At 40.2% G+C, this 50636-nt stretch overlaps 1 protein-coding gene across 1 annotated transcript; it reads left to right on the plus strand.

Annotated features, from left to right (window-relative positions):
• Positions 1-19251: 19251 nt before the first annotated feature.
• Positions 19252-47927, plus strand: LOC143740786 (pyroglutamylated RF-amide peptide receptor). Its single transcript, XM_077232820.1, has 8 exons — positions 19252-19492; positions 20435-21298; positions 24608-24766; positions 26783-26844; positions 27690-27922; positions 30517-30614; positions 46445-47245; positions 47371-47927. Exons 2-7 carry the CDS (start codon positions 20968-20970, stop codon positions 46927-46929), a joined length of 1368 nt encoding a protein of 455 aa, XP_077088935.1. The 5' UTR covers positions 19252-19492; positions 20435-20967; the 3' UTR covers positions 46930-47245; positions 47371-47927.
• The last annotated feature ends 2709 nt before the right edge of the window (positions 47928-50636 follow it).

Below are 50636 nucleotides of genomic sequence, written 5' to 3' on the forward strand. Positions count from 1 at the left end.
CACATTTAATACGTTTAAAAAAACATAAATTCACTTTCACGGCTTTATAACTCCTTTTGTATTCCATATAAGCAAGATTTGGCTGAATTTTTCTTTTGACTATATTATTGTTTGATTTTATTTTCTTTACAGCAAAATGTTTTATGTTAACAATTTATGAAAATGTCTGCCATCTGGCAGAAAAAATCACATAGTCAGTATTAAATAGAATCCCATATGTATATTTAAAGTTGTTAAAGAATTATATTACAAGAATTTCCAACCTAAAAATAAACCTCTGATCCTTGCTCACTGAACTTTTAATTTGAAATGAATTAATAATTTAATAATTAATACAGTCAATAATTATTTAAGTACAATCTTTGTTAAATACAAAAAAGAGCTTAAAATAAGACTTAAAGTGACAGCAGAATGTCTCTTTTTTTCATTCATACTTCTTATTTCTGCCATTGTTCCTTTTGCTTCTGACAGGTTGTTGATGATCTGCTCAGAGGAAAGTTTCACTCACTCCCACCTCAAGTCACCTCAAGAACATTCCCATCAACCACACATATTTTAAGTGGTGCGTTTGATCCCACTGCAAAATACATGCAAGTGGGGAACTGGCAAAACAAAGTCTATATTCGCTGGATTGTGTACCACCACACAAACGGAAAAGGGGTTAGTTTTGAAGGAGCGGTTGTCCAAAACAGTCAAGAGAAATGGAAGTGGAAATGGATGATGTTGAAGCAACTAGTCGACATCCTTTCTGGAGTCTTTTTGGCCAAACCCATGCAAACCCTCTTCAATCATCATAACATGAGACCTTTACACCTGAACAGCTTAGATGAAATTCCAGACAGCTTTTTTGAAGCTGAAGTGATAGAGGACTACCAAGACACCGTAATGCCATGTGTGACGGCAACAGCAATGCAAGTCAAAGAAGCAAAACGTGGCTTTACACAAAATACAAAAAAAAGCAATCCCCTCCTTGCATCAGATATGATTACAGGCCTGTGCTCTGCATTCGTTCACCGTACTAGCACCGGTTTAAAGAGATGCCTTGAAAGGATGATGCTAGACAAAGTAAACTACACCGCCTCTTCACCGCTCTTGTATTTCTCTCTCATTAGCAAACTACGTAATGCCAGGTCAGACCTCGGGGCCCAGAGCCCTCTTCAAATTAATGAAATCATTAATCATAGAAAACATATCACACAAAAGCCACAAAACATTGTTGAACTCAGTGCTGAGGAGAATGATCATTTTTACTATTTCAATGGCAAGATTAAACGTACAATGAACCACTTTGGACCTGCAGTATAAAATAAATAACATGTATGAAGAAGCACAGAGATTTTTTTCCAGAGATAATGGATAAAAATACATCATATCAGAGGCCAAAAATGTGAAGGACAATTATACCAAAATTAAACTTTGTGAATTCCGATGACTTTCTTGTGCTGGTCATTATATGTATTTATTTACAGCAAATTATTCCTTTGAAAAGTCATAGGGGCTTATATCATGTCTAAGAACATCAAAAATCATGTTCTTAATATTATATATTTTTCTTAACCTTGTTTATAAATCAGTGTTTATTGTCTTGTAAATAAATAAATACACTGTATATATTTAAGCAACCTTAAAAAACAATACATTTAATTAAATATAAGCAACATTGTGTAAGATTTTCCTATCTTGAAATCATTCTTTTCCCAATCAAAAATAGTTTTAATTATTTGAAGGATAAATGTAATAAAATTTGGTGAGTTATTTGTGCTTTAGTAAGGTTTATGCTTTAAAAAGATACATCTGCCAATAGAGAAAAGAAAAAGAAACAATAGATATTCTGGTAAAACTAAATCTTGCTCAATTTTTCCTTTTTCTTGTCTTGATTTATAGATTGATTTATGTACAATACAGTGCTTAGCACAAGTGAACACACCCATGCTAAAGTTGACTAAAAAGAGGGGGAAAAAAATCATATTTTGGAAATTGATCCTGATTCCTTAATTTAAAAAAATGAGTAAACATCCAAACTTTAAGGACACCAATTTTCTTTGTGAATGAATAATGTATCGTAAATAATTAATTGGAATTAAAATAGCCCCACATCATCACACACCTTTCACCATACCTAGAGATTGGCAGGGTTTTATTTCAGTTAGCCTAATTACTGGTTTGATTTGCATTGAGAGATGATCTTATGGAAAGTACCCCATTCCAATCTCTAGGTATGGTGAAGGGTGTGTGATGATGTGGGGCTATTTTAATTCCAAAGGCCAAGGGAACTTTATCAGGATGCATAGTATCCTGGATCCATGAAATAACTGGCCTTTAAAAATAAAAATCTGCCTGCCTCTATGGGAATTTAACATAGGGGTGTCCTGACTTATGCACCCTGTATTTTAAGGAAGAACATTTATTTATTTACGATACATTATTCATTCACAAATAAAATTGGTGTCCTTAAAGTTAGGATCTTTCCTCATTTTTTAGATTAAGGCATTAAGATCAATTTCTAGTACATGATTTTTTTATTCATCTTTTTAGTCAACTTTAGCATTGGTGTGTTCACTTAGCACTGTACTGTATATGGACAAATGTATTGGGACACCTGACCATTACACCAACATGGACTGTAATGACATCTAAATACATAGACATTAATATGGAGTTGGTCCCACCACAGCTATATAGCTTACACTCTTTTGGAAAGGCTTTCCACAAGATTTTGGAGAGATTCTAAGGGATTTTTTGGACATCTCTGTTCCAGTTCTTCCGAAAGGTGATCAATGGGGTTGAGGTCAGGGATTTGCCAGACTGCCAGCACTCTCACTCAGGGGAGCCACTAGAAACTTTGGCCCCTATGAAAGAATATGAGGTTGAGCCCCCTACCGCACCCATTCCATTAATAAAATCGATTTCCGGGGGCCCCAAAAGTGCGTAGGCCCTTAGAATCCTCCTAACTTTCTCCCTCTTTGCGGCGCAACTGTTCCCCCTTTTTCACAGCTTTACATGCTCATTTTTTGAGTCTTTTTCGAAGCTGAGGTGTGAACAACCAGGCTAAAACAGGGAGGTTTCATGACACATTAATATATAAAAGGTCTTCACACCTGACAGCCAGCAGTGTTTCAGCTGTGTATGTCTATGAAATTTCATAGATTCCAGTATATGTCTGTGTACGCCAAGTATCTTGGTATTTCTGGAAATTCGCTGTTTTGTGTAACTTACCGCCACATACATTTGGCAAAACCTGAAATTACACGGCAGTTTACCATGGCCAGATATTACCAGATTTGACCCTTTTCCTGCAGTGTGTATAGCTGAACATCGTGTAACACTGGTAACACAGACTTCCGAAGCAAGCTAAGGTGTAATTGACATTTCTTGTTGACCTTAACATTCAAGGAGGATTGAAGGTCATTTTCACGGCATTGGTTACGCTGAGAATGATGCTCTTTATAACATTACAATTTACAAAGTGAATTTGTTAGGATTCATTTTGTCATGTGTGTGTGTCTCAGTAATTGTGCTTGGTTTTAGTTATTTGCTTAGTTTGCATGACCTATAATAAATGTCCACATTAAAATAAGCTGGGACTGTAATTCCTTTAAAGGGTGAGGAAGGTGTTGGTACGGGTAACATTATAGTCACCAGTTGCAGCTGCAGCGAACGTCTTGTGTCTTATCATATGTACGTAGTAAAAGTCAGAGACTCAAATTAAACAGTGATATGGAAATGACGTGACCGTGCTGTCTAACAGTTTGAAGCAGTAAATGAAATGTTGCTGGAGCCTATGGAGTGATGAAGTTATGGTGGTTGCCTTTGTCTCTGCTTATTGTAGTTCCTTTGTCTTTACAACTGAAGAAAACATTTAAGACTTCTGTTAGGACTCCATGTCAAGAAATACTGTGCCAGGATTGGGCTCGACTTCAGTCTGCTCTTAAAAAACATGGTTACATTTGCAGATGCTGTATAGTGAAGTGTGTCTACATTGCAGAAGTGCACAGGATCAATCATATGCCATGCACTTGGGTTTACAGAGGACATCCTAAAGAGAATATAAAGACTGCAATTTTACCACCAAAGGTAATGATGTTTTACAATATTTCCTAATTTAAAATAGCAATTAAGCATTATAGTTATTTGAATAGTTTCTCTTTAGTGCAATTAGGAGATTCAATATTTTCAATTTTGGTTACAATTGGATTTTTTTAGCTGTCTTTGAGAAAACAGTAATTAAGAAACATTCAACATTTAGCACTCACCATCATTTTCTGTTGATGTCTGCAAATTCAAAGGTTGGCTGAAATGCTGATTGAAAATATTTATTCATTTATTTTAAAATTGGTTTTGATATGATGTATGCTATATTATATTATTCTAAACATACTGATAAATACCGACAAGCCATCTGTTAACATGAGATTGGAATTCATTTTTGTTATACAGTTACATAAGGTTTTCTCAATGCTGCACTGATACCATTGAGCAAAAAAACTCAAACAAAACCCCTATGTTTTCAAATTTTTCTGACAGATTATTAGGAGCTTTCTAAGAGAGAAGATACATTCATCTAAGCAAGGCATCGCTTCAAAAAATTGTCTTATAATTGGTGTATTCCATGTTAAACGAAAAATTGTCGCAAAACTGAACAAGCAGTTGAAAGAAAACCCTATTTACTGGACTAGTGACCATCGTTCTGTTCAAACCACAGATGAATTTCCAGGGAACACTTTTGAAGACACCCCTAAAAAACATTTATGGAAACAGGTGTCATTTCTAGCTAAGATGCTAAGGAATACTTTCCCATCTGCCACACGGTTGAGAATATTTTTTAATCAAAAGGCTTCAACCATCTGTCCCATACACCAGTCTACAAGATATTCACAACAGCACCAGGGAGCAGAAATAAAAATTAACGAGTTAGAGGAAAGTGCTATGAAAATTGCATCCAATTCCAGAAATGCTGCTGTCGGCCATATGGAAAAAATACTGCAGTTTTTAAGAATGGGACTTCTCAGAAAAGAATACATTTTCCAAGCGCAAGCAAAGGACAGCACAGTTACATTAGACGATAAGTCAGATGAGAAGATGTCAGCGACAGATGGAATGCTTACAAACGCCTCAGTTCAAAACAGTATCATGGCATCAGCAAATGAATCAAAACACAGCAAACAAGCTCCACTGAAAACATTTAGGCGAAAAAGAAGCAAATGGAAACCAACTGCAACGATTGTCTTAACAGATGATGAATATAAAGCAGGTGATAACAAGGTGACTTTGACCAAGTCACTCAGTCAAACTGTTACACAACCACATAATGTAGATGATAAAACAACAGAATCAAGTGTAACAGAGAGTACAGAACATCTTGAAAAGAAAACAAGTGAATCAGAAAATTCAGCCACATCCAGAAAAAATGTAAATACTGTCACACTTACAAAACAACAGATGGGAATTACAACAATGCAGACTGAAACTGACTTTACAACAGAATTGAAGAGACTGTCAGCAGAAAATGAAGGAAGTGAGAAGAAAACATCTTTGGGGAGCAAAGAAATCAGGCAAGCAGTGGGAGCAGTTCAGGGAAACACAAATGATGGTCAAAAACACCAAACAAGCTTCGGTGGAATTCGATTTACGACAGAAAGAACAACATCAGAAAAAGGGCAACTTGACATTTTAATGACAAATGAACCCCGAACACATAAACCAGTAACACAAACCACCTCCAGAGGGAAAGAAAAAAAGACTGGAATGACAACAGATTTTCCTGAAACTGAAAGGACAACAGAAATCGAGTTACATACACCAGATAAAACATTGTTGGAGAGAACAGATACCACAAATACAAATAAAGATAAAAAAATGCGGTCAGATTATGATGATTTTAGGTCAGAAGATCTTGCAACTGATGGTAAAAGATCAGAAGAAATAGTTACACCAACCACATCCATAAACTATGCAGAACATTTAAGGGAGACTGGAGAAGACATAAGAATGACAACAGGGGCTCTTGAAACTGAATGTACCACAGAAATCGACTTATCAACACCAGAAGATAAAACACCTGTGGAGAGAACAGACGCCACATATGAAGAAAGACAGTCAGAACCTGTTGATTTCATTTCAGGCAATATTGAGTCAACAGTCAAAAATGATCCAACAACTTCCAGAGAACATGAACATACTAAAGTAGATACTGACTATGAAACAGGAATGACAACAGAGGAACATGAAACAGAATGTACCACAGAAATCGACGTATCAAGACCAGAAGACATAACACCTGTGGAGAGAACAGACACCACATATAAAGAAAGACCGACAGGAACTGTTGATTTCATTTCAGAAAATCTTGCAACTGAAGATAAAAATGAACCAGTGACTCCAACCACTTCCACAAAATATGCAGAAGATTTTACAGTGACGAGACCAAAGACAATAATGACAACTGAGTCTCTCAAAACAGAATGTACAACAGAAACTGAGTTACAAACATCAGAAGATAAACCCCCTGTGGAGAGAACAAACACTACATATGAAGAAAGACAGACAGAACTTGATGATTTAAAGTCAGAAAATCTTACAAATGAACCAATGACAACAACCACATCCAGAAAAAATTCAAAAGATTTAATAGAGACTGAACAAGACAAAACAATGACAACAGAAGCTCTTGAAGCAGAATGTACAACAAAAACTGAGTTACAAACATCAGAAAGTAAAACACCTGTGAAAAGAAAAGATACAACATATGAAAAAAGACAGACAGAACTGGCTGATTTCGTTACAGAAAATATTGAGTCAACAGTAAAAAAAGAACCAGAGACAACAACAACTTCCAGAGAACATGAACATATTGAAAAAGTAATTGACCATGAAACAGGAATGACAACCCAAATCCACTTATCAATGCCAGAAGACAAAACAGTTGTTGAGAGAACAGACATCACTTATGAAGAAAGACAGGCAGAACTTGATGATTTAAGGCCAGAGATTCTTGCAAATGTGGGTATAAATGAATTTGTGACACCAACCACATCCAGAGAATATGCAGAAGATTTTACAGTCACTAGACAAGAGATAATAATGACAACTAAGTCTTTCGAAACAGAAATTGAGTTACAAACATCAAAAGACAAAACACCTGTGGAGAGAACAGATACAACATATGAAGAAAGACAGTCGGAAACTGTTGATTTTATTTCAGATAATACTGTGACAACAGCCGCAAATGAACCAGGGACACCAAACAAATCCAGAAAATATGCAGAAGATTTCACAGTCACCAGACAAGAGACAATAATGACAACTGAGTCTCTTGAAACAGAATGTACAACAGAAATTGAGTTACAAACACCAGAAGACAAAACACCTGTGGAGAGAACAGATACAACATTTGAAGAAAGACAGACAGAACTGGGTGATTTAAAGTCAGAAGATCTTGCAACAAAAGGCAAAAATGAACCAGTGCCATCAACAACTTTCAGAGAACATGAAAATACTAAAGTAGATACTGACCATGAAACCGAATGTACAACAGAAATCGACGTATCAACACCAGAAGACAAAACACCTGTGGAGAGAAAAGACACCACATATGAAGAAAGACAGACAGAACATGTTGAATTTATTTCAGATATTACTGTGACAAAAGTCACAAATGAACCAGTGAGACCAACAAAATCCAGAAAATATGCAGAAGATTTCACAGTCAGACAAGAGACAATAATGACAACTGAGTCTCTCGAAACAGAATGTACAACAGAAATTAAGATACAAATACCAGAAGACAAAACACCTGTGGAGAGAACAGACACTACATATGAAAAAAGGCAGTCAGGAACTGCTGATTTCATTTCAGACAATAATGTCTTAACAATCACAAATGAACCAGTTACAGCAACCACATCCAGGAAATATGCAGAAGATTTAATAAAGACTGAACCAGATAAAATAATGACAACAGAGGCTCTTGAAACAGAATGTACCACAGAAATCAACTTATCAACACCAGAAGATAAAACACCTGTGGAGAGAACAGACACCACATATAAAGAAACACATTCAGAAACTGTTGATTTCATTTCACACAATACTGAGTCAACAGTCACAAATGAACCAGTTACTCCAACCACTTCCACAAAATATGCAGAAGATTTTACAGTGACCAGACAAGAGACAATAATGACAACTGAGTCTCTCGAAACAGAATGTACAACAGAAACTGAGTTACAAACACGAGAAGATAAAACTCTTGTGGAAAGAACAGACACCACATATGAAGAAAGACAGTCAGAACTGGCTGATTTTATTTTAGACGATAATGAGGCTACAGTAAAAAATGAACCAGTGACTCCAACAACTTCAAGAGAACATGAACATATTGAAATAGTAATTGACCATGAAACAAGAATGACAACAGATATCGACTTGTCAACACCAGAAGATAAAACACCTGTGGAGAGAACAGACACCACATATAAAGAAACACAGACAGAACCTGTTGATTTCATTTCAGACAATATTGAGTCAACAGTCACAAAAGGACCAGTGACTCCAACCAATTCCAGAAAACATGAACATACTGAAATAGTAACTGGCTATAAAACCGGAATGACAACAGAACATCATGCAACAAAATGTACAACAGATATCGAGTTACAAACACCAGAAGATAATACACCGCTGGTGAGAACAGACACCACATATAAAGAAAGACAGTCAGAACTTGGTGATTTAAAGTCAGAAAATATTGCAACTGAGGGTACAATGAAACCAGTTACACCAACCACATCCAGAAAATATGCAGAAGATTTAATAAAGACTGAACCAGACAAAGGAAGGACAAAAGAGGCTCTTGAAACAGAATGTACCACAGAAATCAACTTATTAACACCAGAAGATAAAACACCTGTGGAGAGAACAGACACCACATATGAAGAAACACATTCAGAAACTGTTGATTTCATTTCACACAATATTGAGTCAACAGTCACAAATGAACCAGTTACTCCAACCACTTCCACAAAATATGCAGAAGATTTCACAGTGACCAGACAAGAGACAATAATGACAACGGAGTCTCATGAAACAGAATGTACAACAGAAACTGAGTTAAAAACACCAGAAGACAAAACACCTGTGGAGAGAACAGACACCACATATGAAGGAATACAGACAGAACCTGTTGATTTCATTTCAGACAATAATGTCTCAACAATCACAAATGAACTAGTGAAACCAACCACATCCAGGAAATATGCAGAAGATTTCACAGTCACCAAACAAGAGACAATAATGACATCTGAGTCTCTCGAAACAGAATGTACAACAGAAATTGAGTTACAAACATCAGAAGACAAAACACCTGTGGAGAGAACAGATACAACATATGAAGAAAGACAGTCAGAACTTAGTGATTTAAGGTCAGAAGATCTTGCAACAAAAGGCAAAAATGAACCAAGGACATCAACAAATTCCAGAGAACATGAACATAAGAAAGTAGATACTGACGATGAAACAGAAATGACAACAGAAATCGACGTATCAACACCAGAAGACAAAACACCTGTGGAGAGAACAGACACCACATATAAAGAAAGACAGACAGAACCTGTTGATTTCATTTCAGACAATATTGAGTCAACAGTCACAAAAGGACCAGTGACTCCAACCAATTCCAGAAAACATGAACATACTGAAATAGTAACTGGCTATAAAACCGGAATGACAACAGAACATCATGCAACAAAATGTACAACAGATATCGAGTTACAAACACCAGAAGATAATACACCGCTGGTGAGAACAGACACCACATATAAAGAAAGACAGTCAGAACTTGGTGATTTAAAGTCAGAAAATATTGCAACTGAGGGTACAATGAAACCAGTTACACCAACCACATCCAGAAAATATGCAGAAGATTTAATAAAGACTGAACCAGACAAAGGAAGGACAAAAGAGGCTCTTGAAACAGAATGTACCACAGAAATCAACTTATTAACACCAGAAGATAAAACACCTGTGGAGAGAACAGACACCACATATGAAGAAACACATTCAGAAACTGTTGATTTCATTTCACACAATATTGAGTCAACAGTCACAAATGAACCAGTTACTCCAACCACTTCCACAAAATATGCAGAAGATTTCACAGTGACCAGACAAGAGACAATAATGACAACGGAGTCTCATGAAACAGAATGTACAACAGAAACTGAGTTAAAAACACCAGAAGACAAAACACCTGTGGAGAGAACAGACACCACATATGAAGGAATACAGACAGAACCTGTTGATTTCATTTCAGACAATAATGTCTCAACAATCACAAATGAACCAGTGACACCAACCACATCCAGGAAATATGCAGAAGATTTCACAGTCACCAGACAAGAGACAATAATGACAACTGAGTCTCTCGAAACAGAATGTACAACAGAAATTGAGTTACAAACACCAGAAGACAAAACACCTGTGGAGAGAACAGATACAACATATAAAGAAAGACAGTCAGAACTTAGTGATTTAAGGTCAGAAGATCTTGCAACAAAAGGCAAAAATGAACCAAGGACATCAACAACTTTCAGAGAACATAAAAATACTAAAGTAAATACTGTTGATGAAACAGGAATGACAACAGAGCAACATGAAACAGAATGTACAACAGAAATTGACGTATCAACACCAGAAGATAAAACACCTGTGGAGAGAACAGACACCACATATAAAGAAAGACAGACAGAACCTGTTGATTTCATTTCAGACAATATTGAGTCAACAGTCACAAAAGGACCAGTGACTCCAACGACTTCCAGAAAACATGAACATACTGAAATAGTTACTGGCCATAAGACCGGAATGACAACAGAACATCATGAAACAGAATGTACAACAGATATCGAGTTACAAACACCAGAAAATAAAACACTGTTGGTGAAAACAGACACCACAAATGAAGAAAGACGGACAGAACCGGTTGATTTCATTTCAGATAAAACTGTGACAACAGTCGCAAATGAACCAGTGACACCAACAAAATCCAGAAAATATGCAGATTTCACAGTCACCAGACAAGAGACAATAATGAAAACGGAGTCTCTTGAAACAAAATGTACAACAGATATCGAGTTACAAACACCTGAAGATAAAACACCGCTGGTGAGAACAGAAACCACATATAAAGAAAGACAGTCAGAACTTGGTTATTTAAAGTCAGAAAATATTGCAACTGAGGGTACAATGAAGCCAGTTACAGCAACCACATCCAGAAAATATGCAGAAGATTTAATAAAGATTGAACCAGATAAAAGAATGACAACAGAGGCTCTTGAAACAGAATGTACCACAGAAATCAACTTATCAACACCAGAAGATAAAACACCTGTGGAGAGAACAGACACCACATATAAAGAAACACATTCAGAAACTGTTGATTTCATTTCACACAATATTGAGTCAACAGTCACAAATGAACCAGTTACTCCAACCACTTCCACAAAATATGCAGAAGATTTCACAGTGACCAGACAAGAGACAATAATGACAACTGAGTCTCTCGAAACAGAATTTACAACAGAAATTGAGTTACAAACACCAGAAGACAAAACACCTGTGGAGAGAACAGATACAACATATGAAGAAAGACAGTCAGAACTTAGTGATTTAAGGTCAGAAGATCTTGCAACAAAAGTTAAAAATGAACCAAGGACATCAACAACTTTCAGAGAACATAAAAATACTAAAGTAGATACTGACGATGAAACAGGAATGACGACAGAGAAACATGAAACAGAATGTACAACAGAAATCGACGTATCAACACCAGAAGACAAAACACCTGTGGAGAGAACAGACACCACATATAAAGAAAGACAGACAGAACCTGCTGATTTCATTTCAGACAATATTGAGTCAACAGTCACAAAAGGACCAGTGACTCCAACGACTTCCAGAAAACATGAACATACTGAAATAGTTACTGGCCATAAGACTGGAATGACAACAGAACATCATGAAACAGAATGTACAACAGATATCGAGTTACAAACATCAGAAAATAAAACACTGTTGATGAAAACAGACACCACATATGAAGAAAGACAGACAGAACCTGTTGATTTCATTTCACACAATATTGAGTCAACAGTCACAAATGAACCAGTTACTCCAACCACTTCCACAAAATATACAGAATATTTCACAGTGACCAGACAAGAGACAATAATGCCAACTGAGTCTCTCGAAACAAAATGTACAACAGATATCGAGTTACAAACACCAGAAGATAAAACACAGCTGGTGAGAACAGACACCACATATAAAGAAAGACAGTCAGAACTTGGTGATTTAAAGTCAGAAAATATTGCAACTGAGGGTACAATGAAACCAGTTACACCATCCACATCCAGAAAATATGCAGAGGATTTAATAAAGACTGAACCAGATAAAATAATGACAACAGAGGCTCTTGAAACAGAATGTACCACAGAAATCAACTTATCAACACTAGAAGACAAAACACCTGTGGAGAGAACAGACACCACATATAAAGAAACACATTCAGAAACTGTTGATTTCATTTCACACAATATTGAGTCAAAAGTTACAAATGAACCAGTTACTCCAACCACTTCCACAAAATATACAGAATATTTCACAGTGGCCAGACAAGAGACAATAATGACAACTGAGTCTCTCGAAACAGAATGTACAACAGAAGTTAAGTTACAAACATCAGAAGATACAACAGATACAACATATAAAGAAAGACAGTCAGAACTTAGTGATTTAAGGTCAGAAGATCTTGCAACAAAAGGCAAAAATGAACCAAGGACATCAACAACTTTCAGAGAACATAAAAATACTACAGTAGATACTGACGATGAAACAGGAATGACAACAGAGCAACATGGAACAGAATGTACAACAGAAATCGACGTATCAACACCAGAAGACAAAACACCTGTGGAGAGAACAGACACCACATATAAAGATTTCACAGTGACCAGACAAGAGACAATAATGACAACTGAGTCTCTCGAAACAGAATTTACAACAGAAACTGAGTTACAAACACCAGAAGACAAAACACCTGTGGAGAGAACAGACACCACATATGATGAAAGACAGACAGAACCTGTTGATTTCATTTCAGACAATAATGTCTCAACAATCACAAATGAACCAGTGACACCAACCACATCCAGGAAATATGCAGAAGATTTCACAGTCACCAGACAAGAGACAATAATGACAACTGAGTCTCTCGAAACAGAATGTACAACAGAAATTGAGTTACAAACACCAGAAGACAAAACACCTGTGGAGAGAACAGATACAACATTTGAAGAAAGACAGTCAGAACTTAGTGATTTAAGGTCAGAAGATCTTGCAACAAAAGGCAAAAATGAACCAAGGACATCAACAACTTTCAGAGAACATAAAAATACTAAAGTAGATACTGACGATGAAACAGGAATGACAACAGAGCAACATGAAACAGAATGTACAACAGAAATCGACGTATCAACACCAGAAGACAAAACACCTGTGGAGAGAACAGACACCACATATAAAGAAAGACAGACAGAACCTGCTGATTTCATTTCAGACAATATTGAGTCAACAGTCACAAAAGGACCAGTGACACCAACCACTTCCACAAAATATGCAGAAGATTTCACAGTGACCAGACAAGAGACAATAATGACAACTGAGTCTCTTGAAACAGATTTTACAACAGAAATTGAGTTACAAACACCAGAAGACAAAACACCTGTGGAGAGAACAGATACAACATTTGAAGAAAGACAGTCAGAACTTAGTGATTTAAGGTCAGAAGATCTTGCAACGAAAGGCAAAAATGAACCAAGGTCATCAACAAATTCCAGAGAACATGAAAATACTAAAGTAGATACTGACCATAAAACAGGAATGACAACAGAGCAACATGAAACAGAATGTACCACAGAAATCGACATATCAACACCAGAAGACAAAACATCTATGGAGAGAACAGACACCACATATGAAGAAATACAGACAGAACCTGTTGATTTCATTTCAGACAATAATGTCTCAACAATCACAAATGAACCAGTGACACCAACCACATCCAGGAAATATGCAGAAGATTTCACAGTCACCAGACAAGAGACAATAATGACAACTGAGTCTCTCGAAACAGAATGTATAACAGAAATTGAGTTACAAACACTAGAAGACAAAACACCTGTGGAGAGAACAGACACCACATATAAAGAAAGACAGACAGAACCTGTTGATTTCATTTCAGACAATATTGAGTCAACAGTCACAAAAGGACCAGTGACTCCAACCACTTCCAGAAAACATGAACGTACTGAAATAGTAACTGGGCATAAAACCGGAATGACAACAGAAAATCATGAAACAGAATGTACAACAGATATCGAGTTACAAACATCAGAAAATAAAACACTGTTGGTGAAAACAGACACCACATATGAAGAAAGACAGACAGAACCTGTTGATTTCATTTCAGATAATACTGTGACAACCGTCGCAAATGAACCAGTTACTCCAACCACTTCCACAAAATATGCAGAAGATATCACAGTCACCAGACAAGAGACAATAATGACAACTGAGTCTCTTGAAACAGAATGTGCAACAGAAACTGAGTTACAAACATCAGAAGATAAAACACCTGTGGAGCGAACAGACACCACATATAAAAAAAGACAGTCAGAACTTGGTGATTTAAAGTCAGAAAATATTGCAACTGAGGGTACAAGGAAACCAGTTACACCAACCACTTCCACAAAATATGCAGAAGATTTCACAGTGACCAGACAAGAGACAATAATGACAACTGAGTCTCTCGAAACAGAATGTACAACAGAAATTGAGATACAAATACCAGAAGAAAAAACACCTGTGGAGAGAACAGACACCACATATAAAGAAAGACAGTCAAAAACGGTTGATTTCATTTCAGACCATATTGACTCAACAGTCACAAATGGACCTGTGACTCCAACCACTTCCACAAAATATACAGAATATTTCACAGTGACCAGACAAGAGACAATAATGCCAACTGAGTCTCTCGAAACAAAATGTACAACAGATATCGAGTTACAAACACCAGAAGATAAAACACAGCTGGTGAGAACAGACACCACATATAAAGAAAGACAGTCAGAACTTGGTGATTTAAAGTCAGAAAATATTGCAACTGAGGGTACAAGGAAACCAGTTACACCAACCACATCCAGAAAATATGCAGAGGATTTAATAAAGACTGAACCAGATAAAATAATGACAACAGAGGCTCTTGAAACAGAATGTACCACAGAAATCAACTTATCAACACCAGAAGATAAAACACCTGTGGAGAGAACAGACACCACATATAAAGAAACACATTCAGAAACTGTTGATTTCATTTCACATAATATTGAGTCAACAGTCACAAATGAACCAGTTACTCCAACCACTTCCACAAAATATGCAGAAGATTTCAGAGTGACCAGACAAGAGACAATAATGACAACTGAGTCTCTCGAAACAGAATGTACAACAGAAATTGAGCTACAAATACCAGAAGACAAAACACCTGTGGAGAGAACAGATACAACATATAAAGAAAGACAGACAGAACCTGTTGATTTCATTTCAGACAATAATGTCTCAACAGTCACAAATGAACCAGTTACACCAACCACATCCAGGAAATATGCAGAAGATTTCACAGTGACCAGACAAGAGACAATAATGACAACTGAGTCTCTCGAAACAGAATGTACAACAGAAATTGAGATACAAATACCAGAAGAAAAAACACCTGTGGAGAGAACAGACACCACATATAAAGAAAGACAGTCAAAAACGGTTGATTTCATTTCAGACCATATTGACTCAACAGTCACAAATGGACCTGTGACTCCAACCACTTCCAGAGAACATGAACATACTGAAACTAAACATGAAACAGGAATGACAACAGAGCAACATGAAACAGAATGTACAACAGAAATCGACGTATCAACACCAGAAGACAAAACACCTGTGGAGAGAACAGACACCACATATAAAGAAACAGATGAGGATGGTTGCTTTGGACTAGTTCACCGTACCAGTTCTGGGTTGAAAAGATGTCAAGAGAAGTCGATAATAATTGATCATTTAAGTTTAAAAATTCTTACATCTGATGGTACAAAAGAATTAGTTACACCAACCACATTTAGAACATATGAAGAAGATTTAATGGAAACTGAACAGGACAAAAGAATGACAACAGAGGCTCTTGAAACTGAATGTACCACAGAAATCGAATTATTGAAATCAGAAGGAAAAACAGCTGTGGAGAAAACAGACACTACATATGGAGAAAGACAGTCAAAATATGATGATTTAAGATCAGAAGATCTAGCAAAAAATGGACCACTTACACCAACCCCTTCCAGAAAACATGAACATGTGACTGAACACAAGTTAGAAATGACAACAGAACTTCCTGAAACAGAATGTACAACAGAAATAGAGATACTAATACAAGAAGTTAAAACATCAATAGAGAGTACAACCACATATAAAGAAACTGATGAAGACGGTTGCTTTGGACTAGTTCACCGCACCAGCTCTGGGTTGAAAAGATGTCAAGAGAAGTCGATAATAATTGATAATTTAAGTTCAAAAATTCTTACATCTGATGGTACAAAAGAATTAGTTACACCAACCACATTTAGAACATATGAAGAAGATTTAATGGAAACTGAACAGGACAAAAGAATGACAACAGAGGCTCTTGTAACTGAATGTACCACAGAAATCGAATTATTAGTAACAGAAGGAAAAACAGCTGTGGAGAAAACAGACACTACATATGGAGAAAGACAGTCAAAATATGATGATTTAAGATCAGAAGATCTAGCAAAAAATGAACCAATTACACCAACCCCTTCCAGAGAACATGAACATACTGAAACTGTAATTGACCATGAAACAGAATGTACAACAGAAATCGACTTTTCAACATCAGAAAACAGAACACCTGTGGAGAGAACAGACACCACATATGAAGAAAGACAGTCAGAACTTAGTGATTTAAGGACAGAAGATTTTGCAACAAAAGGCACAAATGAACCAGCTACACCAACCCCTTCCAGAAAACATGAACATGTGACTGAACACAAGTTAAAAATGACAACAGAACTTCCTGAAACAGAATGTACAACAGAAATAGAGATACTGATACAAGAAGATAAAACATCAATAGAGAGTACAACCACATATAAAGAAACTGATGAAGACGGTTGCTTTGGACTAGTTCACCGCACCAGCTCTGGGTTGAAAAGATGTCAAGAGAAGTCGATAATAATGGATAATTTAAGTTCAAAAATTCTTACATCTGATGGTACAAAAGAATTAGTTACACCAACCACATTTAGAACATATGAAGAAGATTTAATGGAAACTGAACAGGACAAAAGAATGACAACAGAGGCTCTTGTAACTGAATGTACCACAGAAATCGAATTATTAGTAACAGAAGGAAAAACAGCTGTGGAGAAAACAGACACTACATATGGAGAAAGACAGTCAAAATATGATGATTTAAGATCAGAAGATCTAGCAAAAAATGAAACAGTTACACCAACCCCTTCCAGAAAACATGAACATGTGACTGAACACGAGTTAGAAATGACAACAGAACTTCCTGAAACAGAATGTACAACAGAAATAGAGATACTGATACAAGAAGTTAAAACATCAATAGAGAGTACAACCACATATAAAGAAACGGATGAAGACGGTTGCTTTGGACTAGTTCACCGCACCAGCTCTGGGTTGAAAAGATGTCAAGAGAAGTCGATAATAATTGATCATTTAAGTTCAAAAATTCTTACATCTGATGGTACAAAAGAATTAGTTACAACAACCACATTTAGAACATATGAAGAAGATTTAATGGAAACTGAACAGGACAAAAGAATGACAACAGAGGCTCTTGAAACTGAATGTACCACAGAAATCGAATTATTAGTAACAGAAGGAAAAACAGCTGTGGAGAAAACAGACACTACATATGCAGAAAGACAGTCAAAATATGATGATTTAAGATCAGAAGATCTTGCAAAAAATGAACCAGCTACACCAACCCCTTCCAGAGAACATGAACATACTGAAATGGCAATTAACCATGAAACAGAATGTACAACAGAAATCGACTTTTCAACACCAGAAGACAAAACACCTGTGGAGAGAACAGACACCACATATGAAGAAAGACAGTCAGAACTTAGTGATTTAAGGACAGAAGATTTGGCAACAAAAGGCAAAAATGAACCAGTTACACCAACCCCTTCCAGAAAACATGAACATGTGACTGAACAAGAGTTAGAAATGACAACAGAACTTCCTGAAACAGAATGTACAACAGAAATAGAGATACTGATACAAGAAGATAAAACATCAATAGAGAGTACAACCACATATAAAGAAACAGATGAAGACGGTTGCTTTGGACTAGTTCACCGCACCAGCTCTGGGTTGAAAAGATGCCAGGAGAAGATAATAAAAAATATGTTTTATAATTCAACACCAAGACCACAAGAACCTTCAACTGTGAAATATAAACAAGAGCCTTCAACAGAGCTAACTTTCATGTCGCAGAATCCATAGAATGCACTACAACCATCACCCCTGAGAAAATATCAGAGTTCAAAACAAGTTACCCAAAGTAATATGGATAAAGTTAATCAAATTGAAGCGGAAAATAATCACTTCTACTACTTCAACGGCAAGTTAAAAAGAGTTGGAAATCATGCTTTTGCTTGAGTATGAAAACAACACTCATACTTACAATACCATAGGAAAATCATAGTTGCCTATCATGGGTGTCACATTATACTAAACATACTCTAATAACTAAAACATAATTCTAAAGTAAGTTTATGAAAGGTATGTTTCCTACAATTGAAGTCAACATAACTTAATTTGTTGTTATGCTGTAAATGTTATATACAAACAGCGTAGTTTTTTTGTCAATGATCAAAATGACAGACAGATAGATAGATAGATAGATAGATAGATAGATAGATAGATAGATAGATAGATAGATAGATAGATAGATAGATAGATAGATAGATAGATAGATAGATAGATAGATAGATAGATAGATAGATAGATAGATAGATAGATCTCATACCAGGCAGCGCATCAGGGGAGTGTTTCTGCTGTACTGCTCTGTCGCTGGTTGGCTACACACCTACAGATGTTGATTGTTGGACTGTCGGTGTTTGTTACTCTGTCTTGGAAGAGGAACGCATGACTGACTGTTTCCAGACAGTTAAGAAAATAAATAAATTATAAATCCCGCTTGAGTCCGTGTTAAGGAGAAGATGATGGTTTTCAAAGCATCTCAGTGAGGCAATGAAAGGAGAAGTTGTTCAACATCGCGTCGGAGAAACTTTGAAGGAATAACGAGCCACCGAATCAGATCACAGTAAGTGCGCGCAAGTGTTTTCGTTATTTCTATATAATATCTCTCTTTAAACAGTGGATTTAAACATTTCCCTTTACTTTTATGAAATGCTGTAGAAAATGTGTCGATTTATTAGTGTAGCTACTTCATAACTTTAGCCTATCTTATGTCGCCTGTTGTGAAGATAAAAACGATTTTTTTTTTAAATTAATGGTTAATAACAATTGACAAGCATGTCCACCTTTCTAATGCAAAATTAAATGAGCCGATTAACATTGTAGATATTTACATTTACTAATTAAAAACAAAATTCAATCTCGTCCCGTAATTTATTATAGGCTTTTAAGATAGGCTAACCTATAATTGGATATTTATTTGCTTGTGTTTATTTAGCACGAAACTGACCCCAAAAAATATGCATACAACTTTTTTCTGTAATGTAAATAGCCTATAATTTACTGTTTACATATATTAATATTAATACATTAATGCGGTTAGAGAATGATGGTTCAAGTTGCCACAAGGCGACGTTGTCTCAAGGGCTGCATCTCAGTAAATATAGTTTATAAAGTCATTCATTACAAAAAGGCCAACACAAACATGTGTTTCTCTATTTTTCACTTACACAAATAAATAAATAAAAGTACTGTCATCTAAACTACAATTTCCCTATCGTCATATTTTAATAGCTTGGGTATTTGGGGTAAACTATTGTGTATCATGGTAGTATTCTATCAAACTAAGGATATTTTTAATAAATGGCAGATTGGAGTAAGTTGTCACATATTTTTTGAATGTTTTAAAGTCTGTAACGTGTTGATAAAGAAATTTAGGAGCATAAAAAATAAAACTAACCTGCAACATTTACCGGAGTAAAAAGTGAGACAACTATCCCTTAATATTATGATTATCAATGCTAAGTATTCAAATCATACAAACAGAGCATGTTTCTTCATTTGTCAGCATATTGCAAGATTGCAAGTTGAAGATTGATTGAATACAATCCATTATGGAGAAAGCATTACAATTAAAGAAAGCTGTGAAGATGACAAAGGATCCATAATACAATGTGATATCAGGCATTGACAAGAAGGAGCTGTAACAACTAAAGGATATTCTGACTTACTGTTTGTCAACAGTGGGGCATCATTATAATGCTATCCCACAACTTTTGACTGAAGAGGTTTTTGTCAAGGAGAGCAGCAGCCTGTCAATGAACACAACAGATTGACTCAGAATGAGATAAAGGCATGGAAGCCTTAATCAACATCAAGGAACAACCATGACAAATGCCTGTAAGCCATCATTTTCAAAAAGAAACAAATCAATATTACACACCACCATTTATTAATGTAGACTAAACAGGCTCTGTGGAGAAATCGCAAAGATCAGACTCCAGACATCAGAAGAACTGTTGCTAGACCACAGTGGGTGCTCTAAAGGAAGTATCAATACCGGAATTCTTCAAAGAAATTACACCCTTGAAAACCATCAATATGAACCTGACCGCCCATCTTCTGGACCTCATGCTGAAGGCTTCCAACCTCTCTCGCTGGCAGTTCATCCAGGAATACTCCATTCCTCCGTTGGTTGCTGTGCCCAGACTCACTAGTGCCCTGCTTCCGTTTTTTGGCCTGCTCTACATGCTCATCTTTGGGTTTGCGGTGGTGGGTAACGGGGCGGTGCTGGTTCTCTTATGTCGCAGGAAGGCTCTGCAGTCTCCCAGCACCTTTTTCATTTGCTCTCTGGCACTAAGTGACCTTCTGATATCCATAGTGTGTGTTCCTGCCACACTGTTGCAGCACTTCTTCACCAACTGGTTGGCAGGTAGAATTATTTTTTGTTACACTTGGCAGAAATCTTAGTTTCTGTTGTGTTTGTTAATGATGTTTCATAACTGTGTATATCCATTTGGCCACCTCATTTTTCCTTCATTATGCTTTTTTCATTCTCAGTTTTATAAAGTGAAAGCTTTGAAAATGTAAATATATATTGCTAAAATAAAGAGTACATATATACTCTTAGTTCACAGTACTTGACCAAAGACACTGATGAAGCTAATAGAGTAAGAATGGCAATTAATACAAACTCAAAGTACGGTGAGTAAAGTGGAAAGTGTTTTTAAATGCTTTCTAAACATTCTTTACTTGTTCATTCATAAACCTACACAATTCAAAAAGGTTTGTGCTACACTTCAATACACTGCACTGAATAAAAGATGTGCTTGAATCATGAATTCATGCGAGTGAATATATAAGGTGCAAAACTGCACATACCATTGAAGCACAAAAATGAGCACTGAGATTTTAAAAGAGACATATAAACTGTTTAAAAATATCTAGGCATCTTAAGATATCGTCATAATTAATTCCTTTTCCATCTCCGAGAAGGGTTTCTGATGCTAATAATTCTTCACTGGAAAATACGGTTGCAAATACAAATCCTGTCATCTCATGTTCTGCCAAACCTGTAGGCTATGTCTTCTGTGAAAATTGCCTTCATGTTTTTTCAACCATACAATGCATGTCAAAATGATCCAATGTTGTTTTGGACCCCATTGACTTTAATTACCTGGACAAAAACAGATGTAATACAAGTTTAAAATGACATGAGGGTAAATACACAAACATGCAGTATCATCACAGCTACAAAACAACATCGAAAAATAGTGCATTTACATAATGTAATGTATAATTTATGGAACACACATTACTCTGACAGGCATTATTATGCTGTCAGACAATTCAATGGACCTGTACATAAATGCATTTTAGCCTTCTTCAGCTTAAAATTTTGCTGATGGCTGATTAACATTCACGGCCATCCTATAGACTATGTCTTGTAGTTAACAACCTCACTAAGACTGGAAAGGCACTGTTGTGTTTAAACATCTGCATGTTGTGTGCTCGTGACTGCATTTATCTGTATTTGTTGGGTATGGGTTTTCAACACTTAATTTATGTGCAACAAGTCCACTCACATTAGAGCTCCAAGTAGCCATTGATGAGATGGAAGGTCACCATTAATTTACAGAGATCGGTGGAACATGCAGTTGAATTGTAAATGAGCCCTTCACCCAAAGTTCTTGGAATACTATTAGTTGCAGCTGCCCATATTTCTATAATAACAATGTTTGTGTAAATAACAAACGTTATGTGCTTGTGTTGCTGTAGAAACAATGTTCAATTATTTTTTTGTTTTTGAAAAAAGTCTCTTATGCTCACCAAGGCTGCATTTATTTGATTTATTTGACAGTAAAAACTATAATATTGTTACTGAAAATATAAAGATAAATGAATACTGAAATATTATTACAATTTAAAACAACAGCTTTCTATTTTAATATATTTTAAAAATGTAATTTATGCATGTGATGGATAAGCTGTATTTTCAGCATCGTTACTTAAGTCTTCAGTGTCACATGATCCTTCTGAATTCATTCTAATATGCTGATTTTATGCTCAACAAACACTAATTAATATTATCAGTTGAAAACACTGATTCAGCAGGATTCTTTGAATAATAGAAAGCTCAAAAGAACAGCATTTATTCCTAATAGATTGTTTTTTACAGCAATGTAAAAGTCTTTACTGTCAGTTTTGATCAATTGAATGCGCCTTTTCTGAATATAATCTTTCTTTAAAAATAAAATAAAGAACTTACTGAATCCAATGGGATATAATGCATACAGTATACAGTGCTGGTCAGAATTATTTGCCCCCTTGGTAAATATTATCAAAGATGGCTGTAAAAATAAATCTGCATTGTTAATCCTTTTGAAATTTTATTTTAAAAAAAGAAGCAAAAATCTAATCTTTCATTGAAGTAAATGAATTGAAAGTTGGGGGAAATCACATAATGAAATAAATGTTTTTCTCCAAAACACATTGGGAACAATTATTTGCCCCCTTTTATTAAATTACTTTTTGCAACCTCCTTTTCCTAGATAACAGCTCTGAGTCTTCTACTATAATGCCTGATGAGTTTGGAGAACAGCTGACAAGAGATCAGAGACCATTCCTCCATACAGAATCTCTCCAGATCCTTCAGATTCACAAGTTAATGTTGGCGCTTCTTCTCTTCAGTTCAGCCCACTCATTTTCTACAGGGTTTGGTCAGGGTCTGGGATGGCCATTACAGATGCTTGGTTTTGTGCGCAGTGACCCATTTTTGTTTTGATTTTAATGATTGTTTTTGGATCACTGTCCTGTTGGAAGATCCAAACATGGCCCATTATAAGATTTCTAGCACAGGCGAATCCATGATGCCATGTATCTGAACAAGAAGTCCAGGACCTCTGGCAGAAAATGAGTCCCACAGCATTAAAGATACAGCAGAGTATTTCATTTTACATATGAGGTACTTTTTTATCCCTGCGCACCAAACCCATCTTAAGTGTTTTCACTGTCAATGGAAAACAAAGAGGCTTTTTGGAGGGCGTACAGGGCCTGATAATCAGCCAAAAATTTAACACTTGACATAAACCAAAACAAATATTAAGTAAATATAACCTCAATTATCAGTAAGACAACAAGCTATGGCTGCCATTAGCTTTACTCTACAAATCAGGCATAGTTTGCAGTTTGCATTGCATATGCCATTAGCATGCGTCATGTTGTGTTTTATATTCTGACTTTCGCAAGGGTCATTGACCTTTCATCTAATGGCATGGCATAATGAATGCAGCATGCAGCAGATACATTATTCTAGATTTCATTCATGGAATTTTTGAGGATCAGTGAGCTGGAAAATAAGGGTTATAGAAAGCTCCTCGTGACTTCTGAGAGAAGACTGCTCCTCAAATCCATGGCAACCCAAACCCAATCTGTGATATAGTAATTATGAGGAACACAAGAATGAATGTCCATGTGGTTCTGTGCTCTAGCCTTCTGTCCTCATCATTGTTCATAAAGACCATACATTTACTGCCCACACATTTCCTTCTGTTAGTTAGCCATGCTCTGAAAGTCTCAGTATCCTATACCATATATTGTTAAGTATCAACAGTTAACCCTATCTGCTGTGTACATCTTGAATTATTCAGTCATTCATCAGTTCATTAGCCTGTTCTCAGACTCATTTTCTGTTATCACTACTTATTAATTTGCTGACCCTAATTCATTTTTTTATCCACAGGAGATTTTCTCTGCAAGCTAATACCATTCCTACAAGTGACAGCTATTGCGACCAGCATGCTCACCATGACATGTATTGCTGTAGAGCGTTTCCAGGGAATCCTTTATCCTCTTCATGTCTGTAACAGCTACTTTCTCTGTCATGCCTTCAAGATGCTGGGTGAGTTATAGAGAGAGAGAGAGAGAGAGAGAGAGAGAGAGAGAGAGAGAGAGAGAGAGAGAGAGAGAGAGAGAGAGAGATTAAAGAATTTTACTGAGTGGTTATTAACACTTACATTAGCAGCTAGACTTTAAATTTGTTAAATGCATTTAAAGGTATAGTTCAGCCAAAAATTTAAATTATTTCATTAATTACTCACCCTCATGTCATTCCAAAACTGTAAGACTTTCGTTCATCTGCGGAATACAAATGAAGATAATTTTGATGAAATCTCAGAGCTTTCTGTCCCTCCATAGACAGCTACACAACTGGAACGTTGACGCTTCAAAAAGTTCATAAAGAGATCATAAAACTAATCCATGTGAATTGAGCGTTTTAGTCCAAATTCTCTGAAAAGACTTTAATGCTTTATATGATGAACAGATTGAATTTAGGTTTTTATTTACTTGCTACTGCCAATACATACATGACATGCTGTTGTGAGCAAGTAAGACATGCTGCTGCTGTACAATATAGTGATGAATTACCGGTAGCAGATCTATACACGTGGAGCTGGGGAAGATGGAGGGTTTCTGAAAACACGCTACGCTGCACTACTAAGGCAAATGCTATCCAAGTATTTGAAGGTTGAGCACGCAAGCTCATTGGCTACTGAAACAGCAGTAACCAATAAGCTGTGCCCTAGATAACGATTTGATTGCAAGCATGTTAAGTAAAGGAAAAAAATGGCAAGGTGGCACACCATGGCTCCAAAAATGTGTAAAATGTAATGGTAGGCTCACAGACAGGAAGGCTCGAGTACGTCGAGTACGTAGGCTCTTCGTCCCATGGGGTGCCGAATTTTTTTTCCTTTTTTATTAATTGCCTTGTTGAACATCCAATTTGACCAACATATCGCTTTGCGGTGGATGCGCGTGCTTTGGATATGATTTTACTAAGTTAAGTATTTATCAGCCTGTGCCATCTAGAGTTTTATGAGAGAACTTTGTATAAAGGATGGGGTCCTCTTAACCCTTAAATGCAGGAATGTTTCACCAATCATTATTACATATTCGGATTTTTAGCGACCTGGATCTATATCTAACACGGCTGGATCTCTACCTGTCGCAATACTTTAAAATTCTCCTAATATTAGAGTAACAATTACAGAAGGATAAAATAAAGCTTATTTTGTTACCCTTTGGAACTTGGAAGTGTTCAGTTTGAGCAGATGTTTTATACCATCATCACTGTCCTCAACAGAGCTCATTTCCCAGTACATTCAGCATATCATATCATCATTGTGTATCAGAGATTGCCACCTTGTGGAATAAAGGCGAATTGCACTTATTCGGTCATCAAATATTCAATTATTGTTGTGCAGAAAAAAAATTACACTGTTACACACCTTGGGTCATTAGCAACTCTATACATTTTTTTTTTTACAAACAATTAATAGGAAAACAGGCATTCTTTTGTATTTTTTTCCCTTTTCTTGTTATATTGTTTATAATTAATTAATTTATACTAAGAAGGTTGATGTCTAACTTTAAAAAAATGACGTCCCGGGTCACCAAAGACCCGAGGTATGCTTTTAAGGGTTAAAAATATAAAATATACATTTTAATGTATAAACACCCATTTACACTGTGTGAAAAAAATATATATTTTTGTTTCACATAATATAATGTAATACAAATAATATACCAATTTTTATATGTATAAAGACAAAAACTTAAAATAATTCACAATAATTTACTGTAATATACCAAAAAATATTTAATATATTTTATTTATTTGTCCTACAAAATCCCCCCCCCCCCCCAATATATCTTTCTGTTAAAAACTAGTGTCACAATGAATTTCACAATTGTTGAACCTTTTTTTACAAAGCAGAATGAAAAGTAATATTTTCAAATTTAGTTTGCAGACCTCTTGCGGTTCCCAGACCTCAGTTTGAAAACCCTGAACTACACAACACTGACATTTAAAATTCTATAAAACAACAAATATTTTGTCTTTTCCCTCATATTACAGTGGCCGTATGGTTGGTTGCCCTGGCAATTGCGGCTCCCATGTGGTTTGTCCAGAAAGTGGAGGTAAACATGCAACCTTACAAAAAATACTACATTCACATGTCATTTCCAGAACAATCCCTATCATCACCACTAAAGAGACACTGTTTGTGGAGTAAATGGGCCATTTAGAGTTTGCTCACACTTCACTGTTGGACATTATGTCAGAGACAAAACTCAAGTCATTAACAATCAGAGGCAACGAACACCGTGAACCAGGACAGAAACATCACTATTCTTCTTAAACAGTAGAAACAGCTGAATATATCTGAAGGAAGAAACAAAAGTACTAGTTTTCATTGAATTTATGAAATGGTTTTTAATCATTAAACCAAAAGATGACATGAATAGTAAAAAGCTGCTGATAGTTTAAATAGGATCAGAACAAATGTAGCCATTTGACTCAGTAATTATCATGCACGGCAGCGGCCGCTAAAAATAACAGATGCATCAACACTATTAGGTTCAAATTAGATGCTTGCTGTGCTAGAAGAGACCATTGAGGGCTTCAAATGCAATGTTCATATGTTTTCATTGAGATAATAATGCACTTATTGTGTCATTGCTTTATGTTTATTGTCCTTGCGTGTGCAGCTTTCACTTTCTCTATTAGCTCTTTTTTCTTCAAAGACGTCTTGCATGAATCTCTCCAAAATGGTAATTGATGTCACGCTGTTTAAGGCAGCAGATAAGCTTCATGAGAAAGATAAATAGCTCTCTTTACCCATTAGAAACGCCTGTCAGTCAGTAAATCAGACCCTTATATTCATATATTAGCTGCCTATAGCCTTTCCTTCATATCCGTCAGACTTTTTTTTAGAAACGTGATAGAAGAATGATGGGTTCACATCATGAATTTCCTCTATCAGATGAAATATGACTTCCTGTTCGATGTCCACTACACCTGTTGTTTGGAAGTCTGGCCAAGCCAGCGGCAGAGGAGAGCCTACACTACCTGCCTGTCCGTGCTGGTGTTCCTGTTCCCCTTGGCCACCATGGCCGTCCTGTACTGGAAGATCATGCGAGAGCTCTGGGGCAAACACAAAGTACATGATGTCATGTTTCAAACACTTCCGGGATCTGAAATCAACAAGATTACCAGGTTAGTCTACAAGAGAGCTCTCCAAAAATGCTTGGTTAAAAACAACACAGTTTGGCTCATTTTGGCAACACAGCGCTTGATCAAAAAGGGCAGACTCAGCGCTGAGTTGTTTTTGGGTTAAATGTTTGACCCAACATGCTGGGCTTTTTATTTATTTAACTCAACTATTGTTTAAAAATGATGATACCGCTGGGTTAAAATGAACCCAAAATGGGCTGGAAATAAAAATCACACATGGAATTACAATAGTAAAAACAAGGGTAAAAGTGATCAAAAAGTGAATGTTTATTGATAACCAAGAACACCCAGAAATGGACAAAAATACAGGCTTAAGTAAAACGTGTACGTGTACAAATATACATTTTCAGTATGTGATTGAGAAAATGTGGAGAAAAGAAACTCAACAGTTATAGAACTTATTCCAAAGGTTCTCCTGGGGGCCTCAAATAAGACAAAACAAGCATTTAAATTAGACAAAACAACCAAAAAATAAAGATATTTGTGATTATTTGGTATTTTATGACACATTGTTCACTTGTTGCCTAATTAGTTCCCTTTGTTTATTCCCCAATATAGTCTCGCTGTTTCATTTGAGTCTGTCCTGTCTCGTCTTTGGATAAGTTGTTACGTTGCCTGTCACTCCATGTGGATTATTCATTAAAGACTTTTGAATCTCATCTTCATTTAGGGTGACACCATCAAACAAACCAAATGTGGGACGATTATAAGTTTGTGTGGGACAATGTGGGACATGTTACCAACACTAAAACATAACCTGAAACTGTTATATAATGTTTATCTAAGTTAATAAAAACATTTGTATTCTGCCTTTCAGCTGATAAAAATTCTTTGTTCTTTAGTCCCTTCCAGAAAACACCATTAAATCACAATGTAACATAACATGTCTTTATTTTACATGACATTTAAATTCAACATCACTGAGCCCAAAGGCATCATGCAGATAACTATTTTTGAAACAGTTCTGACCAAGTCCAACTAAAATCCAACAAAATAAATAATGAACAAATAAAATATAAACCAACATGAATTTAGATAATTTACATTCTTATATATTAAGAATATATTAAACAAAAACGTTCATATTTTTTAGAAAGGATGTGAATTAAAACAACCACAGCAGGCAATAATTTGATAAATTCTGTTCAATTTTTAATTTAATTTACCGAATTGTCCTTTTGTTTTCTGACAGGGAACACATTGAACGAATCACCGCTCCACATTTTGATCGACAGCCGTCACAACCGCGTTTACTCCTTTCCTATCAACCATTGGATAGGATTTTAAAAACGGCAGTTGTATTTGTACTTCTGATTAGGCGCTGTTAAATATAGGTGAAAAACTACGCCGCAAAAAGAATAAATAAAATGCTTTCTTAAAAATGTTTTTATACACCCTCATGTTATTCCAAAACTTTATGACTTTCTTTCTTCTGTAGAACTTCTAGAGAAGTTATTTTAAAGAATGTGAGTAACCAAACCATTTTGGTGACCATTGACTGACTTCCATTATATGGACCCAAAAACCTAGACATTTCACAAAATATTTTCAGGTATGCTCCACAGAATAAAGAAAGTATAACATTTGAGCTGAGGAAAAAGAAGAGGTGAGCGTAGCGGATCTATTAGCAGCAACAACAACAAAAAATATTTACAAAAATAAAAGAGAGAAATCCAAAATGAAGATTGAATGTGTGCTAAGCAAGGCACATTCAACACCCAACAAAGACAAACTAAACTGAAGGCAATATATTCACAGAGAACTAATGATCTAAACAAGGAACAGGTTGAAGAAAGCAATGAAACAATGAATCGCTATACAACACAATAAACAAGCTAGATACCATGACAACTGAAGGGAAACAGGAAATAATGAGAAACAATGAAAGAGTCAGACTTGTAACCCGAAGATCGTGGGTTTGATCCTCAATACCGGCAGGAAACGACTGAGGTGCTTTTTAGCAAGACACCGAACCCCCAATCGCTCCCTGGGCGCAACGGCAGAAATGGCTGCCCACTGCTCTGGGTGTGTGTCCACGGTTTTCAGTGTGTGTTTGTGTTCACTACTCACTTCTCCTAATGTGTGCACTAACTTGGGTTAAATGCAGAGGACAACTTTCGAGTACGGGTTACATGCATGTCACTTTCCCTTTTGTAATGATTATTTTTAAGGTTTTGCAATGTAAGCATCATTGCAAAGTATGTTAATACTTTTATATAATATGAATACCTATAATATTGTAATACGGTACAATATTACAGGCCAAGCTTAAGTAACAGGGGGTCCTTGCTCCATCTCTATTCACCAAGGATCCTGAAAAAGGTTGAAGAACCCTGGGCTGCCAGTACACAACAAAAAACACTATATATATATACCGATATATTTAATTATACGCTGCTTTTTAGAGGTCCATTGAGCATATGCTTTCATTTCAAGTATTGTATAGCATCTAGATTGTTTCTCTTGGACCAGATGATCTTGGTAGACTGGTACAAATGAAATGCTGTTTGATTGACACCCCTGTATAGCGCGTTTCATGACATGTCTGTAACAATGGAAATGCCTTTTATTCTCAGGAGGAAGAAGCGTGCAATAAGAATGATGGCCACCGTGGTGCTGCTCTTTGCTGCCTGCTGGGCACCTTTCCATCTGGTCTCCCTCCTGCTTGACTATGGTAACACAACATTTCTTGTGCCCTTCCCTCCTGCTTACTGTTGTCAATCTCCCTGTTTTTTCTGCCTCCCACAGGTAATGCAAAAAATAAATAAATAATAAGAATTTTACACTTTTGTCTGTCAGCCAGCTGCTGTTTTTCCTGTCATATAGAAAACATTCTCACTTCACATTCTCTCCTTCTTTTCCTCTCTCCTCCTCAAAACATCAGAGGGTCAACAGATTATTCCTGTGAACCATCGGCATGCAATTCTTCTATTGTCTTAATCCGCTGTCTCACACTTAGCACTATGGCAACTATTTTGAGTTTGGTTTAGTAGCTACTAGTGACTCTATACAAATATTGTTATTTTACAAACATCTGACAATAAAACAGCTTTATATTCCACAAAAAATACATTAACAAAATAAATGTGTAGCAACATTTTATGTGCCTAATTTATTCTATGAAGAAGCTTGTTAAAATGAGTAAATGAATAATGAATAAAAGTCTTTTGTTAATGTAATTCTTGTTTAAAAAATGTAATTTAAACCAAATGTACTTTACCAAATGTACTTTATAAGCAAGTGCAGAATATCATAAAACTATAAAAATGCTTACAATTAGGAAAATTCACTGCAAATGTTATCAAATAACACTATTATAACATATTTACAATGTTATGTCAAATTTATTCTGGGGTCACACCTATTGTTCTTGTGAGAAATGGACTACATCTCTGGCTGTTTCTCTTCCTATTTTTAGTGTCATTTTTACTCCGCTTTCACCCCTCAAAGTTTGTTTAAGGGTACGTTTACACAACAACGATATGCTTAAAATTGAGCAGTTTTTCCTCTGAGTTTTCTGCGTGCAGGCAATACCATTGTCAAAACAATCCCCTTTCACACTGATCCGCGGAAATGACTAAAACCAAAGTCCCTTTAAGATATATATATATATATATATATATATATATATATATATATATATATATATATATATATATATATAAGATATCTCTTATATATTAGATGGCGATGAAACACTATACACTAAACACGTAATACATGTGCATGACATCATCGTTTTCAGAGATTCGCGTTTTTGTGGTTTACACTGAGACCGTTTTCAAAAACTTGCACTTTTAAACCCGTTTTCAAAAGTTTGCGTTTTCAGGCACCTCAAAACGCTGTTGTCGTGTAAATGAACGGCCAAAACGCATAAAGAGTTTTACGTTTTTTAGTTGAAAACTGTCTTGTAAACAGCCTCTTAGTCTTTTTGTATACACATAAATGTCCTTGCCTGGTTTTATATATTAACCATTATCCTTACCATTGTCGTCTGTAGTGCTTTTGTTGCAGAAACACGTGAACCATGGAAAGAACCATATTGTGTACATGATAATGAAGTGGAAGATGTGGAAGGACTCCATTCATTGTCATGTGCACAACATGGTTCTTTCCATGGTTCACGTGTTTCTGCAAGAAAAGCACTTAAGATGATTTAACCAATTCTTCCATTTCCAGTAAAATAACATTCATAAGCATTTGTCTGAGACAGATTGTGTGAGCCACTCCGGTATAGAAATGAAGGTGTAAAGGAAACAATAAAAAATAACATGTGACACTTACAAATTTGCATCACAAATCACACTTTCTACAGTGTATTGTTCATCTAATCTTACAGTGACAGATATGTTAATTTTCTATATTCTCACTTTTCTTTTAAAAAGCTATTCAGTGATAATCGTTTAAAGGTATAGTTCACCCAAAATGAAAATTCTATCATCATTTACTCAATCTCAGGTTGTTCCAAACCTGTATACATTTCTTTGTTCTGTTGAACACAAAGGAAGATATTGTGAAGAATGTGGGAAACTGACCAGTTCTGGGGCATCATTGACTTCCATAGTATTTGGTCCCCCAAAGTGGCCTGTTTACCGACATTTTTCAAAACATCTTCTTTTGTGTTAAGCAGAACAAACAAATGTATACAGGTTTGGAACAACTAGAGGATAAGTAATGATGACAGAATTTACATTTTTGGGTGAACTATCCCTTTAACTAAAACTGCAAAGACATTACTACGGTGGCCGAGAGAGCTCAACGTGCTACAACTGAAGAAAACACATTCAAATAGTAAAAAACGCATGCTAATAGAAAAAAACAAACAAATGCAAATAGAAAAAAAACCCTGCATGCAAATAGAAAAAAATACATGCAAATTAAGAAAACATCTTCATCAGTTCCCTTTCGAACGGTCAGTTCGTAATGCGTAGCTATACGCAGTGGGAAAACTCCTCCTCGATTTACTGAAACCTATATGTAAAACGCATTTGCAGCTGCACAGCTCGCCCATTGAGCGTCTAGCTCGCTTATAGGCTGTGCTGCAGCAACTGCACATCCAATGGCGCAGGCGCCTCTGACGTGCGACCAATGAGACCACTCTACGTCATTGCATGTCAGACCCCGTCATAGGGGCGAGGCATCAGCCTATATTAGTCCCTGAATTCGCCATTATAGCAGATTTTACTCCTTCAGCGACAAACTACACGCCTCTGACTGTTTACTGAGCCTTCGCCGTCGAACAAGCCTTTCAGCCTGAGTGAGCCACTATTTCAGCAGATTACGCCTTCTCAGCCGTGTGTCTCCTGACGCCGTCTCACCTGTGGCTATCCGGCGATATCCTTTTACTGTTGCTACAGGCGAGGTGTTGTTTCAAATGCCTCGCGTAAAAACCTGCGCCACGTGCGCACGCAAGCTGCACGAGGCCGATCACCACGCACCACAATGCTTTCTCCTCCGGCGGATGTGCGGCCTATGAGAGCATGCCCATCTCCTCGCTGCGGACTCGGCTAGCTCTCGCCCGGGACGAAGACGCCGCTTCTCCCGCGCCTCCTCTCGCGGCCCTATCTCAGCCGAGGAAGAAGAAGCGCCGCAGCCAACGGCAGCCCGAGAGCATGGATGTTGTTGATAACACGCCGGCCAGCGTGCCTCACTATCTCCTGCTCGATCTTATCCGGTCTTGTTTGAAGGAGATCAGCGCCCAGCGAGCACGACAGCCTGTCTATTGCTGCATCCGTAGCAATAGGGGCCGCGCTCGTAGAGCCTCCTCGGAGTCGGCTGGACGGATGGTTTCTGCCGGGGCACCAGCAGGCCCCTCGTCAAAAAAACAGCGCCATTTTTCCCTGGAGGTCACGAGGAGCTAACCAAGGCCTGGCGCACTCCTTACTCAACACGAGGCCCTGCAGTTACCACAACACTCTCCTCTGTGGACGGCGCGGCGGAGAAGGGCTATGAGTCGTTGCCGCCTCTTGAAGAGGCCGTGGCCGCTCATCTTTGCCCGAACACAGCTGCTAGCTAGCGAACCAGAGTAGTACACCCAAACAAACCGTGCAGAAGCATGTCAGCCTTCCTCAGACGCGCGTATTCCGCCTCCGGTAGGCTGCATCAGCTCTGCACACGATGGCCGTGCTGCAGGTTTACCAGGCCAAACTCCTCCGGTCTATGGACGAGGCTGGCCTAGATCCAGAGGCCTTTCGGGACCTCCGCAGTGCAACGGACCTGGCCTTGAGGGCTACCAAGGCCAAAGCGCAGGCGATCGGGAGGAACATGGCGAGCTTGGTTGTGACTGAAACCTCACCGAAATCAAAGATTCGGAGAAGACGAGGTTCCTCGACGCCCCGGTTTCTAGCACCGGTCTCTTCGGCCCGGCGGTGAAGGGGTTCGCGGAGAGATACACGGAGGCACAGAAGCCGTCCCAGGCCATGCGACACTTCCTGCCAAAATGTTCTAGCTCTGCATCGAGCAAACCAAAGCCAGCTCCGTCTACGCCTCAGGCAGCGAAACTGACGAAACAGGCCTCTCAGCCCCGCCCTGCGGCTGATTCCCAGCGCCAGTCAAGAGCTGCAAAGCGATTTCTGATGCCCTGGCGCCAAGGCCCGCGGACCAGCGTCGTGCTCGACGCGGCACTGCCGAAGTCATCCTAGCACGAGGCACGAAGAGAGAGGGCTAGTGTCCCGCGCTGGCCAGACCATCCTCAAAGAAGCTAACAAAACTTCCCACAGCCCCCTCTTCAGATCAGGCGGATGGGGATTTTATTATTGTAAACAGGCCCGCAGCAGTGAGCGTGTCTAAGCAAACAAACAGCGTTTTCACGGCGACCCAAATAAAGCACAAAAAGAGTATGTTTCACAAGCACAACACATGGATTCATGGTCCCCCTATATTAGGTGGCCCCTCCCCTGTTGTAACACTGACTTCCCCACACGCAAATGTCTGTACAGTCAGTCAAACACTCAATGTATGCACGAATCACATTATAAGGGTTTCAGGTCCACCTATGTTAGGCGGCCCGCCCCAATCAGTGTGTCAGTCCCTAGCAACATGGGTTCTAGCCTGGCAAGCTATCCCCGATGTGTCGAGTTGGGTCATAAACATTATAAAGTGAGGCTACTCGCTCCAATTCACTCGCAGACCCCCAAAGTTTCAGGCGGTTATCGAGACCTCACGTCACGTGCTTCGAGCCGAAGTACAGAATTTATTAGCAAAAGGGGCGATAGAATTAGTCCCCCCTGCGCTAAAACAAGCGGGTTTTTACAGCAGTTATTTTCTAATTCCGAAACAAGACGGCAATCTCAGACCCATACTAGATTTGAGACATTTGAACAAGGCTCTCATGCGACGGCCCTTCAAAATGTTAACTATCAAACATATCCTCACGCAAATTCGCCCGGGGGATTGGTTTGTTACAATGGATCTGAAAGATGCTTACTTTCACATTCAAATAAACCCTCGTCACAGGCCATTCTTGAGATTCGCCTTCGAGGGACAGGCAATACACAGTTCTGCCGTTCGGTCTGTCTTTGGCACCCCGCACATTCACAAAGTGTGTGGATGCAGCAGTCTCTCCTCTGAGACAGAGAGGATTGCGCATGCTGAATTACCTCGACGACTGGCTGGTGCTAGCGCAGTCGAGAGGCGAACTAATAGCTCACAGGGATTTGATTCTCGGCCATTTAAAATGTCTAGGTCTCACGATCAATGTTTTAAAGAGCAAACTGTCCCCCAGCCAGAGTGCAATCTTTCTGGGAATAGTTCTAGACTCGGTGACGATGAGAGCGCGGCTCATACCAGAGCGCGTGCTCTCAGTGCGAGCGCTGGCATCCTCGTTCAGAGCGTGCCAGCGCGCGCCCCTGAAGAAATTTCAGAAACTGCTGGGTCTCATGGCAGCAGCATCACCAGTACTCCGCATGGGATTACTGCGCATGCGCCCGCTGCAGCGCTGGCTGAAACGCCGGGTGCCAACACATGTATGGCAGTCAGGCAGCCTGCGCATCAGAGTGAATCACAGTTGTTTAAGGACCCTGGTTCCCTGGCGGGCTCAGGACTGGTTCCAAGAGGGTGTGACAATGGGGACAATTTCCAGAAGGAAAGCATATTTACAGATGCGTCCAACCTGGGTTGGGGGGCACTACACGAGGGCGCGCCTGCATCCGGCCTCTGGTCGAGCACGGAGCAGAGCTAACACATCAACTGTCTGGAAATGAAAGCAGTTGGTTTGGCCCTGAAGGCATTTCTGTCGAACCTCAGGGGTCATCACGTCTTAGTCCGCACAGACAACATGTCAGTGGTGGCCTACATAAATCGCCAGGGGGGCGTCAGGTCAGGCGACCTGCATGCTATGGCGAGAGATCTCCTCTTATGGGCACAGACCAATCTGAGCTCTTTGAGGGCTGCACATATCCCGGGCGTCCAGAATTTGGGCGCAGATATCATCTCACGGGGCAACACTCCCCTCGGCGAGTGGTCCCTGAACCCACAGACGATCAGTCTAATATGGGAGGTGTTTGGCAGGGCCAAAATCGACCTGTTTGCCTCGAAAAACAACACCCACTGCAAAATGTTCTTCTCGAAGGACAGGGACGCGTTGGCCCACGTCTGGCCCAACCGCCCCCTGTATGCTTTTCCCCCCGTCTCGATGATTCCACAAGTCATCAAACGGGTCAGAGAGTGCGAGTGCCCAGTCCTTCTGGTGGCTCCTCTTTGGAAATCCAAGCCGTGGTTTCCAGAGCTGGTTCAGTTTCCGGAAACAGCTCCATGGCCTGTCCCGACGAGGAAAGACCTCCTCACACAGGCGAAGGGAACGTTGTGGCATCCACCTTTTGAACCGCTCCAGTTGGTTGATCTTAAACCTCTCTTGCTGAAGACTGCTCTCCTGTTGGCATTGGCATCTATCAGGCGAGTGGGAGATCTGCAGGCATGTCTGGAGTTTGGTCCTGGTGACTCCAAAGTCACCCTCAAGCCCAGGCATGGTTATGTACCTAAAGTGCTCTCAACGCCGTTCAGAGCACAGGTGGTGACATTGTTAGCCCTTCCCCCTTCCACAGAGGATGGGGAGGTTAATCTTCTCTGCCCTGTCAGGGCGCTGAGAATCTATCTGGAGCGTTCTGCGTCGTTTAGGCAATCAGAACAGCTTTTTGTCTGCTTTGGAGGTCGATCCAAGGGGGATCCTGTCACTAAGCAGAGACTGTCTAGATGGATAGTAGAGGCCATTTCTATGGCTTATACCTCAGTGGGTCAGTTTTGCCCTATAGGTGTCAAAGCCCATTCGACCAGAGGCATGGCCTCGTCGTGGGCGTGGCCATCTGGCTTTCCCATTCAAGACATTTGTGATGAGGCCGGCTGGGCCTCGCCGTCCACATTTATGAATAATAAATTCATATTTCTATAATATGGAAGTATCTTCCCTGCAGGCGAGGGTGCTATCGGTCTTATCATTAATTGTTACTGTCCACAACCACATTCACATATATATATATATATATATATATATATATATATATATATATATATATCACACCGCAAAAGGCTGGTGTGTTATCATATTCTATGACCCAGATGGTGTCGGGGTCTATGGGTATGATATGTTGTGATTACTGATGTATTCTCCTAGGCCTGACGGTGTCTGGTCTGGTATATACATAATTTTGTGTTTTATGTCTTATTCTGTATGCTCAGGGATCCTGAGTTGCAGTGGAAACCAGTTACTCATATGAAGTGACCGTTCGAAAGGGAACTACTTGGTTACTCATGTAACCTCAGTTCCCTGAGTTAGGGAAAGAAGTATTGCATAGCTGGCCTCACTGTTTTAACTGGATAGTTGTCACTTCAGTCGTATAAACCTGCTATAATGGCGAATTCAGGGACTAATATAGGCTGATGCCTCGCCCCTATGACGGGCTCTGACGTGCAATGACGTAGAGCGGTCTCAGAGGCGCCCGCACCATTGGATGTACAGTGTCTGCAGCACAGCCTATGAGCGAGCTAGACGCTCAATGGGTGAGCTCTGCAGCTGCAAATGCGTTTTACATATAGGTTTCAGTAAATCGAGGAGAAGGAGTTTTCCCACTGCGTATAGCTACGCAATACTTCGTTCCCTAACTCAGGGAACTGAGGTTACGCGAGTAACCAAGTAGTTTCACAACACACGTGTGCTCCAAATACTCACAGCACAACCAAATACAGAAACGTGCTGCAAAAGTTCACAACACAACCAAATACAGAAACGCGGTGCAAAAGGTCACAACTCAACCAAATACAGAAACGCGCTGCAAATAACACAGACCACAACGGAAATATTTTCACCTGGGATGTTCCCATGACAATGTAGCACGTTGTCCATCAGCTGAATACCTGTTCTGACGACAGAAATAATGCTGTTAACATAACGGTTGCAAATAAATGTATTTTTTTATTTTTACTTTACAAAAAAACTTTTTTTGAAAGTGTGTCAGTGTCACAACTTTACCCTACATTACCTAACATTTCTTATGAAACTTTTCTTTATGAAAATTTAAACATAACATAAAACAATTATCTTTTTTATTTATTTATTTTAGTTTTCAGCTCATTGCTCTTTTCTCATTTGTATTCTGATGACATTGAACATACAAGTTGTATGTCATAAAAATGTAATCTCTGTATGTTTTGTGGGGGAAAAAACAAGTTAAAGTAAATTAAATTAAATAAAGTAGAATTTTGAGCTGTAAGCACCATAGACAGTAAAAGAAATGGACACAGCGACCCCCTTGATTTCAACGGAGAAAACTGAAGCCCGATTAAAGCACTCACTTCCTGATGGCTGAGCGTACTCCGCAGGCTCAAACTGAGCTGGACGACAGTCTGACAGTTGTAAATCTTCTAGTAGATGTGCCAAGACAAATCTGAATCACCTAATTCCTCAAAAACGTTGTTGAAATATTTTGTCCTGTTGCTTTTATGGACTCTCTATCTATGGGCTTCTCCCTTGACTCTATGCCCCCATGTCCCCCCGATTGCCTCATAGACAGTAAAAGATTGCCTGCGAGCTTATAAGGTAATTTCTCTATTGTGCGACAGAAAGTCGTGTGGTTATGACGCAATCGTTAGCCTATTTTTACAAAAACGGCTTCTACGGGGCCATAACGTAAGATACAAAGTAATGGAGCTTTTTATACATTGTCGTGTTTCTTTAGAAATAAACAATGGACAAATTAAGTCTTTGGACGCCAAAGTGACACCAAAATGAATGGGATGGAATGGTATGGAATGGTCAATGGAATGCTAACAGCAGGTGAAGTTCTCCAACAACGGCGGCCCCCGCGAGGCTTCAGTTTCCGGCTGATGGATTACCCCCTTGGTAAGCACGTCCCAGCCGTGTCACGGAACGGGTGAACGGAGACGAGGATACAAAAGCAGGTTGAGGTGATGTTTATAAAATAATACAAAATAAAGACAAACTACAACTAAAACAACCCCGAGGGGGAAAACAAGAAAGGCTTCAGGCAAAAACAGGAATCACGAGGAAACATTGACAATGAACCAGCACAGGACTACAAACACAGAGAGGCTAAATAGGGGAACAAACAAAGGAGGGTAACGAGCAGGACAGGCGGGACAAACTAACCAATAATCTGATAACAAGATGGGCGGGGTTAGACAATAGACAGGAGAGCACATGGCACAAGAAATAACAAGACAGTCATGTGCTCACAACAGACCAGAATAACACAAACACATGACAACGTGACAAGCCGGGTTTGTCACTTATTTGGTTCCCCCGGAAACATTTCCGTTGTGGTCTGTGTTATTTGCAGCACGTTTCTGTAATTGGTTGTGTTGTGAGTATTTGGAGCACACGTGTGTTGTGAAACTGATGAAGATGTTTTCTTAATTTGCATGTGTTTTCTTCATTTGCAGCACGTTGAGCTCTCTCGGCCACCGTAAAAACTCAATATAAATCCACATATGACATCTCATGTAAATGTAAAACTAAATTTGAATAGTTTTTTTCCCCCCTCCATGTTTGCACTTTCTTAAAGAGGTTTTATAATGAGAATCATATTTTTTTTCTTGATTTCTTGAGATTTTAAGTACTTACACTTTAAATTTGAGAACAAAATATTATTCCTAGTACAAAGAAAGTACAACATATTTAAATTAAGCCGCAAAAAAGGCTTGTTCTAAAAACCTTAAACATATATTATATTATATTATATTATATTATATTATATTATATTATATTATATTATATTATATTATATTATATTATATTATATTATATTATTCATTGATTGGTCGAGCAATCATCCAGACATACTTTCAGTCTGTGTACAAGTTACAGTTATGAGTGAGCACTGAATCATGATTCATAAACAACAAGTGAATTTGAGTCATTGAATCATTTACTTAATCTACACAGAATTTAAAAATGGTAGACGAAACGAGTCATATAACTTATTTGTTCAAAACATTCAAGAACGAAACACCCCTGTGCTGCTTGGGAACTTGCAATGTTCTACTGTGGCTTTGTTTGGAACTATTTGCATTGGCAGAGCAAAAATACACAAGGTAAAGGGCTGTGCACACCAATGACGATAACTATAACTATAAAGTTTTAATAATCGTTCTATTTTTACACTCGCAATTGAGATGATTACAACTAACAATATAGGGGCTGTTCATACTAAACATATTTTATTTTTGTCTGTCACGCTCATATTTTACTGTCTCGCTCTTGACAGAATTCTAAAAAAGTCCCAAGACCTTGCATTTTTTTCATTCCACTACCCTGCGTCTCGTGGTTTTAAACGCAAACAAGTCAAACCCCTAAAATTCAATCCTGAAATATTTTAAGAAATGAGTTCCCTTACAACGGTATCTCTCGTACTGCGTAATATCTTACGCTATAGGGAAAACCTCTTTTCCACGAGATATTGAAGCCAAAAATTATCCTTAATTTTGAATTAATGTAAAACGCTGTGCGGCAGCATACAGACACAGGCAAGACGGCTTGCGCACCTGTTGGCTGCCCTGCTGCAACAGCAGCAGCCTATCGAGAGAGACCCTCTGATACCCCAAGGGGGGCGCTTCGCGCCCATTTCGTCACGTCCCGCCAGAATAGGCGTGGCCTTGGCCTATAAATACGCTCGACAGGCTGATACAAACTGGTTTTCATCACTGAAGCGAACCAGCGCTGTTGTATGCACGGCAAGATACGCAGTACTCGTTCCCTCTCTAGAGAGAACCGAGGTTACGTCAGTGACCGAGTACGTTCTCTTACAAGAGTATCTCTCATACTGCATAATATCTTACGCTATGGGGAACACAATGCAACACGCCGTGCGTACTGGGATCCGACACCAAAGTCCCAAGGGCAGTAGCCCGGGGCCCATATAGTGCATAATCACCGTAGACAGAGAGTCGGAGAAGAGAGGCTACAAGCATCATTCCCCATGAAATAGCATCCCACAGGAGCTAGTTATGTTAACAGTGTTTCACGCAGACAGGGTGAACGTGTTCAGCCTGAACTAGGTATATGTACGGGTTATTCAGCAACCATGGAGCTGTTCTATCGATCAGTGAGCGATGCACAAGCAAAACTCAGCATTCTGTGCCGGCGCAGCGGGGCAGATAGAACTGAATTCTAGACCGACAGCAGCTTGGCCTCTCGTGGAGTGCGCTCTGACACCCAAAGGACACTGCAGGCCCTTAGAAGTGTAAGCCAGCGCTATGGCATCGACTATCCATCTGGATAGGCTCTGTTTTGATGCGGCCAGTCCCTTGTAGCGTCCGCCGAACAAAACAAAGAGCTGCTCGATCTGAAGACAGACGAGCGGGATACATAAGCTCTCAGTGCCCTGACAGGGCAAAGGAGACTCGCATCCTCCTTCTCATCATGAACTGGGAGGGCCCACAGGGAAATAACCTGGGCCCTGAACGGTGTGTTGAGGGATTTGGGCACGTACCCGTGCCTTGGTTTGAGTATGACTTTTGAGTCATTAGGCCCAAACTCCATACATGACGCGCTTACTGAGAGCGTTTGTAAGTCCCCTATGCGCTTCACTGAAGCGGGAGCCATAAGAAACACCGTTTTGAAAGACAGATGTTTCATGTCTGACAAATGGATTGGCTCGAATGGGGCACCTTTCATGGCTTCCAAAACCGTAGAAAGGTCCCACATAGGGACTGAGGGGGGTCTGCGAGGATACAGCCTCCGAGCTCCCCTGAGGAATCGCACGACCAGGTCGTTTTTCCCCAGTGACTGGCCAGACGTCGGTTTTGCAAATGCCGCTATGGCCGCCATGTATACTTTGAGCGTGGATGGGGTCCTGCCCTTATCCAACAGCTCCTGAAGGAAGGAGAGCACTTCCGTGACCCCGCAGTATACGGGTGAAAAGCCCTTAGCTTGACACCAGGCAGAGAACACTGACCATTTCGAGGAATATAGCCGTCTAGTAGACGGGGCTCTAGCCTGCATGATCGTGTTTAACACTCCCTCCGGGAGGTTAGCGGGTACCCGTTGATGTATGCCCATGCATGTAGGGACCATAATTCCGGGCTTGGATGCCAAATCGAGCCCTTTGCCTGAAAGAGGAGGTCTCTCCTCACCGGTATAGGCCACGGGGAGTGCTGGTCAGCCGCATTAGGACTGGGAACCAAATCTGGTTTGTCCAGAGCGGAGCCACGAGCAGCACTGGGCATCCGTTTTCCCTGATTCGTTCCACGCTTGAGGCAGGAGCGAGACGGGGGGAAAAGCATAGAGGGGGCAGCGGGGCCATACGTGGGCCAGCGCATCCCTGCTCTTGGAGAAAAGTTCGGACAGTGAGCATTCTCTTGGGACGCGAACAGGTCCACTTGCGCTCTGCCGAATGTCTCCCACAGTAGTTGGATCGTCTGCTGGTGCAGCGACCATTCCCCTGCTGGGACATTGTTTCTGGACAGACTGTCTGGTCCCAGATTCAGGCGACCAGGCACATGCGCTGCTTTCAGTGAAAGCAGGTTGTGCTGAGCCCAGACCAGGAGGCGTTCCGTCAGTCTGTAAAGGTTTCGGGACCTGACGCCGCCCTGGCGATTTATGTATGCCACCACTGACATGTTGTCCGACTGGACCAAGACGTGGTGGCCTTTTAACTGGGGACAAAAGCGCCGTAGCGGCTTGTCGACTGCCAACAGTTCTAGACAGTTTATGTGTAGAAGCTTCTCCCGTTCTGACCACTGGCCAAAGAACGGTCTGCCCTCGAGCAGCGCTCCCCATCCCGAGGTGGAGGCATCCGTGGACACCACCTTCACACTCGAGGGAGTCCCCAAACTCACGCCTGACTGATACCAGTCGGCTATTTTCCAAGGTTCCAGAGCAGAAATGCATTCCATGTCGACCTTGAGGCGAAACGGACCAGAGGTCCATGCCCGGGGTGGAACTCGCGCTTACAGCCATAACTGCAGTGGGCGCATGCGAAGCAGGCCCAGCTGGAGTACCGAAGATGCTGAGGCCATGAGGATCAGCATTTTCTGAAACCTTTTGAGTGGGACTATAGAGCTGCGGCAGAAGGATTTCGCGGCGAGCTGAATGTCCAGTCTGCGCTTCGGCGCGGACGTGCTGTCATAGACAGCGAGTCCAGCACTGTTCCCAGAAAATAAATTCTCTGGCTGGGAAACAGCGAACTCTTCGCCCAATTGACTGTGAGACCCAGATTCTCGAGATGCTCGAGTAATGTGGTTCTGTGTTCTATGAGCTCTGAGTGTGATCGAGCTAGAATCAGCCAATCGTCCAAGTAGTTCAAGACTCGCATGCCCTGAAGTCTCAGGGGTGCGAGAGCCGCGTCCATGCACTTCGTAAATGTACGGGGTGCTAGGGCCAGGCCGAACGGCAGGACTGTCTATTGATATGCCTGGCCTTCGAAGGCGAATCTCAAGAATTGCCTGTGAAGTGACGCTATTTGTATTTGGAAATAGGCGTCTTTCAGATCTACTGACATAAACCAGTCTGCCTGGCGAACTTGCGCGAGGATTTTCCTGGTTGTCAGCATTCTGAACTGGCGCTTCACAAGCGCTCTGTTCAGCTGCCGTAGATCTAGAATGGGTCTGAGACCCCCGTCTTTTTTCAGTACCAGAAAATATCTGCTGTATAGCCCCCCCTTCGCTCTGAGATAAAGGTTCTATGGCCCCTTTGCTCAGTAGTTTCGCTTTTTCGGCTCGAAGTAGATGAGATACTTCGTTGTTTACCGTGGTTTCGACTTACGCCGTGTAACGGCGGGGATGTCGAGCGAACTGCAGCGAATAGCCTCTTTTTATAGTGTTCAACACCCATTCTGATACCCCGGGAAGCTTCGCCCACGTATCTGCGTGAATAGCTAGAGGTAGAATGAAATCCGGGTTCTGGCCGCGGCATAGCGGCGGCCGCAGAGCTTCGGTGTGCTGAGACATAAACCCTGTGGGGGGGCGCGCCGATCACGGCGGGCAGCCTGGTCATGCTCGATTTCTCTATGACAGATTGTGGAGAGAGAGCAAGCGGGACAACCCCCGTGGGGTTGAGCGTGTCTGTGAGGGAATGTGGGCGCGGGACAGCGGGCACACTCACTGCACTGAGAACACCGTCGGCTTGTGCTGACCTAATGTGTGTTGGTTTCTTTTACAGAAAACGTGGCACATGCAGTGTGTAGTGTTTGTGGGCACTGGGTTGTGGGCACATTCACTACATTTAATGCACAATTGACATGAGTCGATCACATTTGTGCGAGCCCTGCACTGTGGCGGGCTGTGTTTGTGTGTAGAAATGAACACTGGGCTGTGGGCATTTTTATTACACTCATAACACCATCGGCTGTGGCCGGAATAGCAGAAAATACACTGCTTATATGATTTTTCTGGGTCGCCATGGAAACGGCATTTGTGTCCAGGCCAGCGGGCCATGGTACCGGCTTCTTTACTGCAAAATACACTGGAACAGTCGCATTTTCTTGGAACTGAACGAGCGGATAAGAGAGCGTCATCACAGTTTTGTGTGTGTCGGCGTTTGCTTGCAGGCGTGCGTGTTATACAACAGGCTCATTGCTGCAATATTGACATTTATAGCCGCTCAAACTAAGAGGAGCTGAGAAATGTTTGAAAAATAGAGATTGGTCCGGCCTCGGCGGGACTTAAACACACTCTTTCCTCATTTCGCCGGTGATGCACGCCCACGGGGGCCTCGAGCAGATAAGAGAGCGTCATCACAGTTCTGTGTGTGTCGGCGTTTGTTTGCAGGCGTGCGTGTTATACAACAGGCTCACTGCTGCAATATTGACATTTTCAGCCACTCAAAATAAGAGGGGCTGATAAATGTTTGAGAAATGGAGATTAGTCCGGCCTCGGCGGGACTAAAACAAACTCTTTCCTCATTTCGCCGGTGACGCACGCCCACGGGGGGCGGAGGCGGGGGCGGGGTAGCTTTCTTATAACGTAAAGAAAGCTACCCGCGGTTTTGATGCTGGCCCGTTTCCCTGACGACTCGCGGGCAGAAGGGGGGGAGGACCACAGAGCTCGCCCAATCCTCACTGTCTGACGCCAGGATAGAGCAGCTGGCCTTGTCCACAGATGCAGCGATCTCGTCGTCATAATGGCAGAGGCAGTGGTGTGCGGCGGCCGTTGTCTGTCAGTTAGCGACTCGATTGAAGCTGGTGAAGCTGGCGGGCGAACCGGCGAGATTTCACGGGCTGGAGAAGGCTCGAGGACCCGCTGAGTACGGAGCTTTACGGCGCAGCACTACGGCTGGCAGGAGTGCAGACTTGGGGAAAAAATTCCAGGCGAGTCCTCAGAGTCACCATGGCAATAGCTCGCTCAGCGAGCGCGAGACCTGCATAAACCTTACACAGGCGGGAAACGCAGATGAAATGGCGTCCCCGTCGCTGAGTGCGGCTCGGCACGAGTCACAGGAACGAAGCATCTTTAAAAAGACGCTGCTCTTTTAGATTAAGAGAGAGAGTGTGAGTCGCACAGCGAACACACACTCTAGCAGTGATCAGGATATTGAAAGCGTAGCAGGAACGACGGCTGAAGGCGGCGAGGTGAAGGCCAGTGGCTTCACGCTCGAAGGCTCGTCCCGCAGAAGGCTTGTTCTCAGACGGTGCGGCTTCTCACTCCGGATCCAGCGATGCAGTAGTGCTTCGCTGAAGAGATGAAAATCAGTTTGTATCAGCCTGTCGAGCGTATTTATAGGCTATGGCCACGCCTGTCTGGCGGGAGGTGATGAAATGGGCGCGAAGCACCCCCATTGGGTATAACGTCACGCAGGGCCTCTCTCGATAGGCTGCTGTTGCTGGCGCGGGAGCCGTCTTGCCTATGTCTGCATGCTGCCGCACAGCGTTTTACATTAATTAAAAATTAAGGATAATGTTTGGCTTCAATATCTCATGGAAAAGAGGTTTTCCAGTACTCGTTCCCTCTCTAGAGAGAACCGAGGTAACGTTAGTAACCGAGTACGTTTTCATGATTTGTGGGGAAATTGGCTTAGAGTTTTATAACTTACCTTGCATGTCTGTTCTCGAAACACAGGTCAACTGGACCTTGATCTTGACTCCGAGTTTCTCCTAGTCAGCGTGGTTCAGATCCTGGGATTCAGCAACTCGGTGTGTAACCCATTGGTTTATGCCGCCCTCAACACCACCTTCAAGAGGGACCTGCTGGCTCTGCTCACCCGAGGATGGAGTTCCGGCGGAAGAGGTTGCTGCTGTAGCAAGTGTTCCTTTTGGTCCTGGAAGAGTCACAAACGAGTGGGCATATCAACAGTGGAGTCAGTCGAACCCAGACGGGGCCTGGAGACGACATCTAGACAAAGAGAGATTAGGTCTTGGAGTAAACCAGCATGGGAAGCTGAACCAGAGAGGCCTGTGTCTAACATGTTTCCCCCCATGAATCTTCTTAGTGCCATCAGATCCAAAAAGACCTCCAATACCATGATACTTAGCATTATTGACCCTCCACACACAGACAGCACGTCTAGTTCTGAGCAGCCTCTCACAGTGATACTGGGAGAGTGAATATCAATAATAGTCATGACTTTATGACTTCAAGAGTTTAAAACCATAGACCTTTTGCTCTGGAAATTTCTGCCACAGCTAATGACGTGGACTCAACAACCAGTTTCCCAGTTTTCAGACCTTTGAAGGATGTTTTTGCATTTGGAGCTCAGTTAATATCTGCACGATAAAGATGGGAGCGAGTCACCAATGAAACAAATTGAGATGTTTTTGAAGTGCTTCCAGTTTTTGAGCTTCTGAAGACCAGCTACAGTACGTCATAAGTTTTGGTTCACTATGAGAAGATCATTTATTTGTGCACCTTTCCTAGACTATGGTAATTATTTTCTTGCTGGACTGGATTATTTGTAGAATAATGTCTTTTAATGTCAGTTTGTGGAGAGCAGCACATAAGATTATTTGATGAATTTTTTTTGTTGTGCTTTTATGTCTGGTATCTAGGAGTGTATAAAGCCTCTTGCCTCAGGGAATGTGGTTTCTGTCTCCATGGATGGCCCAAAGTCTACTAAAGGTTATTAGAGACAGCAGGACCCTGAAGAGCTGGTTGGAGGTGTGCAGCTGAGTGTGGATTAACACACCCTCCATAACGACTAACCATGTGGATTTATAACATGCAGTTAGAGTTAGCTAGGGGAAAACTTGGAGATAGATACCACTTGCTTGCCAGAACACACACGTTTGGCACCCTGATACCTCAGCTCATCATAGCATCAACATAATTTAAATGATTTTATTCATTATTTTATTAAAAGATCATATTTTAAAAGTATTTGTATATTTTTCTATTGTGATAATCGTAAAAGTAGTCTAGATGATTTAGTGATTTTGATTAGTATATTACATTCATTGACTTTTATTTTGATACGTTTTATAAGGTCTCTGCATGGCATTCTCTTTTATGAAACATTACGTGGCACTAAACTCCATTTTGTCAAATAATTTCAGAGTAAATGATAATAATGATGATAATAATAATAATAAAATTATTTAAAACTCAATACTAAAATATCTTGAAATTAGGGTTTTTTTATGCACTCACTGAAATCTGAAGTTGCTGTTATTGTGTAAGGTGATATTTTTGTATGTTATTTTTTATAGGCTGTGTATTTTGTCTGAAGACATTCTACAAAACAATGTTAAATTGTTACATTAAGGCACATTTTGATAGGATGTAAGGTGGCTCTTAGCCAGGGTCGGTTTACTTGGCGCCATGACCAAGTATTGCGATGTTTGGCTTTAGCATTGGAAGGCAAGCGTAGTATGACCAATAAATTGCCGCCTGTTCTAGCAAAACATTACACGCAGAAGACAATATTCCTCCGCCCAGGCGAGCAACCACCAAGAAAAGGTGCTAACACCAATTCTCGCCCAGGACAACTGGAAGCTGCTAGGGACTGGAAGATGCTGCTTGATCTTGATCAACGGCTTATTTTTCCACCTGAGATTGCCACCACTAACCTACGACCAGATATTGTTTTGTGGTCTGGATCAGCACGCATTGTTCAACTGATAGAGTTAACAGTGCCATGGGAGGATGCGGTAGATGAGGCATATGAGAGGAAGAAACTGCGGTATGCTCATCTGGCCACTGAAGCAGAACAGCGAGGATGGAGAGTCCAGGTTTATCCAGTGGAAGTGGGTTGTCGTGGTTTTGTGGCACACTCTACAACCCGGTTCCTCAGAGACGTCGGATTCAGTGGCCAAGAGTTGCGTCGTACAGTAAAGAACTTATCTGAAGCAGCAGAAAGGAGCAGCAACTGGCTGTGGTTGAGACGGAAAGATTCTAGCTGGCTGTGTACAGGCCGCCATGCTACGGTTTCGTAGAATTCTTGAAAACTTGAAAGGTCTGTTGGTTTATTTGTATAGGTTGTATAGTATTTACAGTCATTACGTTCCTGTGTATATTGCGCGAATGACGGGTGGTTGGGCAGATATTGTGTTTTGCGGTAGGTGGTATGCCATACGGAACCGTTGCCACTGAAACTGCATATTAACGCACCAGTGGGGCTCGACAGCCTTAGTCAAACGGGTTGGCGCGTATGGTTGGGTTGCGGAGAGATTGTGAGATTGTGGTTAGGTCTCAGCAGCAACTGTTGGTTTATTTGTATAGGTTGTATAGTATTTACAGTCATTACGTTCCTGTGTATATTGCGTGAATGACGGGTGGTTGGGCAGATATTGTGTTTTGTGGTAGGTGGTATGCCATACGGAACCGTTGCCACTGAAACTGCATATTAACGCACCAGTGGGGCTCGACAGCCTTAGTCAAACGGGTTGGCGCGTATGGTTGGGTTGCGGAGAGATTGTGAGATTGTGGTTAGGTCTCAGCAGCAGGAGGGATGTAGAGGTCAGTAAGCTGGGCTGAGTTGAGTGGGGGACGGAGGGGGGTGACTCTGGGACGCCAGAGTCACTGTCGAGCCCTCTTGAGGTGTCGTGGGCTAGTCGACGAAACACTGAGGACGGAAGGTGCCCACTTGAAGACCCTAGAGATGTTCCCTACTCCGCTCAATCCAGAGGGTTGTTGAGGGGGGACCGCACTGTGGTCGCAGCCGTTGTGTGTGCTGACGCGCTATACACTGTATTAACACCAGACAGAAGATTCACGTCACCAGATGGAAAGAAGCGTAAATGGATGGAGAAGCATAGGTTACTGTAAAGCTACGTCTTAGTTGGTGATTATCTTGGCGAAAGCCGAGTACAAATCAGCATGAAGTTTTAACATCTACTCTCGTGTAATGGAAATCTTGTGTTTAAAAAAGGGAATACTACTTTTTTAATCTCTGCTTAGCTCTTTCTGCTTTGTCGGGTGCCACCCTGAATTCTGCCAGATAAAAGAGTGTCTGTGGGCCCTGTGTCCTACTTCGTGGATATTTCAATAGTAAGATAGTAAGAATAGTAAAGGTGTCTTTGCAGCTGCGAATATTTGCTAGGGATAAAGTAGAGCCCTCCTGTTCTTGAGCTTATGGTGTGCTGAATGCTTGCTACTGTTTGAGGACCGTCTGACAGGTTGTGCATCACTGGCTCTGGTGGTCATAAGTCATAAAATTGTGTTGCTGGAGGACAGTTTCATGATTGGAATATGTTTTAAATGACCAAGAAGATTTGAAAGCACCACTATAAAAATAGAGTAAAATAGTGAAATAAAAATATGGTAAGGCACCACTATTTATAAAAGGCACACACACACACACACACACACACACAGACGTTTTATGGGGACTTTTATAAACAATCATTTTTATACTGTATAAACTTTATATTCGATCCCCTGCAGAAAATATTCTGCATTTTTACAATTTAGAATGATTTTCTTTTTGGCAGCAAACACTTAAGATGGGTTTGGTGCACAGGGATAAAAAGTACCCCATGTGTAAAATGAAATACTCTGCTGTATCTTTAATGCTGTGGGCCTAATTTTCTGCCAGAGGTCCTGGACTTCTTGTTCAGATACATGGCATCATGGATTCGATTAAAATACCAACAGATAAAAAATCAAAACCTGACAACCTCTGCTAGAAATCTTATAATGGGCCATGTTTGGATCTTCCAACAGGACAGTGATAAAAAAAACAATAATCAAAATCAAAACTCAAATGGGTCACTGAGCACAAAAGCAAGCATCTGTAATGGCCATCCCAGACCCTGACCAAACCCTGTAGAAAATGAGTGTGCTGTACTGAAGAGAAGAAGCGCCAACATTAACTTGT

Source organism: Siphateles boraxobius, unplaced genomic scaffold, assembly GCF_051911475.1.
Source record: "Siphateles boraxobius isolate OS27281-9 unplaced genomic scaffold, OSU_SipBor_1 18, whole genome shotgun sequence".
In the NCBI taxonomy this organism is placed as follows: domain Eukaryota; kingdom Metazoa; phylum Chordata; class Actinopteri; order Cypriniformes; family Leuciscidae; genus Siphateles; species Siphateles boraxobius.

What these genes read in the sequence shown, in the direction of transcription:
- LOC143740786 (XM_077232820.1), top strand. Translation starts at nt 20,968, where the DNA reads ATGAACCTGACCGCCCATCTTCTGGACCTCATGCTGAAGGCTTCCAAC. An exon ending in TCATGCCTTCAAGATGCTGG is followed by an intron (nt 24,767 to 26,782) that starts GTGAGTTATAGA and finishes CTCATATTACAG; the next exon opens with TGGCCGTATGGTTGGTTGCC. An exon ending in CTCCCTCCTGCTTGACTATG is followed by an intron (nt 30,615 to 46,444) that starts GTAACACAACAT and finishes CTCGAAACACAG; the next exon opens with GTCAACTGGACCTTGATCTT.